Consider the following 72,089-nt stretch of genomic DNA (forward strand, 5'->3'; position numbering starts at 1 on the left):
AAATGTTCTTTATTCTTCCCGAGATCGAATCCAAGACAGAATTAAGCTAGGGGTGTTCAAAATCGAATTGAAATCGAAGCTTAATAGCTTATTGGTATCAGGTTAACGGCTTAACGAACGGGGAACGGATTGCAATTTTTTCATTAACGGCTTATCGGTTTGGGGGCGGATTATTCAATTTTCTTAACGGATAATTCGTTAACTCGTTAAGAATATATTAATTTATTTTTATCCATATATATATATTAAATATAAAAAACCATTCTACTTCAGTCTTCCACTCTTCCAGTACTCTATCTCTAAGTTCTAATGCCTAATTCCTAAATAATCAGAATTATAAAAAATATGTAACATAATCCATGTTAATCACTTTACAAAAGGCAAAAAGTTCAGAATCAAATTCAAGCATACAAATGTTTTGGAATACTCATACAAATGAAATAGTATTACATTATAAACAAGTCTTTCTCAATTATGGGGAAACGTTTAAGGCATGAAAAACATCAAGTTCAACTTTTTAAAATAAATGATTAGCTACAAATGACAAAAATTTCTCTCTAAATAGAAGTCAAATTGAGTTATAGGAAAGAAAGAATAAAAATATGCACCACTATTCTTTTTCTGTCCATTGAATTTTATGTTTAAGAAACATTTTTCCTGAGACACCTTAATTTCTGTTACAGATATGTTTAGGTATCCACCAACTTCTGGGAAAGCCAGTTATGGTAGGAGTTGATAACCTCACTTGAATTAGATCGATAAATCGCCTGATAACCGTCCGATAAGAGCTAAACCGATACCAATTTGCCCGATATCTTATCGGATGGCTAGCAGATTAATACATTTAAAAGCCGAAAACCTATAAGCCAAACGATTAAGAGTAATATCCGCCCAATCCGCCCGATAAGCAGCCCTAAATTAAGCTAGTGTTTAGCCATAAATTCCTAAATTTGCTTGAAAAAAACTAATTTGGGTGAAGTTTGGTTTGAAGGTGAAAATCTGTTTGGACATAATTTTTCAAAATATATTTCACTTTTTTTTTTATTTGGAAAAAATATGAAATGTGACTTATACCCATAAGTTCTAAAAACTATCAAAAATACCCAACAATACCAAACAAACAAACTTGCTAATCCCGTATATGCAGAACCTTCATCGGTGCCATTTCATTATCATTATCACAAACCATAGTCCTGAACATAGATAAGTTTGGCACAAAATTGTATTTTTTTTATAATGAACTACATAATACACTATCCTAAAACTATAACATAATATTTTAATATCAACTGCTAATAACACAATTACTAACTACTATAATTCGTCATATTACAATAATATTACAAGATCCATCAGTAAAAAAAATTGTAATTAGATGGTGGATTAGTTGGGTCATAATAGATGGTGTGTTTTTTTATAAAATACAAAAATTTGGGATAATTTTTAAAATTGTTAAAAAATTCCACAGTAATGTTTTGGGCCAAAACCAAGTCTAGAGCTAGTTTTTGGATTTGAAAATTTTGGTTTCAAAATTTGCCAAAATATAGATAAAATCTATAAACAAACATGATTTGCCAAAAAAAAAATGGAAAAAATTTGGCAAAATTTATGGCCAAACGTAGGGCTAAATAATGAAGAAATTCCAATCATACCACCACATCTTTCAGTGTAAACGTTAGCTTATTAACTCAAAGACTACTTATAACATTTCTTAATCTTGATTAAAGTGATTTTGTTCTTCTGAAAACATCTTAATAATTTAACATTAAAATGTTTTTAATAGAAACTTTCGTCTACATTAAGCTAGTATGTACGATGTATTTTACTAAAAATAAAAAATATCAGGTGTAGATCCCAAGGCCAAATCATGTGACCTTGTCCTAAAGCACACTTGTAAGTGCCAAGCTGGCATGATCCCAGTATCGGATTCCTCCCCGTGTGGGTTCCACCTACTTATGCCACGTGGCTGATTGTTTAAACGGGGTCCATCACCGACGCCGTAACGTGCTTTGTGGGACCTACTACACAGAAAGAACGTGGGGTCATAGTAGTATGCTTGATGGCACGCTTTCCTCACGTGACTTAGATTGGTGTGTGTTTCAATAAAATTTTAAAATTCTGAAAAAGCCTTTATGATTTCTGAAAAATTATTTGCTGGAAATTATTAAAAAAATGAACAAGTCAAGGTCAAAATATAAAGTTTACCTGTCTTATTACTCAAACAACTTCGTAGTTATGTAACAACCACATATGTAATAATTAAAAATAATAATAAGAATATTAAAAGTCAAATTTCAAAGGAGTTAGGAGATAGTGAGGTGACAACAAGTGTGAATGATACTATCAAATTGTATATCTAACGACAAATCCATGTCTCCTACAAATTACATAACAATTCTACTTGAAAACAACTAAGAAGCTTAATCTACTGTTAAGATTATGGTGAACAATTACTCCCAAAAAAAATAAATTGGTAAACCTTACGCAAATAAAATCAAATTTTAAATTAAACGGAAGAAGAAAATGAAACTTTATCTTTGAGTGCTTAGATGTTAGATAACTAGTCAAGACAAAGGGTGTGTTTGGTATGATGGGAAATATTTTTCGGAAAAAATATTTTCTTATTTTTCACTATTTTGCTGCACAAAATAGTTTGAAAAATATTTTTTTAAATATCACATTTTCTTGAAATTGAAGAAAAATGACTTCCCTAAAAAAAGTTAGGAAAATATTTTTTAAAAACTTCACCTACCCTCACATTTTATATTTTCAATTCTCGTTTTTTCATTTTTCAGTTTACATGTTCGAAATTTTACGAGTTCCAAAGTTCTGAGTTCGTAGGTTTATGTGTTTGGAAGTTTGTGGGTTTAGAAATTATAGAGTTTACGGGTTGGAAAGTTTATCGGTTAAGAAGTAAATGAAATTTGTGGGTTCGGAAAATTGATTGTTCGAAAGTTTATGGCTTAATGTTTATTGTATCTAAATTATTTATGAATACTCTTGAGCTTAATTTGTGTACCAAACACTGAAAAATGAGTAAGATTACTACTTGTTTTCCAAGAAAATATTTTATTAAATAATATTTTCCACGAAAAACATTTTCCGTTATACCAAACACGCCCGAATTAATATGACTTTTTAATAACGAACTGAGTGTGAGTGCACCCATTACTTTAAACTATAATATATAAATTTGTATTTATTATTACGAAACGTAAAATTTTGGATTCGCTTTTAATCGTTGGAGTAATAATATATAATTAACAAGGTCAAATAAGACAATACGGCAAAGGAGTAATGTATTCCTTGATTGCATGTAATTCCATGTGCTCTCATGCCCCAATTTTCTGAACATGACCTCACTGTCTATTGACATTATTCTTCTATTTATTCTTTCTATACTCCATTCACTAGATCAAATTTATAATTCTGCTCGTCTTAGTACAAAACAGAAGAAAAAAAAAAGGGTTACAGAATATAACAATACGTACAAAATTTTACAATTGATGTTATTTGTAAAATTGTTAATGGAATATTAGTATTTGATTTTTTTAGTCGTTATTCGAGTAATTTAACGTCAACTTGCGTCGTGTTCCAAGCAGGGGCGGCCCAAGGGTCAAGCCACTAAAGCAAATGCCATAGGCCCCCAAATTTTAGGGGATCCAAATTTTTCTTTTATTTTCTACTCGTATTTGTATTGAGATCCCGACTAATCCTAGATCTATACCGTGTAAGGCCTAATAAAAGAGCGAACGCATTTTAACAGATTTTTTTAACCACAAGACTCGAATCAAAAATATCTTATTAAAGTAAGTGGGAACATATATACATCTCACAACGATCTTTAGATGTAGGGTCTAAATATATCGGGTATTTTAAAATAAAAAAGTAAAATATTTTATAAAAGGTAAGATAACTTTTAATTTAGTATTGATGTAACCGTTTGAGCAAATGGAGAAAGAGAATCACTCCTCCTAAACCCTTGTCGCGAAAATAAAACTTTTCATTATTTAAATTTTATGATTGACATCATTAGTGATGTACCTATATTATTATTCTCCTTTTACATTTCTCACTAAAAACGTGTAGTAGACTTTTAGAATCCGTTTTTTGGTATCTTCAATAGTCCAAGTATAATTTTTTTTCTTTTTCATTTGAAAACGGGTACTACATTCTTATATTCTCTTTCTTGGTTTCTGCAAAAAAGCTTAAGTTTTCGATAAGTTATATTGTACTATTTAGAAAGAAAAGAGTTGTTTTTTTCTATAAAAAACAAGAGGTGAAGAATACCGTTCAATAAAACTATATTGCACATTCTTTTTTTCCTTTTTTCCTTTTTTCCCTCATGTTTCAAGCGTTTCAATAAGTATATTAGAATATTAAAAATTATTTCAATATCAAATTATCAACTTTTTGAATCTGATTCTATTATCTAAGATCAACAATATCTTAGGAGAGATTAAATTATTTATAAAAGAAACTATTAACAACTTTACATTTTAAAAAACAAGAAAAATAGACTTCAATTAAAAATATAGATGAATTGTTTTTCTTCGAAAAGGCTCTAAATTAAAAAATTAGCTTTAGGCCACCAATCTTCTTGAGTCGCCCCTGATTTCAAGTTGTTTATTGATTAAATCGTGTCTTTCGAAATTTCACGATGAAAAATTAGATACAACATAGGTGTGGCACATAATTGTCTATAACAAATAAAGAAGTACTTAGCTGAGAAAAATTGGTCCCCGAATAAATTAACAGGTTACTATTAGAAATGGCTTTACCAAAATTTGGTTAGAATGAAGTTCACAGAAAACAAATAAGAAATGACTAAAGAAACAACAACAACATCCCAGTATAATCCCACAAGTGAGGTCTGGGGAGGATAATATGTATGCAGACCTTACCCTTACCCCGAGGGACAAAGAGGTTGTTTCCAGGAGACTCTCGGCTCAAAGAAATGACTAAAGAAAGAGTATGAAAAAAAGAATCTGAAAGTTAAAATGGAGCTCCATTTAGTCTTTTAATTATTATTATTATTTTTGAAATTCATTTTAATTTTTTTTAACAAGAAACTCATTTGGAAAAAGTAAAAAAAGAAGGAAAGAGAAACAAAAATGTTATTGGACTTTGTAGATAATGCAATAGTACTCCAACTGGGGTTAAGTTTTCAGATAAGTATTCATTTTCATTTGCTAACATTATATTTGATAGAGAATTGGGGTGCCACAACTACTTGATTGCTATTTGCTTATCTTTGAAGAGAAGGTTTAAAAATGGCAATCATTTGGTTTTAGTTTTTTTAATTTCTACTTTTCCATTCTTCTTATTCTTATTTATCTTTGTTACATAAACGTGTGGTTCTTTTTTATTTTTGGTTTTCAATATTTGGTATCTGTATTAGGGCCCTGATTATAACTCGAATTCGGGCTTCATTGCTCTCTTCTTATTCTTATTCGGGTTTAGTTTTCATTCATTCATTCTTCTTTTTCTCTCTTCTACTCCCGTCCTAATGCATTTACATAAAATGTTAATTGATAGCTTATAACTGTATTTATAAAAAAAAATTAATAATAATAATATATACTTTGATAAGCACTCATACACTTAACATTAAAAGAACTTTTTTTTTTCAAATTTCCTTGACATGTATGAAGTCTGTTACTTTAATTTTTCTTTGTCATTCATTATTGGTCATTTCTTTCATTTTTAGTGATTATGTAAAATTTTAAGATTTTATTAACAATTACAAAATTTATCAAAATAGTGTGATTTAAAAAATTACTCACTGTGATATGTATATCATTTGGATTTACAAAGAATTAATTCAATTCCCTAGCAAACTATCGTGTGTATACCTTTTGGGTTTCTTTTCAATAAAATATACTTATTCGTCCAAAATAATACTCTTGCATTAATTGATTAATCACAAGAAAAAGAAAGTACAAAGCAATTTTGCGATGAAATTATGCAGTAATGGTGCATGAAGAGGAAAAATAACAAATTAACATAAAATTAAACGTTATTTACTTTATGAAAAGTGGAAAAGTCTTTTAGGAGAAAGTGATTCGATGAGTGCAATCCAAGTTAGTTAAATTAAAAAGGAAAGGATGCATCATGAACCCCATTTTCTTTCCCTTTTTTCTTGAGAAAAAAACAGTTTTTATTGATGACAAGTGTGTGTATGTGTGTATATATATAGAGAGAGAATGTTTTATCCAATTACCAGTTAATGCTTATTTTAGAGATTTATTTGTAATATTACCTTACAAATGACTTGATTCTATAATAATTTTACATTATTAGCGCATAGAACTTATTAAATTCATACAAATAAGCGCACAAACTAGACCGAATACACCTCAAGTATTATTGTCGTTAATGAACTTTCTGGTTATTCAACTATTATAATTAGGATTATCTAAAAAGGAATAAAACCTACAGAAAAATGCATGCATGAAACATATGTAACTGTTGCAAAAACTCTGTAAATAATGTGAACATGTTGTTACAAGTTATTACTTAACCAAAAAAAGATAATCGTCTCGTGCATGTGCTACATATGTATGTCGAATGCTATATTATGTACGTTTGATTGAGATGGAATAAATTTATTTATCTCTAATTGAGTAAAATAAATAATCCCATTTTGCATATTACATCTGCTCTTCTGTGTGGTAAGTAATTCACTTTTTGATACTTGATTGAGTGTACATAAAGTATTTTTGGAACTAATTAAATTCTTTTGAACATTTTGAAGATATAAGTGTTTTGATTTTGAGAGGAAAATTCTAGGAATATTAAACTATCAGTTAGAATCTTAACTCATCAAATACGTTTTATGTGATAGTATCTTAGTAGTCTTGCTTTCTAGAGATGGTTTATTCGTTTAAAACTTTTGAGTTAATTATCATTGGATTCAGTGGCGGAGGCAGAATGTGAGATACGGGTTCGGCTGAATCCAGTAGTTTTTGTTCAAACCCTGTATTAATCTTAAAAAATTTATTGAATATGAATAAATTATTAATTTAGAACCCAGTAACTTAAAAGAATTACCATCTCGAACCAATAATGTTCAAAACCTGGCTCCGCCTCTGACGGGATTTGACCGTTATGCCTTGATTAGTCTTATATTTTTTGAGAGTTTTTTACTGCGTATATATTTTCTAATCTACAATAAAAGAAAAGAAAGAAAAAAGCTACAATTTCTTTGGCAAGTAAGCAGCTTTAAAGATTGTAAAGAGATATGATACACTAATAATTATAATTAATTTGGTTAACTTTAGATGCCTCTCCTCACATTTTGCTCCATCACATTGATATTCCTCGCAACTTATATCATTAGGCTTATCTTCCTTATTTTAATATTTTATAACAATTCCTTTTGCCTATTTAAAACAACAAATTAGTCACATCACAATATAGTTATATTGATAAAAAGGTTTTAAAAAAGTATCAAAAAAAATTAAAATAAGTCAAATAAGTGTAATATCGTAAATCACAAGGGAAATTGGCGCGAAGGAACAAAATAGTGAGCGGAGATTTCTTATACTATCTCTAATTAATTTAATACAAGCAATAAAAGCAAAAGGGGCAAAAATATAAGTAACTGAGTATCCTACTTTCCCTTTTTATCTTTAACGAAAATCTGTGAAAAGCAAAGACATAAAACTCAAGTAACATATAAACTATACATCACTCAACCCATTCACAACACAAAGTACATTACAGCTAAAAGCACCTATAGTTACATATAGGCGTAAGACCTGTTTATCATTATCAAAATGATTTAAGGTGTATGTAGTATAGTTTTATCTTTATTAATTACCATTTCATCAAGTTATCTATTATTCTTATCATAAAACTTACATGTACTTAATTAGCACTTAGGTTAGTAACTGTCACTGTGTTCTTGCTTTTGCTTTTGGATCTTTCTTCTTATTTAGAAAGATTTAAATTCTGTGCACTAACATAATATAGATTTTTGATACCATCACGTTAAGTTGGTCTACGACAATAGGTAACTCTTTGTGTCAAGTCTGATGGTAACCTGGAAAATAGAGCCGGTTGAATTGAATTGAAGTGTACAAGTTCTTTCCAGTGTTAGTGTATAAAACTGAAATCCATTTGGAAAAAGCATAAAGTTTGAGACTTTTGAGTGAATTTTCCCATTTTGGGCTAGGTATTGATTTACAGCCTAAAAAGTATACTAGTAAGTGATTTGCTATAAAACGTTAAAAATATACTAACTTAAATCTCAATCAAATTACATTATTTTAATAACTAGTATATATAAAAAAATATTTAATAGAAAAAAACAGAGGGAGAGGTGTGGGACCAGAGAGCAATGAGAAGAGCGTATTGAAGGGAGAGGGATTGGAAGACTTAAAGATCACGACGGACAATGGAGTGGAGAGAGAGGTGATATAAGTAACTAAAATATACAGCTAGCAATGAAACAATAGATACCTCTTACCAACCATCACTCTCTCCTTCTACTTCTCCTTTTTAACTTTCTGCAGTCCATTTTTCTCCTAATTAATATCTCCTCCTGCTACTACTACTTCCTTCAAGGTATTACATATAGTTCAGTCTCTCGTTTATTCATTCAGGAAAAAAGTTCTTTTTTTTTTACTTCATTTGAATTCTGCATAGTTTCCTTGGGACTTGAGCCAATCCAAAATAGTACTACTACTAATTCCAGTTATCTGTTACTCTCTTCTCAGTTCTGGGCTGGATCGAGGTTTTAGGGTTTAAGCGTTTGCTCTTTTCATGTATTTGGTGCTTTTAAGGTGTTTCGCTCTATAACTTTTTTGGACCTTCAGTTACATTTTCTGAAAACAGAGAAAAAGTTTTGAGTCTTTTTTGCTTCAAATGAACCAACAAAACTGGATGTCTAGGCATAAATATTGAAATCTTACTCCAACTTTTTGTTGTTTTGCATTGTTTTTATACTTTTCTGAACAATTTTGGAATACAATTGCAGAGGAATTTTCTGAGAAATTTTGGAGCTTTTTCTGCATATTGGGTCTATAAGTTCTTGTATTTTTAACATTTGCTTCTTAAATTTGCATTTGGGTTTTCAATTTTTTTTTTTAAATTATCTTTTTTCTTGTAATTTTCTCAATGTGTCGGTGTACACAGTGTGAACACTCTACTTGAGTTCATTCTCATCCCAGCTTTTGTTTTTTTCTTCTTCTGAACTTCCCAATTTTTATTTTTTCTTTTTTTTTAAAAAAAAATTGCTAAATATTACAAAAATCTCACTCTCATAATCTTGATTTTATGTTGTGGATTGACAAAATTCCAAAAAAAATTCAACCTTTTTCTAATAAAATGTGCCACGCCTCATTTTTGACACCTTGGCTCCAGCTAGAGCACTTGGTGGGGTCTGGCCCCTACCCTTCACATTATTTTTCATTCCCCTCATAAATTGAGTAAATATATATTTTAGCTTCTTTTTACTTAAGTGTTGGGCTCGGAATATTGGTATCATTTGTTGGTTTTGAAAATTGATGAATTTTCTTTGTGGGTTGTAATTATTAATGTGTTTGTATTATTTTTTGCAGTTAGAGTAGAAAAAAGAAAGAGTAAAAATGGGGTCAAATTTGGTGGATGAGATAGACTGTGGTAGCTTCTTTGACCACATTGATGATTTGATTGATTTCCCTCTAGAGAATGAAAGTGCTGGCCTTAGTTCTACTGATTGCAAAGATTTTCCCAGCATTTGGAATGATCCCTTGCCGGATTCCGACTCCCTTTTCTCCGGCAGCCACCGGAATTCAGCCTCCGACTTCTCCGCCGAGCTCTCTGTTCCGGTGAGCATTCTCTTTGTAGTCACTTGACCGTGAGTATATGTAACTTAAATTCTTATTTGTATATTAGCATTGTAATTAATAAAAAAAGGTCAAAGTTTCGGTGATTCCTATAGGTTACTGTGTGTTCAAGACGTGGAATCATGATCCTTGCGGTAGGATAGATTTACCACGTCAAATCCCCAGTGTGAACCTTCCTCGAATCCTGTGCGAAACGTGCATGTTATTCTTTTTTGGTCTAAGTGATCTTTATCCAGAGGCGGACATATGCAATAGGTAGAGTTGGCAAAAATTATATATATATATATATATATATATATATATATATTTAGAAAATAGTAATATATATAATATTGAGGTGGTTATTCTATGAACAAAGCAGATTTTGGTTGAATAAAAAAGTACACTCGGAACCTTCAAATACTGGGTCATCTCGTGAATTGGACGTAGAGATTTAAATATGTATTGCTTAGTACTTGATTGAAGAATTGTATCATGATTGGAAAGATCAGCTATTTAATGGGGATCTAATGTTGGATTAAGATATGTTTTGTATCTGACTGCCAGCTGGGCAGTCGGTGCTAAAGAAGTACACTACATTTTATGCTCAAAATTCAAACAATTTGCTCCATTTCAGGAAGGAAAAAAAGTGAAACAATTTGCTGAAGCTGCAGTCAATTTTTCATCTTGGGACCACACCATAACTTTTTGCAATTGTCCAGTCATTCCATAGATAAAAGTTTGTTGATTGGTGGAATTAATTTGAATCTTTATTTCAATCTCCTTTTCAGTCCTTGTATTATTGCCTATTAGTCTACTGTGTTCAAGCTTTAAAAGGAGTACCCCTTTTGGTCCTGCATCAACAAATTATATGGACTACTAGAATCCTTGTTAGAGTTATGAGACTTAAGCCATTTGATACTTTTTTTTTTTTTTTTTTTGCTTTATGCATCCGGTTTGAAGGAGAGCTTTGGCGTAACGGTAAAGTTGCTGCCATGTGACCAGGAGGTTAACGGGTTCGAGCCGTGGAACAGCCTCTTATAGAAATACAGGGTACATACAATAGACCCTTGTGGTCCTACCCTTCTCCGGATCCCACGCATAGCGGGAGCTTAGTACACCGGGTTACCCTTTTTATGCATCCGGTATCAGAAACCCACTTGCCCTGAGTAATCTGGATTCGCACCGTATAGGGCCACTAAAAGGGGAAGCATGGTCTTTCCTCCACGGTAGTTGGAAAGTCCTGTCTACTTCGACTCCCATCCCTTGCCACTCGCATGTGGTAGTTGGAGAGTTGGTTGTTGTATAAAAAGGAATGACCATCATAATTAGTGACAGATAATAACATTCAATTTGCACCAGCATGATTGCAACTACAAGCAAAGCCGAAACAAATATTCTATTGAAAGTCATTGTCATCATTGAAAACAAACGTTGTATCTATCAAATGATATTTCTCATACTATTGTTGCTTAGAATAGCATAATGTTTGAGTTTGATATCATATGCTACAACTCTGAACTCTTTGGTCTGATATATTTGTGATCTTGTTTACAGTATGAGGATATTGTCCAGCTTGAATGGCTGTCAACATTTGTGGAGGATTCCTTTTCGGGCGGAGGATTGACTCTCGGGAAAGAAAATTTTCCTCTTTACAAAGAGACATCCGAAGCCAAATTCCAGACTTCGAGTCCTGTCTCCGTGCTTGAGAGCAGCAGCAGTAGCTCTTCCTCTTCTTGTTCAGTTGAAAAAACTGTTCCACTTAGTAGTCCATGCCACCGGGGTCCACAACGTGCTCGTAGCAAGCGTCCTCGTCCTGCAACGTTTAATCCCGCGCCAGTAATTCAACTTATCTCTCCAACATCATCCTTTACTGAGATTCCCCAGCCATTTGTTGCTCGAGGAATTGCTTCAGAATCAGAGAATTTCGCGGAGTCTCCCATGAAGAAGATTCTGAAACCTGCTGTAGCAGAACAGAAGAAAAAGAAACTCAAGTTGTCGTTTCCTTCAGCTCGGGTCGAGGCAAATCAGAATCCGGTGGCACAGACAATTAGGAAATGCCAGCATTGCGAGATAACAAAGACTCCACAATGGAGGGCAGGTCCAATGGGACCAAAAACTCTGTGCAACGCGTGTGGTGTTCGTTACAAGTCAGGACGACTCTTTCCTGAATACCGGCCTGCTGCAAGTCCTACATTTGTTCCATCAATTCACTCAAACTCTCACAAGAAAGTTATTGAAATGAGAACCAAGTTTGTCCCGGACAACAATGCCAACATAGCTAGGACCGCGCCACCAGCAACAGTCACCCAACCGGAGTTCAACCCGAGTAACAAAGAGTCAGTGGAGGAAGAGAACAAGTGAAGGAAAGAAGCAGAGAACAGTTTTCCCTAGTCCATAGTCTTTTAGCATCTCTCTACCTTCTCATTTCAATGCTTAGTGTTATTTGTGTATTATTTTCTTGCATTTCTTTGTTCATTGTTGTTTGTATAGAGTTGTATTGGGTAGATAGAGAAGAAATAGAAGATTATATTTTAGGTGGTAGAGATAAAAGTTGTGATGAGATGAGAGGGTGTGAGAGCAAATATGGAGATTAGATTTAAGGGCTAAGCGTTAGTGTTACTTAAGTTTCTTTTAAAGTTAAATTAGGTTTGGGGTCAGTGTTGGTCTTTTTGTTAGATGTTAATGCCTTGTTTTCTTTGTCCTTTAAATGTGAATTCTTTTGCAGTTCATTCGTTATTAGGCAATTCTGAAATGAGTAATATATATATATAAAATATATTTTTTCGGATATTATTTTGATAGCAGTTATACGATGTCATTTTCTCTTTTTTTTGTCAGTGTTGTTTCATTTTCTCTTTCCCATAATAATTAATTGAAAGAATTAGAACTCTAATTCTGCATAATACACGTTTTTGTTTTCTTTGAAACGACATTATACACCTTAGTTTATATAGAAAATCTTGATAATAATTTTTTAAGTGATGTCAAGGCAACTTCATACAATCTTGTGTTCTAAACAAATTTATCTCCACGAAATTAAACAGGATACTTCGAATTTTTGTGTGATTAATGGAGGAGTGGGAGTAAAGATTGAATTACAAAAAACTTTGATATTTTCTTTAAAAATAAATTACTACTATTTTAATCATAATCCTTCACTAGAGAAAACTTTGGGGAATATTATCGGATTATGGAAAAATATCAATCAAGACACGAATATCATCTAAATTATTTTTTTTATAGGGTGACATGTTTGAATTATAAGAAACTTTAAAAGTGGGCTCAATATCATTTTTTTTAAGTTTCCAAAATTTCAAAAAAGAAAAAGTTGTATCCTTAGTACTTGTTATGTTTTGTTTTGGATTTCACGGGAAAGAAACTAGTCAAACTCTTCATGTAATCAAGAGATAATCTTGCGAGATATTGTCGAAATTTAAATATTAATTACTCAATTAGATTTTACTATTTAGCATAATTACTCAATTAGATTTTAGCACTACTTAACATTGATTATGATTTAAAAAGAGATACGAATCACAATATGATTGTTATATGACAAATCAAAGATAGCTAAAGAACATAACCTCTACCAATAACTAAGATTACTTGGGGTAGAATAATCTATCAAATCTCACAAGTTTTTGAATATTAAATCGGAATTACTACATAACATTAATTGTGATTAAAAAGGAATGCAAATCGTATATTGCAGCATCAAACCACAAATTAAAGCGCGAGTTTAAGCCTTAATTACTCAATTGAATTTTCATGTACACCATAATTTTGATTAAGAAAAAGCAAAGCAATAAGCAAATCGTACTACAAATCAAAGTGTCACAAGTTTAATATTAATATGTAAATTATGATTTAAAAAGGTATGCAAATTACACATTCTTCGACCTCATACCATGAATAGTTGTTACAAGTCTAAACATTAATTGCATAATTTGATTTTAGTACTTAACTTAATTATGATTAAAAAAGGTATGCAAGTTACATTGTCAAATGTCATACCACGAATCACAGCGTCGCGATTGGATTTTAGTAGTTAACGTCAATTATTATGCTGATTAAAGAAAAAGAAAAGTAATCACAGATAATGAAATTCCGAGAATACCCTCACCATCATCACTCAGTATTCAACAAGTTCAGAACCAGAAAGAGGGAAAATCAGGAGGAAGAGCTTTTTGGGTTCAATTTTTAAGAATAATAAGAGCTCTTTCCTCTCGACTTTGACTCCGACTCTCTCTTTATCTCTCTCCGTATGTATACTCATATGCGTATACGCTGAGCATACAAAAATACGCAGTAGTATATGTATATACGTACGTGAAAATCTCCAGATCGAAGTTAGGGTTTTAGTTTTTTAAGGTCTTCAAAATGTCAGGGCTTCATCGATCTTCTAGCGCTCCTTCAAAAAATGGCCTTCCTCCTCAGGAACTCCTTGACGATCTTTGCAGGTGCCTCTTGCTCTTTAAGTTATTGTGCAAAACTTTATTTTTCTTTTTTTTTTGTTGTTGTTGCAATTTTAGTGATTCAAGCTATTTTTCGGACTTGGTTGTGAAATAGTGTACTTGTAGTGATCATAATTTCAAAATTTAGCTGTAGTAGTGTTAATTAGTGTTTAACTTGGTGCACTCAAGGGCGTGACCTGGTTAATGAAGTGGTAAGAGAACCATGATGTCTCAATTCAGATCCCAGCGAGGCAATATACTAGGTGATTTCTGCTTAAAGCCTTGGTCGATAGAATTATCTTGATACTTGTTCTGGTGGGAGGTAGTTGGTACCCGGTGGAATGGTCGAGGCTAATGCAAGCTGGTCCAGACATTGGTGTCATAAAATATATAGTGTTACCTTCGCCTATGCGAGCAGCCCAATGGCTATTGATCTTGAGTTAGGATAAAAAAGGATGGTTGTGGTAGGTTGATCATGGTGTTAAAAGCTAGTGTAAGTAAGGAGGATCTAATAGAGAATGAAATGGACCTCAATTTGAGATATAGAGGATTAACATCCAATGGTGTGGGTTAGTGATGTAGTTGGAATGAATATCATGGGAGATAAAAATGTTAGAACTCCGAGAAAGCAAGAAAAGTTAGGTTAATTCTTGTGATCTATATAAGTTTTGATGCTTAGCGTCATTCGGTAGTTTTAAAGGTAAGATGATGCATGTAGTCGAGGGAAGTAGTAGATTCAAGCAAGGTGACCTGGTCGCCGATGTTATAAGAAGTAGCAGATTCATGTAAATGACCTAATTTGGTATTTGAATTGAAGTTGATTGAGTGATTGGGTCTTATTAGTTGCATGTAATTCAACAGCTTCATGTGATGGAGAGTTCTCTTGTTTCGTTGTGGCGTGTTGAAGACCTAAGATAAATTTAAAAATGTGGGAAATGGAATTCCTAATTTCTTGAATGTAAGGGCAAGTTCAATTTCTTAGTTGCTGAGACTGTTGGGGCTGAATAAAGGAAGGAACGGGTAGTTCTACTTGAGTATTTTGTGCCCTGCTTAAAACAAATACTACCTTTAAACTCTTCTGTTCTCACTGCGTTATAGACCTATTGCTTGTTCTGACAATAGTTCCTATACTTGTGATTCAATTCATTGAGATGTGTTATCCTAGGCGTGTGCATCATTGAAACCAACACCTTTTTTTTTAATGATGCACAGCCGAACTAGCTAGTATGCACTTAAAATAATCCATTGGCGATCCTGCTATAATTCAAACGTATGTGTCGGTTAATTCTGCCCACCAAGTCTAAAGGATATCGGCTCACACTAAGTGTTGTAATTGAAATTCAGATCTACAGCTTCCAAGTTGTTACTCACGTTTCAATCACTCAGCCAGCTTCTAGTGTTTTGGGACATCTGTCGAATTATGAACATGAGAGTGGGTTGGTTAAATTGGCATCCGGAAGACACAAGTAAAGATAAAGTATGGAAAAGGGTAGAAGAAACATAAGAGCTGAGTTTGCCCACCCGTGATTGACACAAGTACCACTTATTTCACATTCGAGGACACCTGCATGTAGTGTTAAATAGGCAAGGAGATCCAGTGTTGGAATGGAATGGTGTTCAATAGAGTAAAATGGATATAGAAGTCAGTATAGATCCCCCCAAATAATTTGGCAGCGATGAGTGGTTGATTGATTGATCGATAATAAAATAACAATGCTTCCATAATTAATCATCCATGAATGTTTGCAACTTATTCAGTATTTTATTTGGATAGGAAGACATATTGCTTCCTTTGGTCAATATTATAGCATGGCCAGCTAATTTTTGTCTCATGGTAATGAAAGCTTATGACTTCAATAAAATGCATTCTTTCCTGGCATATAGTGTATTCTATTTCATCTGCAATTACTTAAAGTTGGTTCTAGTAGCCTGTTATATCTTTTGACTTTACTTGATTAATGGTAGATGATTGTGAAATTATGCATTTTGTATCTTTACTTGATAAATATGTTTCCTTTTCTTTTGACGCAGTCGGTTTGTTTTGAACGTGCCAAAAGAAGATCAGCAATCATTTGAGAGGATTTTATTTCTTGTGGAGTATGCACATTGGTTTTATGAAGACAATTCTGTAGAAAAAAATCCATCATTGAAGTCTTTCACTCTCAAGGAATTTACATCCTTAAGTATCCTTTGATGATAGGACCTAGGTCGACAATTTTTTAAATGCAGAGTATTATCTTGCACGCAACTTTCTCTTTCATTGGGATTTGCATGTTGTTACTCTTTCGAACTTGAATGCCCTCTCTTCGTTTTTCTTTGCATATAATTAGCCACTTGACCTGCTTGCCACCAATTTGATCGCAAAGTATGACGCTGATATTACTAACCCAAAAAAGGGGTGCGGGATGGCGGATAACTGTGATATTTCTATTGTTCTCCATAGTCGTCAATATATATACTCGTTTCTTTTTTTCCTATATGGTCATTGTTGGGCCAAGGTTCAGGTGTTTCTCTTGGGGCTGAGTGTTTTGTTTGTATTCTTTCCTTTTTTTAATTTGTTTAAGGAGCTCCCTGAACATGCAAAATGTTAACGAAGATTGGAAACGTAAAATCTAAAGAAAGAACTATTTTTGATAAGTAAGGGTATTTTTTTTATAAGATTATCTATAGAAAGAATTATATTGACAGTATAAGGTGGACATATATGATAGGGTCACTGTTTTTGACTTTCATTCCTAAGTTGTTTTGCTTACTAATTCCATGTTGGCTTGTGTATCTGGAGATGAGCATATGAGTATTCCGGCTTTCCTTAATCAACGGCAGTGTTTAACAGTTGTGACGTTTTAAAACCATATGTTCCTCACATCGATGACATATTCAAGGACTTTACCTCTTACAAGGTTCGAGTTCCTGTAACTGGGGCCATCATCCTTGATGAAACTTTTGAAAGGGTAAGTCTCGTTTGCATTGAGAGTTGCATATTCTAGTTCCTTCTCCTTAAGAGATAAATATCACCTTTGTCAGATTCTTATAGTTGATTGGTGTTCTAAATTTTGTGCTTTATTAAGCCTGTTATCTTTTAGGACCTATATTCATGTACGACCCAGTCCCTTATCAAAAAATTCATGTATGACCCAGTGATAAATATGTTACTGGAACTTAGAACATTGCTGCTTTGACTTTTTGAGGACATATATTCAGTTAACTGCAGTCATTTCTCTCTCTATTCTTTTTAGTCTGATGATTATCCTTTCCCTACTCTAATTTATAAGAACAGAGGATATAGTCAAAGTTGTTGCGAATTATCAAGGCCTTAAACTTTTGAGTCATACGATGAAACTTTGGGAAAGAGTGGGAGCATAGATTTAGGGACATTACGAGAATGAAAGAGAATCAGTTTGTATTTACTCTGTCGATCTACGCCAGAGACTATATTCTTGCTAAGAAGATCTATGGAAATTTATCGTGCGAGGAAGAACAACTTACACATGGTGTTGACTGTTCATTGACCTGTAGAAAGCATACGATAGAGCACCAACCCTTTCGTGGTGTTGGAGAAGAAAGGAATTCATATTAATTTTTAAGTGCCATAAAGGGCATGTATGAAGTAGTCCCTACAAGCATGAGAACAATAATAGGAGATATAAATGAGGTTCTCATAACTGTGGGTTTACACCAGGAATCGGAGATTTTACACCATGAAAAGGAAATAGCTATGCAGGTGAAAATGTGTTACAATATACTCAGGCAGTGAAGCCATCAAGAGTGGAGATTTTGCCACTCCGAATTCTATTCTATTTGAAATTAGTGAAGTTCCGTTATGACATCGAAAGTTCCTTGAATTCCCTGAGTGTTGAAAATTGAGTTAATAATTGGTATGCCAGACGGTTTTTTTCTGCTTATGGCCATGGTTCTTGTCTGGTCATCTTTTTGTTGTAATGTTTCAAGGTTCTATTTCCTGATGTACCGTTGAGTTCTTGTTCAAACTGTGTCTTTTGGATTTTAAGTATCTCATGGATTATTTATGTCAAATGCAGTGCTTGCTAGTAAAGGGATGGAAGGGTTCAAGTTGGAGTTTTCCACGTGGGAAAAAGAATAAGGATGAAGAGGACCACACTTGTGCAGTTAGAGAAGTAAATGCTCTTTACCTTTCTTTTAAATCAAGAAGTAAATTCTTTTTAATTCAACAGTGCTCCAATTGACATTAAAGATTCATGTAAATGTTTGTGGAGCATTCTTTCACTTTGGTTTTCTTAATACCTTGTTGCTTCTGATTCTTTTCATCTTGTCTTTAGCCGAGGGTCTATCGGAAACAGCTCTGCCCTCCCACGGTAGGGGTAGGGTCTGTGTACACACTACCTTCCCTAGACCCCACTTGTGGGAACCCACTGTTTTTTTTTTGTTTTTTTGTTGTTGTAAATGTTTATGGAAGCATACAAGGCTATCTGTTACTTGATTGGTTTTAGTCGATTTAAGGTGACTGATTTTGCCTAAGAGATGACAGTGAAGGATAAAGCTTGGCAGCGATGATATAATGGCTCGCCCCACCTTTCTGAGTTCCTTTTATCAGGATTAGAGATGCACATATAAATATCTTACTGAATAAAAAGCTGAACTTCTTTTCAGAATTCTTTAAGTAAGGTGTCATTCCTTTTTCCCCATTAAAATTCATGTTTCTTTGGTAACGTTTTCAGTTCTTCTAATGCAGGATATATCTTTATTTGCAAAAATTACTTAGCTCAAACTACCTTAGACCTTTTGCAAAGATATTGTTGGGGGTGGGTGGGTGGGTGGGTTTTTCCTTGCAGATAGTTGGGGCCATTAGGAGGGTTTTCATCAGCCGAGATGTAATTTGGCTTTTGATTTGTCTATCAGTTATTGAGTTGTGATCCAAAAAATTTTGTCGATTGTTTCATGTTTAGTATGTTTATCCTGCATGAGGAAAATAAGATATACTTACTCCCATTAAAAGGAGATCATGAGTGAAACACAATCCTATGGAATGCGATGGGGATTGGATAAACAGCGAGGGGTCTGTTCTTCTGCACCTACTACCAACTCTCCTTTCCTTTCTATTCTTATTTACTTTATTTTAACTTGTAATTTCTCAGAGGCTCAAGTATAACTATAACAACATTAATCAGAAATCAGTGCCAACCATAATGACATTTATCGAACTAGGATGAAGGTTTATCCAATTCTATGTACGTCTCCTTGTAAATGCCAGTAATAAGGTCATCTAAATTTACTTTTAAAGCTACAAGTGAAGTTAACATTCTATACATGATGAGATCTGATGCCTTATGCTATTTGCACACTATATTGTGTTAATTGATTAAACTAGGGCATCAATCAAAAGTTTGAACTATGGAGAACCACAATTAAGAGTAAGAATTTTAGGATAATTAGAAGTAAGATTCAATAGGTGCATTAAGTTTAGCCAACATAAGAAGAGCGAAGTGAGGTATGGGATTGAGGTGCGTAAATGCAAAAAATTAGATACCTATGTTCGATGATCCGGTATAATGGTATGGTATGATCGATGAAGATATGCACATGGAATCAAAATAAGGTGGTTAAAACAGAGAGGTGCTACCGGAGTGTTATGTGATAGAAGGATACCTACTGAAATGAAATTCAAGTTTTATGTAACAGTTGTAAGATTAGCAATTTGATACGAGAGTGAATGTTGGGCCTCTAAGGTCCAACATATCCACGAGATGTGTCGAAGAAATGCAAATTCTAATATGGATGTGCGGTCATATAATATTAGGCAATATTAAAAATGACCACATTCAGCATAAGGTGCAAGTAGCATATATAGAGCATAAACTGAGAGGTTTCTTGAGATAATCTGGTCATGTACTCAGTCGACCTCTAGATGGACCATTCCATAGGCCTAAACAATGGTGAATGAAGGTGTTAAAAAGGGGACGAGGTAGACCTAAAATCACATGAAAAGAAGTTATCTTCAAAGACCTACAATCTCTTGGAATCCATGCAAATCTAGCAAAAAATAGAGCACAATGGAATAGGTATAGCAGTTAGTGGGAATTGAGTTTTAGGTGAAACCAAATTCTTGGAATTTAAATTTGGGAAGAAATTGCCACAGTTGTGAAGTGGACAACTTGTTAAATTTGCTCAAAAGACTTAGGGAGAAAGATGGATTGATGAAAGTGGGGATTCTTTGTTTTGGCTTGCATACAGCAGCCACAGATATTCTGCTAAGTTTGGTTACAAAGATGCTCTATCTTTTTTGGAGGGCAAAATTGTTGACTGGCCACGACAATTATTGTGGAAAGCAAAAGCTCCTCCTAGGGTTGTATGTTTTTGGGTGGATAGTTTTAAATGAAGCCCGACTCACTCATCAAAATTTGGCGAAAAGAGGCTATGCACCCTGCAGCAGAGACTACCTGTGTTGAAATTTCAAATCATCTATTTTTGCATTACAGAAAAACATGGAGTTATGGGACATTTTCAAACAGCTGTTCAATATCGCATTAGCAATAGCCAGTAGGTTGACACAAGTCTTTAGCAGCTGGACTGGAATGCTGATATAAAAGACTTACATGAAGCAACAACAAACCCAGTAAATCCCCACAAGTGGGGTTTGGAGAGAGTAGTGTGTACGCAATCCTTACTCATACCTTGGTAAGGCAGAGAAGTTGTTTTCGATAGACCATCGGCTAAAGAGAAGATGAAAAAAAGCAGTGACTACAAGTAGTAACAGCGGTAAGATATTAAGAAAATCGAAGCGAAAGATAGCAATCGACAATAAGTAGTAATAGCAATCTATGAGTATGAAGGATAGCAAACTAGCACTAATGCTACCGGTCTAAGAAAGAAAAGGAAAACGCACGACTACGTACTAGTCTTCTACCCTGATCCTCGACCTCCACACCCTCCTATCAAGAGTCATGTACTTGGTAAGCTCCAACTGCAAGAGTCTTCTTTCACCTACCTTTACCTCTCCTCCTACCCAAAGGCCAACTCTCACACTAAGTGGGGCATTTGTGCTTCTCCTCTTCACATGCCCAAACCATTTTAGCCTCGCCTCCTGCATCTTATCCTCCACTGAGTACTTTTCCCGAATAACTTCATTTCTAATCTTTTTTGACCTGGTATGATCGCACATCCATCTCAACATCCTCATTTAGGTACTCTCATCTTCTGGATATGAGAGTTCTTGACTGTCCAACACAAAGCTCCATACAACATGGCTGGTCTAACCACCGCTCTATAGAACTTACCTTTAAGTTTCAGTGCCACCTTCTTGTCGCACAGGACTCCAGACGCTAACCTCCATTTCATCCACTCTGCTCCGATACAACGTGTGACATCCTCATCAATCTTCCCATTTCCTTGTATAATAGACTCAAGGTGCTTGAAACTTCCTCTCTTGGGGATAAATTGTGTATCAAGCCTCACATTCATGTTCGCTTCCTGGGTCGCATCACTAAACTTTCACTCTAAATATTCTGTCTAGGTCCTGCTCAACTTGAAACCTTTAGACTCTAAAGTCTGTCTCCAAACCTCCAGCCTCTCGTTAACACCACCTCGCGTCACGTCAATCAGAACTATGTCATCTGCAAATAACATACACCATGGAACCTCCCCTTGAATGTGTCGCGTCAACACGTCCAATACCAAGGAAAATAATTTGGGTCCCTATGGGAGGAGCAGAATCAAAGATGCATCAGAGGAATTTGCTATTCTGTGCACCAACTCAAACATTTTAGTTTATAACTTGTCATTTTGGTCAAAACATGAATATGTAAATATCATAGATAATTGATAAATTTCCCTAGCTATATGTGTTAAGGATAAATTGGTCTTATGACCAGTTTGTATATGCTTTTGTACATGCACCTTGTTGGTGCTTCAGTAATCAATATTTTGATACCCTTATCTTTTATCCAAAAAAAGAATTAGTCATGTTAGTACGCTCTGCAGGTCCAATGGTTGCTAGTAGTTTTAAAGTATTGTTAGAGATTTACATACCAATAGAAGACATAGATAACTTCTAGTGTTAGAGAAACTAATTTTTAATTTGTCTGAGATTAGTTAAAATGAAGCAATATGGACAATGGGGATTTATACCACCAACCCCAACATATTTAATATTTGATTATTGAGGGGTAGTTGTCGTGACTTGTTGAATTTGAATTTTTTGTGGAAAGAAGAGACATCAAATATTTCGTAATTATGGAGAAAGTTGTTTGGACCAGTCCACGAAGAAAATTCAATTTAAGTTCTACATGAGGAATAGGTAGTATGTGGTTTGTACTTAACGTCTCATGGTGGTACTGGTGTATCATAGTATAAAGGAGGAGCAATGGCCGAAGATGAAACTTATGGTCTTAAAAGCTTAAAGGTAAAAGCTTTGTGGGGCTATAATATTTGTGTCGGCGATAAAACATCTATTGAGGGTCAAATGAGTAAAATGAAAAGTTTAAAGTTATATTATCTTCAAATATAGAAATATGTCATCCTTTATGGAACGGTCTAATGATGAAAATGTGTTACATAAATTGAAACAGAGGGAGTAACATTTTTGGTTCCTCTGTTTTTGGATCAAAACTTTGTGGTTCAAAGGGAAAAGAGAATAAACTGATTTAATTTCTTCATTGTGAATGGATCAGTTTATCAAAAACTGAGTTACAAGCTATCTAGAAGTCATAGAAAAGTCTGCAATAGTTTACTTTTATAGTAGTTTAGTTTAGGATCATACTTTTCTCTGTTTTAATAAGTTGGCATCGGATCTGACTTCTCCAAATTGAAGATTGTACTCCTTCCGTTCCAGTTTAAATGAAAATATTTCCTTTTTGGTACGTTACAACAAGAATGATCCCTTTCTAAATTGGAAAATAATTTTACTTATACTTTCAATCGTGCCCTCAATGAGAAGCTTTTATAGCCACACAAATACTCTAGCATGTTTAACACTACAAGCCACACAAATGTTGTGGCTTGTTTAGGACCACAAGTTTTAAAAGTCTTCATTTTTTTCTTAAACTCTGTGCCCAGTCAAATAGGTTCACATAAATCGGAATGGAGGGAGTAACTGTTATGAAATCTTGGTGGTTTTATATGTGATTAAGGCCTCATTTGTTTGTTTTAAGATTAAGACGTTTGAATCTGAATACATATCTGATGAAGAAACAAGATACTGAATATGAATACATATCTAAATATGAAAATGCGTATTAAGATTAAGATATCTGAATCTAAATACACATCTGAATATTAAGATGTGTATTAAGATTTGAATACTAAATGACTAAGATTGTTTTTTTTAACATCTGAACATATAAAATCTATCTTTAATTAAAAATTAATAAGCATAAAATTCAAATAAAATACTAATTAATCTAATGGTGGTGGTTCTAGGTAGTAGCTAGTGCTGATTGGTAGCGATATAAATTGTGATTGAGGATATTGGTGGTGGATGGTGATCGTTAATAATAGTGAGGTAGTGGTTGTGATTGAGGAAGGTGATGGTGGGTGGTGGTAGTTTATAATGGCGGGCAACGCCGGTTATGGTTAGTGATGGTGATGAGGTGGTTAGTTGTGGTAGTGGAGGTGGGTGAGTGTGTAGTTATGATTGAGGATGATGGTGGCAAGGATATTGGGTGGTGGTAGTGATAACGGCTATGGTTGAGGCTGGTGGTGGTAGTAGTTGATAATGGTAGGTGGTGGCAACAGTTAGTAATGAATGTGGATGATAACATCTTAATAAAATTAAGTCTTTGTTATAGATCTTAATCATACAGACCCATAAGTGGTTGTGAAGTAAAAAAATATACACAATTAATGATTGAGATCTTAAGGGTTAATATTCGGACTTTGAAAACAAACGCACTTAATGCCTGAGATCTGAATGATTAAGATTTAGACCGCCATTAAATGAAAACAAATGAGGCCTAAGATTATCCTTTTCAGGAGCTGGCAGCAACAGTTTATTTCTATTTTTTTTTTTTTTGATTCTCTTGCCCTTTTCATGGACAACCTTAAGTAATTACCTTCCATGGTTTATCTTTATACAATGCCCGGTTTGGCTTCAACTATCTAAATTATGCTCTATATTGGATGCAGGTCTTGGAGGAAACAGGATTTGATGTATCAAAACTTCTTCATAAAGATCAATTCCTTGAAATGACTTTTGGACAGCAAAGAGTGCGGCTTTACATAATAGCTGGAGTGAAAGAGGATACAGCATTTGCCCCACAAACTAAAAAAGAAATTAGTGTAAGTGAAATACTTTGTGCAATTTAAAAGCTGAAAAGAAGATCAGTATAGCAGAAACACTCTTGTCGAAGTGTAACCCATTTATCAATGTCCATTTCTTGTTATCTTTAATAGATGGATTTATGCTGTCCCAACTAAATTAAAATATTGCTAATATTGAATTACTGTATGGTCTATTAGTACATTTATTTTTTTGAATGATGATATATCATTTGCTTGCCTTTGTTGACTTTAAGTTTATGTGTAAGAATTTGTTTGTTGGAGCCCATGCTAATAGATAATTTTTTGAGCTTACTACCTTAGTTTAATACGACTATATGGAGCAGCAGATTCCTTTGGAATTTTACTTGCCGTTGAACTTCACATTTCTCAATGTCATATGCCATGTATTATGTGTACAAAGTTTAGTGATGACCTGTTGAATGAGATGTATGTTATGTAGGTATGGCATGCTGATACATTTCAGCTGGATCTTATAGCCATTATTTATTTGGATGAAGTATTGAACTTTATTTTCGGAGGAATAATTGAGTTACTATTGCAATGTCAATCACAAAAGATATGCTAAGGAATGTCTTTCCTCTCATGATTATGCATGAAGTTGATACTTTAGATGCTATCTAGAATTACTCTTTTTAATTGGTTGACATCTGCAGGAATCTTTGAAAGTTAATTTTTGTAACATGCGCATTCTTTTGCTCTCCCATTTCTTTAACATTGATGGTCATTCTCTACACAATGCACAAATTGCATGCAAACACGTGCATGTGTTCTAAAATTTACGGATTGTATATGGAGCTGGCATGGTATAATCACTTAGGTTGTACATATGCAAAGCTCATATTCAATACGAGAATCCGACTGTGACTGCTTCCTCTGGGAATTAAAATTTGTTGGTTTGCATGTTGAATTCAGGAAATTGCATGGCAAAGACTGGATGAACTTCAACCAGCAAGTAATGACGTCATATCTCGTGGGATGACTGGCCTCAAGCTCTACATGGTTTCTCCATTTTTAACGTGAGTGAAATGCTTAGTTTGTAAACCTGGAGGATGCCCTCAAGTTGTTTCGCTAATGATTCCAAGTACTTTTCACAGATCTTTGAGATCATGGATTTCAGCACATCAGCCTCCAGTAGCACCTAGACTGGATAGACCTTCAAGAGGTGCATTCTTTCTCCATTTCCCCAAATCCTCTCTTCTGTAGTAGCTAATACGTCGTCTAGTAGGTTGATCTTGACTGTTGTTTGAATTCGATTACTTATCTCTCCTCCGGGAAACTAGCTTAATGAAGTATCAATTTACATCAAGTTGGTTGGGTTAGAATGCCGGCCAATTTTATATTTCTCCCATTTGAGTTGAATAGTCATATTTTACTGCAGATTACTTGTATATCTAACATCAAGATAAAGTGGAAACTTTACCTTTTGCATCAAACTTTGAGACAGTAAGGTAACTAAGATGATGATCCAAGTACGCATTTCAAAGATTATAAATAGTTTGGAGCATATAAATAGGATAAGGTGGATCTCTAAGGGGGAGCCTTGTCGTAACTGATGAAGTTGTTGCCATGTGAACCAGTTCGGGGTTGCCGGGGTGTTCGACACTTCGACTACAGAAGACATCCACCTTGTTAGGAGATTGATGGAGCAGTATAGGGAGAGGAAGAATGACTTGCATATGGTGTTCATCGACTTAGAAAAGGCGTACGATAAAGTTTCGAGGGAGGTTTTGTGGAGATGTTTGGAGGCTAGAGGTGTACATGTTGCCTACGTTGGGGTGATTAAGGACATGTATGATGGAGCAAAGACCCGAGTGAGGATGGTGGGTGGGGACTCAGACCATTTTCCAGTTATGATGGGGGTTGTATCAGGGGTTGGCACTCAACCTTTTTTTTGTTTGCCCTGGCGATGAACGTACTGACGCGCCACATCCAGGGGGAGGTGGTGTGGTGCATGGTATTTGCAGATGATATTGTATTGATTGACGAGACGCGAGACGGTGTGAACGCGCAGTTAGAGATATGGAGGCAGACCCTGGAGTCAAAAGATTTCAAGTTGAGCAGGACCAAGACAGAATACTTGGAGTATAAGTTTAGTGGCGAGACTTAAGGAGGGTAAGGGGAGGTGGGGCTGGACTCACAGGTCATCCTTAGGAGAGGCAGTTTTAAGTACCTTGGGTCTATTATTTAAGGGGGTTGGGGCGATTGATGAAGATGTTACATATCGTATTGGGGTGGGATGGATGAAATGGAGACTCGCTTCCTGTGTTTTGTGTGACAAGAAGATGCCACAAAAACTTAAAGGTAAGTTCTACAGAGTGGTGGTCAGACTGATGATGTTGTTTGGGGCTGAGTGTTGGCCAGTCAAGATCGCTCATGTCCAGAAGATGAAGGTAGAAGAGATGAGGATGTTGAGATGGATGTGCGAGCACACCAGGGTAGATAGGATCAGAAATGAGGTTATTCGCGACAAGGTGGGTGTGGCCCCTATTGAGTACAAGATGCGGGAAGCGCGGCTTAGGTGGTTTGGTCATGTGAAGAGGAGCACAAACGCCCCTGTGAGGAGGTGTGAGAGGTTGACATTGGAGGGCCTACGGAGAGGTAGAGGTAGGCCAAAGAAGAGGTGGGGAGAGGTGATTAGGCAAGATATGGTGCAGCTTCACCTGACCGAGGACATGACCCTTGATAGGAAGGTATGGTGGTCGAGGATTAGGGTAGTAGAGTAGGTAGTCTAGAGTGTTCATAACAGCAGTATTGGCACGCAGTCTCGCTTTCTGTTGGTAGTAGGTTTGTATGACTAACCGTTGTTTTCTTTCATTGTTGATTACCTTACTATTGAGCCGAGGGTCTATCAGAAACAGCCTCTCGGCCCCTATCGGAGCAAGGGTAAGGTCTGCGTACACATTACCCTCCCCAGACCCCACTATGTGGGATTTTACTGGGTAGTTGTTGTTGATTACCTTACTATCTTGTTGTTTTTATTGTGCTTTTTATGGCTTTTTGGTGCTGTCCCTTCTTGTCTATATTTTCATTAATGTGGTGCTTGTGCTTTCCTGAGCCGAGGTTGTATTGGAAACATCTCTATCCTACACAAGGTAGGGGTAAGGTCTGCTTACACACTACCCCTCCCAGACCCCACGGTGTGGGATATTACTGGGTATGTTGTTGTTGTTGTTGTATTGGAGGTGATTTGGACTGATTTGGTATCAAAATTCATAGTTAAAGTCTAGTTCAAAAAATTTTCTTCGACACATGTATCAAACAAGTATGCCGCATATATCTTACACACAGGTATACATGGATAATATATATGTGAAACACATTTCATACAAATATGATACATATGTGATACACAAATGATACAGAGTGTGATGAACATCATTTTTTTTTCATGTTCATCTTCTACTTCGAGTTTTCAATTCAAACCAACTCAAAACTCTACGAAATCATCCCAAAACCGGGATTTAAATTCCTTAAGATGTATTCAATCTATTCCAACAATACCCACTCAAAAGAAAGCAAAAGATTGGCTTTTTTTCCCGCTACAAATAGCTAAGTGCCTACTATGGGTAATATTTTATGCATTGGCTAATTTTTGTACTAACTCACTTATGAGCTGACATAACTGGTAATTTTCCTTATTTAATTCCCTTTCTCCCACCATTTAAACCACCTCAACACCCCCACCCCCCTCCCCTCCCAAACAACTCAAGTCCCTACTCCGTACCCCTATATTGTTAATTAAAAAAACCTTTCTCTCGGGTTAAATGCATCTATCTGAATCTCTTCCACCCTTGAAGGAAGGGGGGAGGGGTTAGGGGGAATTGTTCATTTTACTTTTTTGTTGGTTGGTTGATCTGAACAATCATGAAACCAATGACTACTTTGCATAATGGATCCAATTTTCTTCTCCGCAGCGCCTCTTCACCTTCTTTTTAATTGGTAAAGGATATCTCATGAGGTACGACTAGTTTGTATGATTCTGTTTGTTATGGTAGTGGATAATGGTCCCTCTCCTCTCTCTTTCTTTACGTGAGGTGTTTTGTAAGATCCTAGGTATACTTTATTTAATATGACTTCATTAGGGACCCCTGAGATTTAATAAGTACAGGGAAGATACACCATGTCGTTAAACCTGAGATGTACTAAGTACAAGGAAGATACACCAGCTGTCGACTGTCGTTTAATGATACTTCTAACCTTACTTGAAGCCCTCTCACCAAGACAAATCAGAATGTTAGAATGTTCTCCTTCCAACTTTCCCCTCTAGTTCATCTACTCTTCTTTGGTCTAAAAGGTACTCCCTCTACTTAAAAAAGATTGGAACTATTTCCTTATTACTCTCTTTAAAAAAGAGTGATAGCCTTTCTAAATTTAGAAGAAATACTTTAACTTGACCTTTCCATTTTACCCTTAATGATAACCACACAAATGTTATGGCATGTTTAAGAGTTAAGACTAGTAGTTTTAAAAGTCTTATAGCCGCAGAAATATCACAAGTTTCAAAGTCTTTCTCAAAAAAAAAAAAAAGACTACAAATTTCAAAGTCTTTCTCAAAAGAAATAAAAAGACCACAAGTTTCAAAGTCTTTCTCAAATGAAATAAAAAGACCACAAGTTTTAAAGTCTTCATTTCTCTCTTACATTTTGTGCCCAATCAAACAACGCCATATAAACTAAAACAGAGGGAGTAATAACTATGAATAGTCAATGACTTACATCAAAGAGCAGAATGTGATTGTATAAGGTCTAAATTGAGCTCACCAAATCTAATCTGATTAAGAAAATGTCACCCTCTCAGTTGCTTAAAGAAAAAAGTTGGGAAGTATGATAGTAGTTACCTCCAGCACATTCAACTAGCTATAGAAAGAAATGCTCAGTCAGCATTTTATCAAAAGCCTAAGCTTATGCATTACTTTAGTCCAGTGGGAGTTTTAATGCTAACTTTCGTTTAATATCTTGTGTTTAGGACACAGCATATTAATTTTTATACAATTTGCTGATAAGGTTTAGTTCTTTTATGTAGGAAAAAGTGTATGGAACGCAAAGAATAGTTCCACTGGGAGCAGCTCAGTTTTAACTGAGATTCAATTGAACAAGCCTGCAGCTGATGCACATCCCCCAGGCACAGGTAATGCTGCTCGGTGGGCCGGGCCTGAACCGGACCGGACCGGGCCCGCGGTCCTAACGGGCCTGGTGGGCCTGGTGGGCCGGTCCTGGGTGGGCCGGTCTTGGTGGGCCTCTGAGCCCGTCACGGGCTGGTCTCCATGGTTGAGCCCACGAGCCCGGGACCGTTTGGCCCGGGACCGGCAGGCGGGCCTGGGCCGGTCCTGGCGGGCCTGGCGGGCCCAACGGCTATTTTAAAAAAAAAAAAAAAAAAAAAAAAATCAAACGGCCATATTTAAAATCTAGCCGTTTGGGCTGAAAATATGACCGTTTTTTAAGTTAAAAAAATGGCCATTTGGCCCCCAAACTTTATTTTAACCCCAAACTTTATATAATTACACTTTTCCCCATTTCTCAACTATAAATACCCCCTCATTCTTTCATTTTTATTCACCAATTCATCAATATCTCTCAATATCTCTCAATCTCTCTCAATCTCTCTACTACAATTACTTAATTTATTGTTGAAATTTCGTGAAAAATTGTGAAGTTGTTGAATTGAAGTTTTCAAGTGTTCAACGATTTTCAATTTTCAAGAAGTTGTTCGGCAATCCGGTAAACTCGTTTCAACTCTTACGTTTTTATAATATATTTTTGTGTGGTTTAGTTTGCATAATTATAATTAATATGGCATTTACTTTGAAAAAAATGTTTGGTAAAGGAAAAGATAAAACCGGTGAAAGTAGTGGCCAACCAACTACCCTTCCCCCGGCTCCCCGACCTAGAAAAGATAAGCAAGTTGAAAGTAGTCGCCAACCTAGACGTCCTCCTCCTTCCGTAATTCTTGATAGTGATCACCCTTGTTTTCAATTTACCGATAGTGAATTTTATCATAATGTTGCACCAGGTGATAGATTAGATGATGAAATTATGAATGCTCTTTATCCTAATGAAACCATCTTAGAAAATAATGAGGAAAATGAGGATGATGATGAAACTCAAGCACCGGATTTAGATGATACACCTACTAGTCCTCTTAATAACCCAAGTGATGCACCGGTCGACCCACCTGTAGAAACTCCTACTTTTAATAGAGAACCTGCTAAACGCTTAGAAACATCATTAGTTTGGAATTTTTTTACTCAAGTAAGAGAAAAAAATAAGGCTAAGTGTAAAACTTGTGGGAAATTAATGTCGCATAAATATGTAGGAGACCGTAGCGGCACAGGTAGTTTGACTAGGCACATAAAAACACACCCTAGAGATAAGGCTAGATTTTTTCAAATGAAAGCGCATCTAGAGGGGACAAGTGTAGATTCTGCGATTAACCCTAGTACAGGTTCAAATCTAGTTCAACCAGGAATTAACACTGTCACTGGAGGTATTTTATATTACGATCCAAATAGAGATCGTGAAGAATTAGCAAAGATGATTACTGTTATGTGCTTACCTTATACTTTTGCTTCTAATCCTAATTGGGTTCATTATATTAGAAGAGTGTTTAATCCTACTTATAAAGGTTGGCCTCGCGCAACAGTTAAGAGTGATATTTATAAATTCAAACATGAATATGAACAATATTTGCGTTATTTATTTACTCATATACCTAATCGGATTTCTATTACTACTGATATTGGTAGAAGTGGTAATGATTGTGATTACCTAACTGTTACAAGTCATTGGATAGATGAAGAATGGATAATGCAAAAACGCATAATTGCATATAGAATAATTAATTCGCGTCACACAGGTAAATTTATAGCTAACACTGTTGCAGATATTTGTAGATATTTTTGCTTTAGCGATAAAATAATGGCAATTTCAATGGATAATGCTTCTAGTAACACCAGTGCTATAGGCATGCTTACAACAACACTAAATCCTGCATTTACTAATATTTTCCATGTTAGATGTATTTGTCATATTTATCATTTAATTGTCGGTGATGGTATGCGAATATTAAACATAGAAATTGAAAAGGTTAGAATGGCTCTTAATTGGCTTTTTTATTCAAACCGTAGAAGTAGACTTAGAGAGTATTTTAAAAAATGTGATGAATATGGCCTTAGAGAAAGAAAGGTTCCTAAACCTTGCCCGACTAGATGGAATTGTATGTACGAAAGTTTAGTAGTAGCATATGAATATAGAAACCCAATTAATGCAACGTTTAATTCTCGGGTAGGTGGTGAAGATGATGATGAAATGCTTACCACTCAAGATTGGACTAATGTTAAAATTCTTTTAGATTTTTTAGAACATTTTCAAATTGCAACAAATGCATTTTCTGGGCAATATTATCCTACTATTTCAAACTGTTTAGTTTATATTGCAGCACTATCTGATTTGTTTGTTGAATTTAGTGAGGGTGGGGATATTTATGAACTTGCTATAAATGAAATGAAACAAAAGTTTAAAAAATATTTTTTCCTATCCCTCCTATTTATGGTCTTGCTGCAATGCTAAATCCTACAATGAAATTGGGAGGTCCTCATTTTTGGTATTCAAATATTTATAAGGCTTTAGATCTTTCAAATGAGGAAATTGCGACACTTGCAGATGCAAAAGCTTCAATTAAGATTAACGCTCAAACAGTTTATAATGCTTATCAACTTGCCTTAGAGCATGCTAGGCCAACTATTCCAACCCCTACTTCGTCTAGCTCACAATCCTCTAAAAGAGTTGCGGGCTTAAAAGCTCTTAAATCTTGGACGGAGTTCAGGGGGTCTCAAGGTGAAAATTATGATGAAACTTCACATCTAAATGAGCTTCAAGTTTATTTGTCTCAGGGACTTGAAAAGGAGAATCCAGACGGCTCTTTTGATCTTTTGGAATGGTGGAAGGCAAGGGAAAAACATTTTCCTGTTCTTGCAAGGATGGCTCGGGATATTTTATCAATTCAAGCTTCAACTGTTGCATCAGAGAGCGCTTTCAGTCAAGCAAGACTGCAAATAGGTGATCATAGAGCGTCTATGAGGGATAGCTTGGAAAAATCAGTATTGTTTAGAGATTGGATCCGCTCGGAAAGAAGAAACTTTGGAATTGCAGAAGCACAACCGGCGATAGATGAAGCTTATGAAGAAATGATAGCGGAACTTACGGAGGATTCGGCTTCGCCCGGAAGTGGTGATGAACAAGCTTCTTTTCCACCACCACCAACGCAACCTCCTCCGAACCTTGAAGGATTTATGAGATTTGTTAGAGATAATACATAGAATAATATGTAACTTGTATTTTGGCACATCTTCCTTAGTTTTTTCCTTCTAATGGTGGTATTAGTACCTTGTTGTGCTCATTCCATTGGGGGAAGGATGACTAAGAAAGATATGTCATTTTTTGGTAATAAAATTTATTGCTTCTACCCATGAGCTTCTTTTCGCAATATTTCTTTGTCTATACTTAGAATTATTTATATGCTACAATATATACATAATATACAATATATATACTACAAGAAAATATATTTATAAGATACAATATATACATAAGATACAATATATATACTACAAGAAAATATATAAGAGAATATATATACATAAGATACAATATAATATACTACAAGAAAATATATTATGCTACAATATATACATAATATACAATATATATACTACAAGAAAATATATAAGAGAATATATATACATAAGATACAATATAATATACTACAAGAAAATATATTATGCTACAATATATACATAATATACAATATATATACTACAAGAAAATATATTTATAAGCTACAATATATACATAAGATACAATATATATACTACAAGAAAATATATAAGAGAATATATATACATAAGATACAATATAATATACTACAAGCAAATATATAAGAGAATATATATACATAAGATACAATATAATATACTACAAGCAAATATATTATGCTACAATATATACATAATATACAATATATATACTACAAGAAAATATATTTATAAGCTACAATATATACATAATATACAATATATATACTACAAGAAAATATATAAGAGAATATATATACATAAGATACAATATATATACTACAAGAAAATATATTATGCTACAATATATACATAATATACAATATATATACTACAAGAAAATATATAAGAGAATATATATACATAAGATACAATATAATATACTACAAGAAAATATATTATGCTACAATATATACATAATATACAATATATATACTACAAGAAAATATATTTATAAGCTACAATATATACATAAGATACAATATATATACTAAAAGAAAATATATAAGAGAATATATATACATAAGATACAATATAATATCAAGAAGTGATATTTATGCATGACAATTTAGTGTTTTACTATTGTTTTGTTATTTTCTTTTTCGTCAAGCACTTTAATAATTAGATATACATATATACTACATATTAATATAGCCATGATACTACAAGAAATTGTCTTTAAAAAAAAAAAAAAAAACCCGCTAGGCCCGCGAAGCCCACGAGCCCGGCCCGTTAAGCACAGGACCATGTGGGCTTAGGCCCGTCACGGGCCGGTTCCACCCATTAGGCCCACGAAGACCGGGACCGCCAGGCCCGGGACCGCCAGAGCCCGGGACCACGAAGCCCGGGACCGCGAGGCCCGGCCCGTTAGGCCCACTAAGGCCCGGGCCCGGGACAAAATACAGCCCTAGGCACAGGTCCTGGCAAAAGCTTCAGAAACTTCCGGTTTGACACTGCTTCAATATATCGTGCAATGGAAGCTGGCTTCTCTTCTTGAAGTGTAGAGTGTAGTCACGGTCGATTGTCAAGTTTCATGTGCACATATAGCTTCAGTTACTACATCAATTGTCGACAAAATCTAGGTCTCGTCATGTTAATCCGCCAGACAAGTTTGTAGTTTTGTGGCTGTTCTGTTCAGGTAAAGGTTTGTGATGCATGTACAGTATGTACAGGTACCTTTTGTATTGAATAGTCAAGCATGTTATTTAGTAGATGCAAAAACACTCCTTTTAATTTGGACACTATATTTTCCTACGTATCAGTGTTGCCCGAACTCCTAACTGAGTCCGTATTTCCATCTTGATGTCTTTCTTCTCGAGCAATGACAGTTCTAGCATGGAGGCCTCAAACTCGAGTTATGTGTTTTTTGGACTCTGGCAAATTTCATATTTATACAAATATTCTTGGTACTAAAATTTAACGCAGGACAAAAGTGGTATATTTCAAATAGCATAAGGGTAATTTTAGGCCTTTATCGATTTATCTATACATTTAAGTTGGATGAAGCTCGAAGGACAGTTCCTAATGAAATCTACTGTTTAAAGCAACGATCCGCTTAGTCATAAAGTGTTTGCATAAGTTACAGTTCTACAATCGCCAGCAAAGAGGGATTTATTAAAGGAATAGTAAGAGAACTCGACATCTTACTTTTTAATAAAGTGAAACGATACTGCATTTTTAACGGATTACCGAATCTACAAGCATATACACGAGGCGATACAGAGGTCTCTTTTTTGGCATTTTTGCTACTAACTGTTATTCGATAAAGCCCTTTGACTGGTAATATAACTATATATCCAACTAGCTGCAAGTAAATTCAAAGAATTGCTGGTATTGAACTGGAAAGGAACTGCGGTAAAAAGGCAACTACAGCTATCTCAATAAAACTATTCCAAATGAAAATTGTGAAAGCCACTGACAGATTTAGACTTTTTTTTAAAGACTAAATAAGAACATACAAACTAAATCCTAGTACGAAAGCCTATTGAAGGTTCTGCAGTCCGAACCATCCCATGCCTGACAATACATCATATCTTTAGTTGTTTCAAATTCTCAATTTCTAGAGACTCCTGTGGCTTCTCCTCAGCTGCAGTCTTTGTTCCTTCCACAGGTATTGTCACGCTCCTTGAAATTTCTAAGTCAGCTGGCTCCTCTCTCTTAGTCGGTTGGAGTTGAGAACATGGTTGCTCTTCAGAATGTTCATGTGCCAATTCTGGCTTGCCTGGCACGGCTTTACAAGTTGGTAATTCATGTACCTGAATTTCAGGTCCCTCTGAAGCTACTGGTTCTTCAACCTGAACAGGTGGAGCTTTAGAAAAGGTGGGCTCCACTACTTGAAGTGCTGTATCTAATGTGAGGAGCTTTTCTGCCCGAACAGGGGGTGCAGCATAAACCGGCATTGCCTGTCTTACACAGACAGGTGGTGCAACTCCCAGACCCGGAGTCCTTGTAACACTTGGAGACCTAGATGGTGGAGGAAGCGGTGGTGCAGAGTAAACAGGAATTGCATTCCGTATGGTCACTGGAGGAGCCATTCGATGGTGTGGGCCAAAATGCCTGACAGGAATATATGGGGCTGCACTAGCAGCAGGGAACTTCTCCGCTCGAACCTTGTGGCTACTATCTACCGAAAAGCTGTCACTTAAAATGGCACTTATGGCTTGAGCAGTCCTTGGGCTCAATGATGTGTCGCTTTCTGTAGTATCAAAGGGTCTACTTGGAGTAGCAGGTTTTAGACATAATGGACTGACTGGCCTACTGCGAAGAGCAGTTCTTGGACATATTAGGGGAAGGAGTTTTGACGTTGTAGATGGAGCCTGTTGTATACTTGATCTTGGATTAGGTGTTGGAAATTTAATTGGGAATGGTATTCTAGCCAGCCTTGCCTTCAAAATATACCTTTGTAGTGCACGTGCAACAGTTACATGCTCTTGCTCATCATTTCTTCCTCGGTCTGGTTTAGAACTTTCAGACTGCTGCGCTACTGATAAGACAAATAATAGAAGAATGTCATGCAGAATAGTGCAACTTATAATTCATGAAAGTAAAATACAAATTAAAGCTTATCATCAGTATACTAAGTGAATATCTATCCAATTAATACAAAAATTAGAAACTAAAAATGTTTAATGATCTGCAAGCACAAGCATTCACGCAACCATTAGATTGTAGCACTGAAAGTTCTCGTACCACAGAACTTCCAAAATTTGATACACCATGCCACCACTGATGATATAAACATCTGTAAGCATTCAGGCAAACATTACATTCTAGTCCTTCTCAATCAAGGCCTTTACTAGAAGGTTGGAAATCCCTGGACCTCCTAAGCTTATCATTTTTTAATTAATTGGCCGGACAAGAAAGTCACGAAGCTCAGAAAGAAGAGAAATAGCCAATCTGGTTTAATATTTTTAATCGTTCAAATTTGATGTTGTAATTGACTCTGTCGTTGAGTAAGCTCTAGCTCAGCTCAATTTTGGATAGTAGAGCCGAGTTTCCAGCTGTATAGTAAACTACTTATAAACATTTATCCTCAAACACACAAATATGAAAGTATCTAAGTATATGATCTTTGTGTATCTTTGATAATCAATAATGATCTTTGTAAGAACTAGTGCAAAAAGACTCTAAGCCACAATTTAGTTTTTTTATACTCCCTCCGTTTCAATTTATGTGAACCAATTTGATTGGGCACGGAGTTTAAGAAAAAAGAGAAGACTTTTGAACTTGTGATGTAAAATGAAGAAACATATATTTTGTGTGGCTATAAATTGTTGCATAAAGGTAAATTGTTTCCAAATATGGAAATGGATCATTCTTTTTGGTACGGACTAAAAAGGAAATAGTTCACATAAATTGAAACAGAGGGAGTACTAGTTTTTCAAATAAAATAATATAATTGAGCTTAAATCGAGTTCAAACTTGAGCTGATTTATTTGCTTGTAATTATAAAATATTGAAGCTCGTTCACCATTTAAGTTAATTATCTGACAAAAACCAAAAAGCATGTGTCACCTGACCAAACCAAGAGCCAGACATGTGTAGGTCTGTACACCCTACCATGTCCGCGAAACCCCCCCCCCCCCCCCAAAGCCCACAAAAAAAAGGAACTGGTGCACCAAATATCGGCCTGCCCTACAAAGGAAAAAGATAGAGCAGGGGAGAGGAAGAAAAAAAGGGCGGCAAGGCAGAGGGAACATACACTCTGTGACAATTTTGAGCAGAAATGTCCAAGCAGGACTTGATCTATAGTTCTAACAGTCATTAGTCATTTGCCCTCTTTGGAGCTGTTGTTCCAATTTCAAATCAATAGCAATCTTCAACAGATAATGCAGCATTAGGAACCACAGATACTTTCATCCAATAGGACATTAAATGTTAGCAATGCCAGGAAGACCAGAAGAATGTGCCTGGGTAATTGTGATGTATGCAACCATATATAAAGGGAAACAGGCAGGTGGTGGGTTGGGTTAATGTAACTCGGTCCCCTTTTTAGGTTGGGGTGGCGGCGGTTGGGAGGGTACATTTGGAATTAATAAGAGCCTAGCTGGTAATTGTGATGTATGCAACTATATACAAAGGGCAAACAGGTAGGTGGTGGGTTGGGTCAATGTAATTTATACCCTCTTTTTGGGTTGGGATGGTGGCGGTTGGGAGAGGTACATTTGGAATTAATAAGTGCCTAGCTAAATACATCACATAAAATGTCCAAGTTCACTAGGTTCATTGGTTTTTACTTCATAGTCTTCTATTTTTTTTAAAAAAAAAAATTAGGATAAGAGTGGTTTTCTCATATTATTTTTTTGCCTGATACCCAAGAAACCTCATTCTCCAGGTCATATCTTAAGCTCTTAGCTAACCGTATCCTTTTATCTATCTAGCCATCTATATGCTAGTCTGCATTGAAGCCATCCTGATTTCTCAACGAGCTTTTTTATATATAAGTATGTATATATTTATTATTTTCTAAATAGCTGATAATATCAGTGGCAATCATCATCCATCTATCTGTGCTTCCATTACAATCCAAACAGATACATCCATTTGCCAGCCCTAGATTCTGAATTCACTCTTCCAATTGTCTATTCGTTCTTGCTCCTCCCTCTTCTGCTTCTGCGGTAGTTTTCACCTCAGCTACTCTTCTGCATACCTTTGCAGTTCCGTCAACCAAAACAATTCACTAGTACAGCCTTTACCCTGAAATTTGGCACTGCATAATTTCTGTCCAGATGATCCAGGCTTTTTCTTTAAACCAACTAAACATATCTATATTCTTTCATCTTCCATGCAGAGTCTCACACCAGATGCAAAATAAGTTTGGAAGAATGTAACCCCCCCCCCCCCCCATTGAGAACCCTAAAAACCAACCCTAAATCCACACAATTCATGACTTGGCATTTATAACAACTCAATAAGCCCTTCCACCACACACAAACATACATGCAATGCAACTTTTTGCGATAACTTCTTCGTAAAGAAATAAGGTTCCCAATTAATCCATGCAGCAAATATGACTATATGAGTTGGTTTTTAGACATTGGAATCACTTACATAATTTCAGAGACGACCAAGCTGCCATGGCTGCATTCTTTTCAGCTTGCTTCTTATTCTTTGCTGGCTCGCCAGTAAATGTGACGCCTGCCAACTCTACCGTGCAGGTAAAGACAGGAAGATGTCCTAGACCAGATCTAAAAGTCGTATATGCTGGCAATGATGCTCCTACTCTTTGTGAAACTTCCTGTAACAGATTCTTATACACCCCTGTCTCATCCTGCATATCAGTGTTCAAAGAATCAGAAACCAAAATGCCAAAATAATCATGAGCCTTCTACTGTCACAACTAAGTGTAAGAACCATATATTAATTTAAAATAATTAGTCATTGCATGAAATCCATGGAGGCTATAATTTGTGATTACAAATGTTGGACTTACTTGCACCTGCACAGTCATTTTTACTGCATATTTGTGATAATTGTCAGGGAAATTCAGATTAGTTTTGGGATTAAGTTCACCTAACTACAAAATTGAGCACGATACAGAAATGATGCAGCAATACACGATGAGACCAATTACCTACAGACATTGGCACTATCCTCCAAAAGTTCTGGACTCAAAAAATCTAGCAAAAAAGTTTTTATAAAGAAAAACTGTAGGTAGTGATCAATAAACAAAAGTACATTAATGGTTTGAATCCTGTCAGAAGTAACATTAGGTGAATTCTCCCATAACCTTGGTTGGCAGAGTTACTGGTACCGATATTGTTGGAAGGTAGCAGGTATCCCATGCAAGATATCCTAGCCACTACAATTATATAAACCAGAAAGAAAAAACTAAAAGTATATAAACAATCGCTACCTCACTTTTTTTCCCCTCAAAAATAGCCCTACCTCACGGCTCACACGACTACACTTATTCCACCATCTTAGTCTAGAAGACCAATATTTGCTGGAACTCTAATCGAAAAGTCACTAATGCATATATATTAAGGCAAAGGATTTCAGTTAAATACACTGACTGCGTAAAAACTATCTTCACCTTTGATAGCAGGTTAATTATCATTTTCACCAAATTACCGAATAGTGCTTATCAATAGATTTACCTTTAATTAACTAATAAATGACATGATTGTGTAAAAAAAAAAATACTCGCAAGCAAAACCTCCTAAATAGAACATAAAAAAGACATTCATTTAAGCAAAATCAATCGCAAAAGGCAAAGTGTAAAAAGTCCATCTCAAACAAATGATGGGGGAAAACCCCCTAACATTTTGCCACAGAAATCAGAAAAAGAAAATACCAGAATTCTAGCAGCAAGCGAGTAGGAAGGACCGCGATTAGCGAGTGCATTTAATGCCACCTCAGCAGCAGAGTGCTCAGCCTGGCGAAGTGTAGAGCAGTAATTCGGGCTCTCAAATATTTCGCCATTGAAGTTAACAGTAGCCTTGAACCGCGGCGCGTGATCCGGACCTTCTCTAATACAAGTGTAAGACGGCAAGTTGAAGCAGCTCCTTTGTGCCAGCTCCTGCAGCTGGTTTTTGTACATTTCTTCTAGAACCTTCCCAAAGCACAAAAATACTCAGGAGCAAGGATCAAAATGAAATCAGCTGAGATCAATGAAGTGAATCGGAGCTCCGTTTCCTCTCGCCGGCGACATGGAGAACGATCGTCGGAGGAGGATCGGAAAGTTGTTAGGGTTTTGAATGTATAAAATGTGAGTGTTGTATGTAATGATTTTCTAGAGAGAGAAGGCTAAATATCAGAGGTTTTACTGAGAGAGAGATGTTGAGCTTTTTCTTCGTAAGCTAGAATAAAAATGTAGCCTTTGCTTTTTGTTCGCATTCATTAGATTGTGCATTAATTCTCTGCACGCGTCCACATGACAAGTTACAGAAGGATAAATTTGGATCAGTTTAATTTTATATGGTTTGTTGACTAGATATAAAATTCAAAAAAAATATCCGTTAAAAAAATACATGTTAAAAGCACCATTATAATGTGTGATTTAAGCATGAAATGATATTTTTATAATTATAAGAAGATAATATTGAGGATAATTGAAAAAAATGTAAGACTAAACAGTTTTCATATATCAAATGGTGTTTCTTTTAAACAGATTAAAATAGAGGACAACATAATATAATATTGAAAAAATATTCGTTGAATAATTGAAGGCAATATGTGTTGAAAATTTTATTCCACGAGATGAATGTAGTTTTATCGGCATGAATAATAATTTCGATCTTACTAGAAGTGACAATAATTATTCATAAGAACAAAATGAATTGCGTTGTTAAAGACTTAGAGTCCGTTTCGATTGGTTTATTTTAATTATTTTTAAACCAAAATGATTTTTAAGCAGTTTTGTAATATTTGGATAAAATAAAAAAATACTTTTAAGTAGGGGTGTCAATGGATATTTGAAAACGATCGAACCGTACCGTACCAAACTGATTTTTAGGTTTCTTTTAATGAAACCGTAGTTTTTTATATAAATCTATAACCGTACCGATAATTAGGGTAGGTTTTTTATTTTATAAAAATAAACCGAAAAATACCAAACCGTACCGATTAAATTTTATATGTGAAAAATATATTTAAAGAGTAAGTTTAAAACTAATAAAGCATTAAATTTTTTATTGGGCCTTGAAATTATGAAAATTGTTACAAGCCAACAAGTAATTGAACTCAAAATACTAATTCCTAAAACTTATTATGCCACTTATACTTAAACTAAGTTATTCCGAGTATCTTTGTTAGCAAGACACAAAGTATTCTAGCGATTATGAGTAGTAAACTGCAATGTATTGAATATGTTTCCTTTCATATAATTTAGATTTATCTTTTTGAATATTTAATATAGAATTTATTCTTGAGTCCCAGCTTGATTAATATCTTTCCACTCGTGTGATTTATATTTTCTTTGTTTTTACTTGGTTTCTTTTACGTTGCTGTAAAATAGTTGATGGATACTCTAGTCATCTTTCATGTTTTTTTATTAATTCATCACTTTTAAACAGTAAAAATATCTATAGAGTTTTGCTAAGTCATATAAAAGAACGTATGTTATTGTATTCTACTTCTACTGGTAAATTTTACATGACATTTAAAAAAATACCGAAAATTAACCGAACCGTACCGATACCGAAGTGAAACCGACATGATTGAGACGGTTTCGAAAAGTCTAATTTTGGTTATACATAATAGACGACGAGCAACCCCTCTTGTTTGGTTATACATAATAGAATAACTGAAAAATGGGTATGGTATAAATTTTATAAAATAACCGGCTGAACCGAACCATTGACACCCCTATTTTTAAGCACTCGTTTTTAAGCTAAAATAACAAAAATAAGCCAAAAGCTAGAATTTCTAATTTATTGCTTTTGACTTAAAAATCACTTACAACAAGTCAATTCAAACAGGCTCTTAAAGTTATATGTCAAAAGTGCATAATTAAAATTTACTTTTTTCAATGGAGATGATGGTAAGAAAATGTGGATCTCTATTAATAGTATAAATAATTTTTATATAATATAATTTTTTGAAGAATCGGTGAATACTTTGCTAGGAAAAAGGGTTTGTCTTAGTTTAATTAAATATTGGAAGTTACTTTCTTTTTTTGAATTGTCAACTTGCACTTGCCATTAATAAATGATGTGTAGTTGGTTTTAAATAAATTTAATAGGGTAAAAAGATATCATGTTCTTTCCTGTTTTGCGTATAAAAAGTAAATTCGTTGGTTATTAATGAGAGGCTAGGGGTGGATAAACAAGGGAAAGAGATACTTATTAAATAACTCACCTGCCCTCCTTTTATTTTGTTAGATTATTACTGATATAACAACACCTTAATAAATGAACAGAGGAAAAAGTTGAAATGGGTTCCTCCTAATCTGAATTCTGAATGCAGCCAACTTCAAGCTTTTCCTCGTGTATATATATACTAGCGGAAGTAAAGCACGGGTCCAACATAGTACTACGAGATTTTTTCTTTTCTATACCATGTGTGAAACTTTATTATCAAATATTTGTATAGTTTCTAATTTACCCGTCATGTTCACACCTTTCTACAATTATTATATCATTCATTAAATACTAATTATTAGTAACTGAATCTTACTAATTAGGCGCGCTACAAATCAGGAACAAAATATTCTAATTGATTTAGCGACCTTCAGATCAAATTTGAAACGGAAATCCTTTATTTTCAATTTAAAATCAAATTACATAGACTCTTTTCTGCAAAAACTCTGTTCTTCGATATTTTCCCTTAAGCCACAAATCCAAAAGACAAAATCGTCAACAAATTCGAATCAAATTGTAGAAATCAGTTCTGCAAAAGCTCAGATCGTCGACTTTTTTCCTCAATCCACTGATCAAAGAAGCGACAAAATATTCAACAAATTCAAGTCAAATTGTAGAAATCAATTCTAGCGATTCTCTGTTTTGTCTTTTTTTATTAATCCAAAAAATCAAAAAAGCGACAAAATATTGAACAATACCTCAGCAACGACACGCAATCATGTCCAAAATCCCACTCATGCTACAATTAAATGGGAATTGGGATAACTATGACATATTTAGAGATTTTCAAGTTGATGGCATTGTGCTCGATGAGGATGCAAGTTACCGTATGTTGATTTCTACAATTGCAGAGCAATTAATGATTGATACTTCGAAAAAATTGTAGAAATCAAATACATTGTGAATGAGAACTGTCCTCCAATGGAGATTAGGAACAATATGGGGGTTCGTGTGTATATGGAGACAAAAAAGGAGAATAAAAACTTAGGATCGTATCCGTTACTTATAAGTGTACGAGATTTCAATATGGAATTGACTATTACAAATGAGAACACAAGTGCAGGTTTGTTATGTTTCAAATTCTATGGAAGTCTGATTTTACGGTAATATCTATAAAATTCCTACATTTATCTAGAAATAAACTACACATCAGTTTTAAGATGTATAAAGTAATATTGTTTCCATGATTATCTACAAAATTACTACATTTATACTACTACTAAACTACAATATATGTTGAAAAAATGTTGACTACAAAATTTTCTTTTCATCGACAATTTATCTACAAAGATTCTACAAAATTGTAATGACACTGTTTATCTTTATTTTCATGAAGGTTCGTCTGGGACAATACAGTTACTTGATATGCCAGCATCTCCCGTCATAGAGGAATATCAAAGTGAAATAATAACTGAAGGTACACAAAGTGTCATCGAAGAAGGACAAATGTATGAAGACAAGCAAACAATTGCAACTGCAATGAAGCACTGTTTTTCCATGCACAAGTTCCAATTCAGGGTTAAAAGATCTATCCACAGAAGGTATGAAGATATTAATGGTGAAAAGATCATTATAAACAGTATTTTCCTTGTGATATTTAGATGAAAAGTGGTTATATTGTATAGTGTGTTACTTTATGCTAAAACAGTCCTTTTGTTACATCTATATTGATAACATGTATTATAAATGTATTTTTTTGTAGCTACTGGCTTATATGCGTTGGAGAAACCTGTAATTGGCACTTCAAGGCAATATCAATTAATGATTCTGCAATGTTCAAGATCAGGAATTTCAACTGACAACACACATGCACCTTAATGGACGATACATTCATACATCACAAACGTACTGCAGTTGTAGTTGGTAGCATAGTCATGCCAAAGTATTGTGATCCTAAGACAGTTTACACACCAAAGGACATACAAACTGACATGTTGTCCCAACACGGAGTGAACCTAAGCTACATGCAAGCATGGAGAGCAAAGGAAAAGGCTTTACAGTTTTTGAGAGGTCATCCGGCTTATTCTACAACAAATTACCAAAATATTTTTATATTCTTGAGAAAACGTATCCTGGTTCAGTTGTTAAATTGAAGAAGACAACAGATGAATGCTTCTTATATGCATTTGTTGCTCTTTGTACATCAATAAGTGATTGAGAATATTGTAGACCAATAGTAATGGTTGATGGGACATTCTTAAAGACAACCTACAGGGGGATTATGCTGACAACAAGCACAATGGATGCAGCAGAAAAAATTGTAGTTATTTTGTAGACAATTTATAAATTGTAGATACATTGTAGATATATTGTAGTTTATATGTATTTGTGTTTTTATATGCATTTTCAAAGCTGCCAGTTAATTATTTTTTTACTAATAATGTAGGTACAATATTGCTTTTGGCATATGCTGTGGTTGATTCGGAAAACGACGCATCGTAGAAGTGGTTTTTTGAGCAATGCAAGCAAGCATATGGTGAAAGAACTTCAATGTGTGTTGTTTCAGATAGGAATGAGAGTATCCTGAAGGCAACATCAATTGTCTATCCGGGCGTGCCACACTACTCTTGCATTTGGCATATTTGGACAAATATAAGGGCAAAGTTCAAGAAGGGTCATCTACAATTAAATGAATTGTACTTTGCTACAGCAGGGTCATACACTCTGGATGAATTTAATGAAAGGATGTCGAAGATTGAAGAGATAGACCCGCGTGTTAAATCATACCTCTATGATATTGGCTATCATAGATGGTCAAGAGTACATGCAATGGTGAATAGAACTTGGACTATGACATCAAACATTGCAGAGTCGTTGAATGCTGTAACAAAAGATGCAAGAGAGCTGTCAATATTTGACTTATTAGAGTATATATATGAGGACACTTCTTGAACGTTGGACGAAAGAGAAGTTATTGAAGGCAAAGGGTACTTTCACATTCCTTAAAAACAATATATTATCTCAGAAACTTAGGGTAAGATCTGTTTATTTGGTACAGAAAAATAATATTTTAATATACAATGTTTCCAGATTGTAGATAAATTATAGTTAATTTGTAGATTGTAGATAATTTGTAGATAAATTGTAGATAAGTTGTAGATAAATTGTAGATGATCTATTTTTATGATTGTAAATATTTTTCTTTCTGTTTGTTATGTAATTGTAGGTGAGGGCTTCAACAGATCATATCCATACTGTGATAGATGGTGTGAAGCGGTACATTGTGTGTCTTGAAAGTAAGAAATGTAGTTGTGGCCAGTTCCAACTTGATGAACTTCCATGTGCGCATGCTTTGGCAGCTTTAAGGCACATGAATGGAACTTATGAAAACTATTTCTCTCTGTATTACACAAAGGAGAGCCTACTTCATACATATGAAATACCAGTAAATCCCCTTCCTGATGAAAGCAAATGGAATGTGCCACAACATATATCTGATGAAGTAGTAAATCCACCTACGGGAGAGAAAAGACAGCCAGGAAGATCTCAAAAGGAAAGATACAAAACATATGATGAACTAAAGTCAAAGAAGTACAAGGTGTCATGTGGCAACTGTGGAGGTGAAAGGCATAGCAAAAGATCTTGCAAGAATGCACCCAAAAAGAAATAAATATCATGTAGTTAGAATAGTATTTCAAAATAATTGTTAGTTTGTTCAAGTTAACAGAATTTTGTGTCTAATCGTTTAAGTTTTTAAAGATCATAATGTAGTTAATTTCAATTTGTTTATGTGTTTGTTAACATATTTTTCTGTATTGTGTCAAGCATCTACCTCCATTTTTGACATTCTATACATATCAATTAATATTTATTATCTACAATATAACTACAAGTTTAAAAAAATTAATTTAACTTGAACTGACAGTTATATACATAAATTAAATACAACTGGAGGTATTCCCTACAAATTATATACTTATTCAACTATAAAATTATATACAATCTCAACATTCAGTGTTTCCATATTGTAGATAATTTGAAGTTTTTTTGTAGATATTTTGTATTCTAACAACATAATAACTACGTTTAAGATAATGAAGAACAAGTGTTGTAAATGTTAAACAACTGGAGATAAAACCACCAAGTTATTTTCAAGTGAACTACTAAACTGGATAGAAATTAACAAAACAAAAGGTCTGCTACAATAAAAATACAAATGAATTGTTCAGAAAGTTGTGTACTATACTTCTCCTACAAACTAGCATCAACTAAATTACATATACATGACACTACTTCTTCTTTCTCTGGACTCTTGTTTTCTCATTCAATGCAGGTGCACCCTTCCTCCTTGCTAGTATGCCTGTAACCTCACTTTCACTGATTGACCCATCTTCCTGCTTCTTTGTAGCATAGTCCCGTAGGAGCGCTCCATAGCGTCTACGGTGTTGGTCAATATCAGATAGGTCTTCTGCGGGAATTGATAAATCTCCAAGGCTAACATACTCCGCAAAGGCAGCAACAAATACACCACAATCGCTGCAGAATATGATTTTTTTTAAATATTTACCAAATGATTTGAAATAAAAAAAGAATTAAATGCATAGAAAGAGAGAATAGATTTTTTACAGTGACCCTTCTTTTTGCTGTGGAATCTCTCCGAAGCTCCACTGAATGTTAATAGGGTCGGTAACAGGTTTCTCGATGTATGCCTTTGTATTCTTGAAGTTAATGTCTTTACGCTTCCCATAGAAACCACTGCATGACAAATACAAAGGGATAATAACAGAAAACTTTTCGACACAGGATTCAACAACTTGATTGTTGCATGAAGAGACCATGGAATCATACGCATAAAGTTGCATGTCTGCAATGTCGAAAACGACCAACACCCAATGGAATTTTTTTACAATATTGACGGGCATGATGACATAGTCAACATCATCCCATGCAACATTGACAAGTAGTCTATACCCCAAAATATATTCTGCAACAACATCTTGGGGTTTAACAACCAAATACTTCTTTTGTGGAGGTGAATTTATGAACTTTTCATAAATTTGTTCTATCCTGGTCTTGAACAAACAATTCGTTGTGGTAAATCTAGTCTTGTTATAAGGGCCATACTTGCCTCTTTTCCTCAAGTAATACATTAAAACATCAATGTCCTGCAACCAAAAATAGTTGGCATATAAACAACAAGTCAACTTCAAATAATCTACATAAAACTACATTATAACTATAATTTACTACAAAACAGAAAGAAAAAATCTACAATGATGTCTAAAAATAGCTTTACAATTTAAACTACAAAGCCAACTTCAAATAATCTAAAAATAACTACAATTTATCTACAGTTACTGGGCAAACATGTAACACAACATCTACAATCATGTCTACATTATATCTACAATTTATACTACAAGTCATCTTCATATATTATAGATATCTATAACATAAATAGAATTAAACTACAAAACAGAAGACAAAATATCTACAAATCATATCTTGGGAATAGACTCCTTGATACTTACCGAGTCATTGAGGACTTGTCCGGGGTGAGCCAGGGAAAAGAACCATTCCTTCTTATCAACCTTTTCCACTCCAAGGTCTAACCAAGGCTTAATTTGGTTATTCTTTATAGAAAACGGAGTCTTCCTCCTGTAACAACAAATAAATGTCAAAAAAAAATTGTAGATTGAATTGGATATGTAAAAGATAAATGCTGAAATGCAAGTGTCATTATGCATTCATACCTCTTTGAACGTTTGTCGCTACAGTGGTATAATCACTTGTTGAAGTTATCTAAAACCTCTAGATCTACTTCTTCACTAATAACAATAGTAAAAGGGTGCTTGAGGTAGAAAATTTTAGGTCCAACCGAGCTGCTGCCCCCCAAAACTGTATGGAGAGATAAATGGTGATCGGGCATGCTTTTCCGGATGCCTTGTTCTCCCCGGATGCATAGGTGTTGAATCATATTGTATGGGCTCGCTAAATTTAACCATCTGGGATAAGTTGTCAGGCAACTCAAAATCATCTAGTGTGACCCCATTCTTTTCAACTCCTGATCCTTCTGAATCACCTAGATCCACATATTGTGCATCTGCACCTTCATTGTCATGTTCCTCAATGACCTGTTCTGTCTGAGCTACTACTGTCACTCCGTGAATTGGGGACTGTGCATTGATATCTTCCATCACTGTAACACAATTCATATCTTACTTAACAAGAATGTTAAAATTTATAAACAACAAGAAAATATCTCTGAACGACAGTATGATACCTGCTTTGTCTTCACCAGCTGCAACTTAAAAATGTGTATATAAATCACCATATGCTGGAATTATTTCTTGACCAACTACACCTTCAACATGTTCTGTTTTATAATTAAAAATGGTAAATAATACTGGATAATGGTGGCTCGAAAGTTGTAGCATATGTGTATAAAAATTATAAATAATTTGTGGATAAGTGTAGATATGTTGTATATACACTGACACAAATTGTAGATACTTTGTAGGTATTTTGTAGATACATGTTCTGCTGGTGCTGGCCTGCACTTGTTCCCCAATATTGAACTGAAAATGCTAATTGTTCAAGTCTTTTTGTTGGTCATTGTTTTTGATTGAACTGCCTGCAAACTGAATGTTTTATGTTAGTTTGTATATATTTTTTCATATGTCTAAATTCTTTTGCTATAAAAATGAAAGTCAGATCTTACCTTTGCATCATCTTGCACATTTCTATTGTTTATCATTTGCAAAGCAGTCTGCACAGACTTATTTATAAACCCTCGAAGGCTATCGAGTTCTACAAAGACAGCTTTCCTAAAATCTTCAAGCTTTCCATCAACCTACAAGTTACAATATAGTAAGTTGTTAACTTCATAATATGTCCTAACATACGTTCAAAAACATATACAATTATATATAGATATATATCAGAACTTACAAATTTGTAGATATTTTGTAGACAATTTATGAAATGTAGATATATTGTAGATATATTGTAGTTTATATGTATTACCTGCTCAATTCCTTTTTCTAATTTTCTAATCTTCTTAGCAATAGACTCCTTGTCCTCTTCTCCATCTGTTTGTTTGGGTTCCAATGTAAGAGGATCAACATTGGGAACCTCAGATGTTTGTTCACCTTCTTAAACTTTGTACTCAATTTTGTCGGGCAAAGTCAGCACTGCAATCTCTTCTCCAGATTCAACTATGTTGGTAAACTGAATGAGGAAAAATAAATTAGTTTGACCAAGGTAGAAAATGTAGAATAATTGTAGATATTTTGAAGGTAAATGTATAATCATAAAAAAAGAAACTTTACCTTTATCCACTCAGGCTTTATCATCTTCTCTTCAAAGGCAGCTATCCAAATCTGCCCCTTACTAGCTGACCATCTTAGTATGCGAGGTATTGAGTTAGAACACCTCGTAGCTAGATCAGTGCTGACAGTAGAGCAACACTTATAAAGCCATACTTGCAATTCTAGTGAGCATCCCCTATAAGAATGTACATACGGATTTAGTCTGTGCCTAACAGATTCCATCATCTGGGTGAAAGATTTAATACCCCATGGGTATGACTCATACTGCCCATATTCTACCAAATAGAACCTAAAGTGATCTACAAAAGAAACATGATCTTTGTCCGAAGGACAAATGAAAAATTCTAAAAGATAAAGGATGTACAACTTCACTGCATCCTCATCGTTTACCCAGGATCTAGTGGTTACTATCTGTTTCAAATAAGACTTCTCCACTCTTAATTTGTTAGGAAAATAACTGCTCATTATTTTGCTAACATAAGTGGGAGTATAACCAAAATCAGTAATTTGGGTAACACATCTTAGACCAGTAATTAATGCAAACTCACTCAATCCAAAATTTAATGTTTCACCCTTTAACTGTACAGAAAAATATGATGCATTGGATTTGGTTAATTCACTTCATCAGAAGAAGAATGGTTTGATTTTGCATGCATATGGTGGGAAGAGACAGTAAGTATCCAAAACACGTCTTTTTGAAAAGATTCAACCCATTTAAGGATAGAAGCTTTTTAATCTGGCTAGAAATGCTAGGATCACATAAAGTGTGGAATCTAAGCACCCCATAATCAACATTATGTGGGGCAAAAAACTGTCCATTCTGCACAAATAATAAATTAATTCACATTAATAAAATGCATAAAAAGGATAAATTCATGTACATTTTATCACAATATAACTACAAATGATTACATAATATATACAATTTAAAGCATTTTCTACTAAAAGGCAACAACAAAAGATAAATATAATTCTGCTTCAAATAGTACAAGTTACCTAACAGTATAACTACAAAAAAACTACAAAATATCTAAAACTATAAAGGCAGAACATCACAACTACAAATAATCTTCAAAATTAAGACAATTACTCTACACTTGTCTAACACACGTATAACACAGATTTTACCATCCTAAACCAAACTAAAAAATTAGAAACGAAACTAATAAATGTTTACCTTCGCCAATGATTGGTTCCGAACAATTTTAGGATGTTTTTTTGAATGTTTCTTCATTTTTGGATTTTTCGAAACAGGAGACACCTTTGCTTTCTTTCCTGTTCGAAGATTAGGGACCTCTTCTACAAAGTCGTTACCGAAATCACTTTTCCTTTTCGTTTGACTTGTTTGCCTGGTGTAGAAGTTTCTCCAGTATCTACATCATGTTTTTTTTGGTTCTCATCTCGGCTCTGATTTGTCGGGGAGAGGAACTATGAGTAGTCTCTACAATTGCATGTGGAGATTTGCCTTGCTTTTTGGGTGATTTTGGGGATAACACACCCAAATCAAATGAGGGTATATTAGCTACTGCTGATTTTTTAGGACTTTATTTTGAAGCTTTGTTGTTCTTCATTGATGAACTTCAACTGAAGTAAAATGGGGACCCAACTTTGTTGAAGGGTTTCTTCAATTTTCTGTGAATTTAGAGGAAGAATTTGGTTACAGTAGATGGAAAATGGAAAAAAGAACGTGGGTATGAGTAAAACGTAGGTGGGGCTGAGGGGTTAGGAGAGAGAAACGTGGGATGAGTGGGGATACTGGGATATACAGATTCCTTTAATTAAGGAGTAAAAAACGTACAATTAATTATGCCCTTAATTAATTATGGTATAGAATTGGTAATTTGGTATACTAAGTGTAATTAAGTCAAACCTTAAACATTGAGGGTAATAAGGTTTCCTATGTGGCATAGGAATGTAAAAATTCCTAGTACTATTTTAATTGGTATTTTCCCAGAATATATCTTGTAAATAATTTTAATTTTTAATCAATATTCTCAAGTACTAATGGAAAAATTTTAAAATATTTAACTGCTTAGCTATTAAATATCTACTACTTGAATATCCTTAATGAGTCAACTTTCTCGAGATTGAACATTAAATACCAATCGGCAATTCAATAATTTTAACTAAATTTTTAGATATAGTTATTATATTTAAATTTCGCATATGATATTAAAAATAACTATATATAATAAGTGAGTGTAAGAAATATTTTTGGACGGAATATTAACACAAGTTTCCATCATTTCTTATTTTTGCAGGATAGTCAAATCAGTTTCAAACGGTAGTAATGCAAATAGACATATCACTTACAACTCAAGAAGTAACTAAATTAAAATATTGTAAATTGTCGGTTTTTTACATAGTATATATTCTACTATAACAAATATAAATTAAATTAATAACTAAATTAGTAATTAGCTTAAATGTTAGTATTTAAAAATAAATAAACTCATGACAATATAAGGGTTAACAGTTTAGAAATAATATAGTAAAAGTTAAATTAGAAACTAATTTTAAAGTTGTAAAATTAATGTAAAATTTTACAATAACTTTTATTTACATAATATTACTTTTATTAGAAAAAATAAAGGTATTCACCTTCCTTCATATTGAATGAGTTGGCGCCCAAATAATAATTGTTCTACTATTTGGAAGCATTACAAACTACTTAAATGCAAAATGTTGTAGTATTGTATTTACTTTTATGAATTTAATATTAATTATTAACTTAATGATATAGGTTGAACTTAAACTTAGCATATATTTATATATAAAAATTATTCTTTATTTAGTGAATCTGTTCTGCTGTATTTTTTATTTAGTGAACTTATTCTATTACATTTTTTATATATTTAGTGGATTTATTCTGCTACGATCTAACTTGTCAATTTTATATATTCAAGTTTAACTGTTGATTTAACATATTTGCTATTCAAACTCAGCAATTAGAATTGCATAAAACTTATTTATTTAATTGAATTCAAATATAACTTCCTTTTTAATTTCTATGCTTGAAATAAATGAGCTGCCAAATATACTTGATTTAGAAAATTTTAGATTTGGTTGAAGTGTTTGTATTATGTGCTTATAAACTGATGCAACTTTCAAGGAATAGTGGTCTAAGAATTTGTACTATATAGGCGGAATGACTTCCTGACCACTTAAATTTGACGGGGTTTTAAAAACCGATACATAAACTTTTAACTTTCCCATTTGAACACTCAAACTCATTTTTTCCTTAACTAATAAACACATTTGACTATTGACCATGCCCATGTGACGTCAGTTGGTCCTAATCAGCAGGCCGCGTGAGAAACACGACGCACAGGAGCGTGAAAGCCCCCTACCCAACACCCAACAGTACAAAATGGGTTGTATTTAATTGTCTTCTTATTCATTCCTTCTAAAATACACCCTTCCTTTATTTTTAAAAATTTGAAGCTCCATTCCTCCTTCCTGTAAAATTTGAAGCTCCACTTTTATTTTATATTTCATTTTTTCAAACCGCGAAAATGGTGGAAAGTTGTATATTTTGTCATTATAGAGTTGAAGCTAAGTTTTGTATCACTTGGACCAAACGAAGCTCGATCAGAAAAAGATTAACAGATAATAAACGAAAACAAAAAAATGGGTGAGTTATTATGATCGATTTTGGAAGGGGGTGAGTGATTATGATCGATTTTGGAAGTTCATCCAGCACGACTGACCTCACGCCATATCCATCACCATAAACAAGTCATTTTTGAATGTTGGAGAAGGTGAAAAGAATGTGGAAGATTCTGGAATTTAGCGATCGGAGAAGGTGAAAAGAATCTTCTAGAATTTTGATGCAAATGGCGATGAGGGTCTTAACCGCGAGGAAATGGCAGCTTTGGTAGTTGTTGTAAACCATAGGGTCATACTCAGCGATGAGCAGATCAGTGCAATTCGTGACGAGATTTTCCGAACTTATGGAGAGTTCATCGATGGCGAGAAGGGCCTTACATATGACGGCCTATGGGCCTTACATATGTTCCCCTCACTTTTCAGATTCTTTTCACCTTCTCCGATCATCAAAATTCTTGAATGAACAGGGGAGAGTTTCGTCAAAGAGAGGTTAAAATGGGGGGGGGGGGTCGGTCTATGACAACTTTTTAAACTTTTTTTCCTTAACGGATTTAAGAGTTATAATGCTAACAAATAGGGGTATACATGGACCGGGTTGGTTCGATTTTTATTAAAACAAACCAAACCAACTATATCGGTTTGGATTGGTTCGGTTTTGTCGGGTTTTTCGGATTTTTTGTTACATGAATATTAGTCTAATCTTACTTTGTTAAATTTTTCATAAGTAAATATATGTTTAGTAAAAATTTAAAAAATTGATAAACATATGATCTATTAAAATAATTTTATGGGAGAATTTTGTTAATAACATATGATAGTTATTTTTTCAGTCACCTGACAATACTTTCAAGGTTAAACGAATTTACAAATCAAACATAAAAATCAATATGATACATAATTAAAGATATGTTCTATTTAATTTTAGATTGTCGAAATTCCACTTCAAATTCGAAAAAAATATAAGAATTTAATAAATCTTGACATATAAACATGGAAGAACAAAGAGATTAACGCATTTCAGTAATACTTAAGAAAGTGATCATATAATCCATTACTTAAGGTTAATAAAAATGGAGTACTTCATATTCAATTAAATATTACATTCCAGAAGAGAATGCCAAATATTTCTAGAATTTTTATAAGGTCTTAAAAGTATATATAAAAATTATATATTTATATATCGGTTTGGTTCGAGTTTTTTACTCAATACCAAACCAAATCAAACCAAACCTAGTCGAGTTTTTTAATCGATTTGGTTTGACTTTTCGGTTTGGTGCGATTTTCCGATTCGGTTTGTACACCCCTACTAACAAATATATCAGAATAATTTTACAGATTATAAGGTTACAACAACTATCAATTTCAATCTACTTAATCCAAAAATAATTTCATGATAAAATAGTTGAATTTATATTTGATGAGGTCACTAATAATCGGGTCAAATCAGAGCTTAATTGAATAAATCACTTGACTATGCTAAATAAGTAATAAACGATAATGATAATACAATCTCAAAGTAAATAAGCAAAAGAAAGAACAATCTTATTGAGATTGTTTATGAGTCATAGTACAACAAAGTAATGATTGATTGCCCAGTTTGACAAGAGCAAAATACAGTAGCTTATGATAATGGAGAAGTAGAGCAAAATCTAAATGAATTACAAGTGAGGGTTGGAGGTATTTATAGCCTAAGCCCAACATTCAATCCTTATTTCAACTCCCATATGTTGCTCTGGGTGGTTATTAGTTACCGAGTTACTCGTCAGTTGTGGGATAAGCGTCATGCGTAGTGGATATGAGTAGATCCCAAATATTTTGGAGACGATTAAAAATCAAGCAAGAATCCGGATTACAACTGCATTACTGGATCCCTGGGGTTGTTCTCGTAGTGCTTTACCGAAGCACTGCTTCCGTCTCCCCGAAAAGAAGCTATTGGTCGAAGATATTTCTTGTGGGGGCAAACTTCTGCTGTTCAATCATCTCGCTATATAAACTATTCGCGTGTCAAAGCCAATTTTTACCAATACACAATTAAAGCTAAGAGGAAGAGTTTTTATGTACATCTTTAATATGTTCATAAGCTAGCTTTTTGTTTTACCAATTTATGCTTATTATGGGCAGTTATATATAGTTAAATTTAATGAACTTAATAGTGTGACATTTTCTTATATTATCATTTAAAAAATTAGGTTCTACGTTTCTTCTTTATTTGGGTGAGTGGGTGGGTGTTGAGGAGCCAAAATTTGACCATATGCTCCACAATATAAAAACAAACACATGTCTTAAGAAATCAAATGGTCTAAGTTGACTTTCAGTTAAAAATGTAGCTAGTTTAATGGTCAATCCTACATGACGGCAGCAGATTTGCTTACTTTTGAATACATAGACTCCTGGATTGTTTTTCAATTGTTCAAATATTTACGATTTGGTTTTCTATAAGTACCTAATATTATCACAATAAAACTTATCGATGACCCAACAAGATTCTCAAGATTTTTTTCACTTTCCAATTTAAGCAATGTATGAGTCCAAATTTGACCAAGCATGACGATTGACGGGGTTCCTTGAATCGATGTCCTGAGGGAGACGACCTTAAGACAAACAAGAAACTGGACGACCCTTGTAATAATGTAGGCTTATTAGGGGACATTAGGAATATTCCTTATAATTTGTCTTTTACTGCTTAGAAGAGTCTCGTTCTTTATATATATAGAGGACAATAACCTTGTAGGGGGGATTCCGAATGTTGGCTACATTACTATTTGTGAATGAAAAGATTTCTAAAAGGTTTGGAGAAAAGTAGATCGTAAAAGAAGTCTTGTGATCCGTCTTCTCTTTATCTATCATTCTTTCTAGAGATTATTATTTTCAGCTAAGATTTACCCCTTCATCGTTGATTGATTTGTTCAAAAATGTTTCAATATCTTTTGAGTCAAACAATTTGGCGCCGTTTGTGAGGATTTCTATAGCTGAAATCGTAGTTTTCATATAGATTCTTGAAATAAATAACCACATCTCTTTATCTCCACAAAGGCCAACAATGGCAGGAAAGGGAGAAGCAAGGCTAAAGGCAATAGAAGGTGTCACGAACAACCTCCTGAATTCCCTCAATGATGCCAGTGGGGAAGACAACGAAAACGCAACACCAAGTGCTACATCTGAAGGAGAAATCTCACCTCCTCCGCACGAAGGTCTAATGGTCTCGCGCGAGAGGGAAACCTCAACATCCGCAGCAGGAGAAGCACCACCGACCGTGAAAAAGCTATTAGAAAAATGGCTAACAAACACCTTGAGAAGCATGCTCGAGAAACCTGTTCAGGGAGATATCGAAGACACATTACCCGCAGAAACCGTAGCTGTCGCCGATGAGCTAGGCACTATGCGAACGGGTAACACTCGTACTGTTGCTAATACAGACAACGATGCACTTACGGCCATCTTAAAGAAAATGGAAGAGATGGAAAATGAGAACAAAACACTCTGCGACCAGATGAAGGAACATCATGAGAGGGTTGATAAAATACCAGGTGCTCCGAAGTTGTTACCAAAACGTGATGTGGGCCGATTCGTCGAACAACCATATAACGAAGGGGCAAATCCCCATTCTATTCCAAAGACCTTTAAAATGCCGCCATATTTGAAAATATATGATGGCACCACGGACCCAGAGGATCACTTAATCCATTACGTTACCGCAGTAAAAGGTAACGATCTATCAAAAGAACAGGTACCGTCCGTGCTGCTGAAAAAGTTCTGCAAAACTCTAACAGGGGGAGCGTTGACATGGTATTCCCAACTACCAGCACGATCGATATCAACATTCGAAGAGATGGCAGATAAGTTCGTCACCGCTCACGCGGGAGAGAAAAAGGTCGAGGCTAGGGTCAATGATATTTTCGCTGTCTGGCAAACGACAGGCGAGGGACTTCAGGATTTCCTAGCCCGATTCAATAGGGTAAGGATGAGCGTACCGAACGTGTCAGAAGGGATGTGTAACGACCCGACCGATCGTTTTGAGCTTTTGCACTTTGATCGCCAGTTCTCGGGCATGACTTGCCCCGTATGATGTATTAAGGCTGATGTAAATCGTTGATTTTGGTTTTCACGGAAATCGGTATGAATTTGAAAGAACAGTCTCAGTTGAAAGCTTTGAATTTGAAAGGTTTGACCAAGAGTTGACTTATTTGTATATGAGCTTGGAACAGAATTTTTATGATTTGGTTAGCTTCGTTGGGTGATTTGTGACTTAGGAGCGTGATCGGAAGTGGTTTTGGAGGTTCGGTGTAGAATTAGGCTTGAATTGGCGAAGTATGTATTTTGGCGATTTCCGGTTGATAGGTGAGATTTTGATCCGAGGGTCGGAATGGAATTCCGAGAGTTGCTATAGCTTTATTATATCATTTGGGATGTGTGTGCAAAATTTCATGTCATTCGGACGTGTTTTGGTTGGGTTTTTGATCGAAAGCATATTTCGGAAGTTTTAGAAAAACTTAGGCTTGAATTCAATGTGAATTGGTGGATTTGGTGTTTTTTGAGGTATTTTGATGATTGGAACAAGTTTGAACGAGGTTTTAAGATGTGTTGGTGCTTTTGGTTGAGGTCCCGGGGGCCTCGGGTGAGTTTCGGATGGTCAATCGGACCATTTTTGGCTTTGAGAGTTGCAGAAATTGTTGTTCAGCTGTTGCAGAAGAATTTTCTCTTCGCGTTCGCGGGTGGAGCATCGCGTTCGCGTAGAAGGATTTGAGGAAGGCCAAAAATTAAGCCTTCGCGTTCGCGAGACGTGCCTCGCATTCGCGAGACGTGCCTCGCGTTCGCGAAAGGATGGGAAGCAGTGCATCGCGTTTGCGAGAAGGCACTCGCGATCGCGTATAGCAAATTGGGGTCCAAGGCATTTTGTTCATCGCATTCGCGTAAGGTTGTCGCGTTTTGAAGGTGTAGGAGGCAGAAGCATCACGTTCGCGATAGGGTGACGCGTTCGCGTAGGGCAAAATTTGGTCAACGTAAGTTTGAGCTTCGCGAACGCGAAGCGTTGACCGCGTGTGAGCACGTGATTTTTGCCCTATATGAATTACTCCCATAAATTCAAAACAAAATAATTTCTTTCAGTGTTTGCAATTTTGTGGATTTTCGTGGCATTTCTTGTTAATTGTTTGCATTATTGTTTGTGCATTTTAATTAGTGAAAAATAAAAAAAATGTGTTGCATGTGCATTTAGGAGTTAATTTTTTATTTTAAGAATTATTTAGTAATTAAGTTGTTTTATAAAAAGGAAAATCACAAAAATAGTCATTTTGCACCCTTTAATTTTAATTTTTGATTTTCAAGTAGTTTTTCTTTAATTTATTAATGGTATTAATTATTTAGGATTAGTTAGTATTTTTAATGAGTTAGTTTGGTTTTTAATTTAATTTAGTATTTTTAGTTTTAATTTTTGAAAAAAAAAGATAAAAAAAGAAAAGAAAAGAATTTGTGAAAAAATGATGAAAAGGAAAGAAATTAGAATGAGAAGGAAGTAGTTTGGTCCAGTCTTCAATAATTTTCATTCGAGCCCATTCTTTATTCTCCATACCTGTCCAAATCAGGCCCAATATTACACCCAACCCGGTCAGCCTTTCCTAATACCACAAACGACGTAGTTTCGAGTTCCAAATCTAAAATGAATATGAGCCCTTCAATTTAACCCATCCAATGGCTCCCACACTTTCCCCATTTCTCTTAAAAGTGTCTGAATCCACCCCCAGAGACCAAATCAGTTCCGCTCCGTCTCCTTCATCTTCTTCATCTCTTCATCCTCTAAAAAAAATAATCCTAATCCATCATTTTCACAGGCAACAAAGCTCCAACCTCACCCAAATCAACACCTAATCACCATCACAGTCCCCTCTCTCCAAATCCCAAGGCAGTTCCTCTCGAGTGAGGCCAGAATTCGTCGAATTCGAAATCCAAGGTTCGAAGTTCTAGGGGACGAATTTCCTAACATTTTCCTCCAATTTTAGCAAGAGGTTTAGAGTCGAAACTGGCCTCGCTTGTCCGTTCTTGACAAGAACGCATGATTGAGACCAGGTTTGGCTCGAAATCGAAAGGTCCGAGTTCCATCAAGTTTCGTTTATTTGCGTCTGTTGATTAGATACCCCTGTTCTTCTCTTTTTCTCCATTCTGTTGTTCGTCACCCCATCGTCACCTTCTGCTGTTCATCTTTTTTGTGCCTTATTATTGTTCGTTTGTTGAAGTAATGTTTGCATGATTAAAGTGAAAGCATGTTAGTTGCATTTATTTGATTCTTATGTTAGTGTTAGGTAATTTGTTTTTGTTTGTTTCTGATTGCAATTCGTAACTGGTTTGGGTTGTGAACTTTGAGTTGGGTTCATTGTTAATTATTAAATTGGGATGGGCTCCTGTTAAAATCTAAGGCCCAAAGTAAGGGAAGTCAATCCGGTTTTGGGGCTAAATATTGGGTCAACTTGACCCATAAGCTGAAGGTTAGAGAGTTGAAACTAAAGTAATTTTCATGGGTATGGGGGGGGGGGCAATTTGGGTAGTTCATCTAGGGAATCTTTTTGGTAACCACCTAAAGAAGCTTCCTAGAAGCTGAAAATAGGTTTTACTTGGCCAACAAGTCAATAATCTAGGGACTTTTAAGCAAAAAAAGAAAATTCAAAAAGGTCTAAAATGCAAAACTGAACATTTTAAAGCTGCCCTAGTAGCTTGCCTATAAAGATTGCTAAAGAGAGCTGAAAAGAAGGGAGGGGGAGAAAAAAAGAAAAAGAAGAAAAAAATCGGGTAAAAATTCTGAAAGGGGTTATGAAAAGTTGAGCTGAAAGTACTGGAGAATTCTTGCATTTTTGGGTAAAATTAGACTGGTTCGAAAGCTACTGGTCATTATTCCATTACTGATTTTGAATTGATTTTGTTGTTGTCTCTTCTTTGCTGAACTGCTCCTACTATTGGGTCATAACTTCAGGCTTTGGTGTTGTTTGTTTGCTGTGAACAAGTATTCTCCAAAACTCCATGGACATCACCTAGGTGTATTTGAAGTCTGGCTTTGGAATTTGAATAAGAATGATTAAATCCATGTTGGATCTCATTCATTTTGTCCAACCTCATTTATGTTTGTAATATTCAACCTTAAAAATGTTTCAGTTAATATAATGATCTAAATTTGCTATTATGGCGTGTATAAATGGGACTGTGCTGTGAATTGTGAAGTTTCATGATAATTGTAATTGAATTTTGCCTGGTATTTGTTGATTCAACTTGTTTTGGATACATCTCTTAGAAGTTATATTAGTCGGGCTGTGGTAGGATCAACATGGGAGAGCCTTAGGATTTTCTTAGCAAATGTGAATGTTCAATGAAGCTAGATTCAAAGCTTGCATATGTGTCTTTCTCTGTCATTTTTCTATACTCATTTGTTAAAATAAGTCCTTGTGATTGAGGATATGAGGTAATTTATTAAGATGTGAGTGAATCTGCATATCGACTTCAGGGGTTTTGATAATGTTGGATCATGCTCATCCCAATTTGAATTTTTTAATTAGCTGGTAGTGTAAATGGCATGTGTTAATTTTTACGATTAGTCGTGCATGAGCAAATTAAGTTAGCAGTGGTGTTAGAATTCCAGAAAGGTTAATTAACTAATTTGTATTTAAATAACTTGCAATCCATAAGTAGACAGTTAATACCATCTCATATTTCATGTAGTATCTTGATTGACTTACAATTAATCTGTTGCACACAAAGGCGAGGTCTGAACCTGGACCTGGTGATGGCCCAATTAATGAAATCAGGGCCATTTTGAGACTGCTAGTGTCTTTCTTTTGAATTAGATTCACTTTTTGCTTCAAATAATCTTATGTTTGCATGTTTGGACTCGATCTAGAGTCCCGTTTCCGCCGATGCTCAATCCTCCAAGAACATGGGCTCACGTTGGGCCTGGGTTAAAAATCGGCCACATTTCGTTATGTTCAAGGCCAATTGTCGGAGCTCAAACGTCTCTGGAGATCATTTATGCCTTTTCTTTCGATCTTGCTGACCTTGGACATGGGCTTGAGATTGGTTCAAACATTAGTTTAAGATGAAGTGATAAATTCTTTTGAGCTCTTTTAACGAACAAATTTCTTTGAGGCACGCCGAGTCGAGTAAAATATAGTTATGGCCCTTAAGAAATTATCTTGACTTTCTCCTAAAATTAGGATTGAGGCGCTCCATTGCAAACAAAAATGATAATTGCATAGCCCTCGGTTAGTTACTCTTGTTTATCCTTAGAAATCGAGGCGTGCCGTTTAGAGAATTTTCACGGCCCTCGCATAGTTGCTTTTAGGCGCGTTACTTTAATAATTTACCTTCTTAAAACTCGGGTGCGCATTTATGTGACCCAAATCCAAATATCAACAATGTTAAAATATGTCAAAGACCGCGGGTGCATTTATGTGACGTGGTCCAAGACGTGTTTTAATAGCGTTGCAATCTTCCTAAAAATGAATAAAAACGGTTATAAAAGTTAAAATTGCACCATAGGCTAAAACATGTAGTAAAATCAGGTAATAGGCCAATTATAACAGTTGAGCGATCATGCTATAACCACGAAATCCGGGAATGCCTAACACCTTCTCCCGGGTTAACAGAATTCCTTACCCGGATTTGTGTGTTCGCGGACTGTAATACAGAGTCAATCTTTCCTCAATTCGCGATTTGAACCGGTGACTTGGGACACCATAAATTATCCCAAGTGGCGACTTTGAATCTTTAAATAAATAAATCCCGTTTCGATTGTCACTTAAGTTGGAAAAAGCTCCCCTTATACCCCTTCATGGAGGTGTAGGTAAAAAGGAGGTGTGACAGCTTCGGCGACTCTGTTGGGGATTGAACCCAGAATCTCTGGTTCAGGGTTCAAGAATTCAAGATTATAATAATTGTTATATTTGGCTTTATTTATTGTCTGATTTTATTACATGTTTGGGCCTAATGTGCTAAATGTTGCTTTTACCGCTTTGATATTATCTAAACTGTATATAAACTGCTACGAAACCCCTCTTTTCTCTCTCTTGAGGAGTGCACGTTGGTCGTGAATTCTTTCTGTTAGTGTCATATTCCCAAATAGAACGAGGTTCGGACAAGTTGCAAAGCCGGATGATCTTTTGGTTACCGGTACGCAGCCCCTCCCCTCAGTTCGAGTTGTCCGCTCGGGTAAGCCAGGTCTAGAACAAATAAACCCAGGTGTTAAACCTAGTATAACAAGACCTCATGCCAGATCCCTAGTAGGAACGTTTGTCTGCAACATGTGCATTTTGACTTTGGAAACTCGACACAGGGGTCGGGTCTGTCTAGGACAGGTGTACCCGAAATAAAAAGACCATCCTGATGCATCTTACTTACTACTTGTGCATTTATTTGCTTCGGATTTGCATGCTGACCGACTTTTGAATAAAAGGAGAAAGTTTGGAAAAGAAAATAGCAGTGTGAGGGCTAAGGGAGGTGATGACCTATTTTGAAAACCAATGTCCCAAAATATATTGAAACTCTGCCGAAATTTTGAAAAAAGAGAATCTTTATCGTTTCCAAGAAGGAAAGAAAAAAAAAGTTAGTTTTTGTTTTGTCAAAATTACCCGAACTACGCCAGTTTGATTCTCACAAGGTGTGGGATACGTAGGCAACACTCATCAGATCCAACTTCCCTTTTGCAAAAATAGCCCAAAAGAACAAAATTTTTACTTTTATTTAAAAATAATTAGGGTGATGCCATTCTTGTCAAAAAATAGCCGAATGTCCCTAAAAGGGCGCCGGAAGGCTGCTTTTGCAAGAATAGCCGCCTGTGGTCATTTTTTAAGGTTTTCGCCGGTTAGCCAACATAGCCTTAAAATCTTCGTCTTCGAGGTACTGAAAGCCGTACTTGCAAAACCGGATTATTTTTTTAATTTGAAAAGAAAAAGAAAAAAAGTGTGTCAACTTTGTCTTTGAGTCAAATGAGTCTTGATTTTTGCTTAATCACCCTAATAAATGTGCAGAATGAGCACGGGTCCAAGTTTGCCGATAACAGTCAGGAACAAGATCCCTTTGGAGTTGCATATGTGGTGGGAGAATCTGGGAAAATCAGAGCAAGATAAGGTCAATATACATTTGGGAGGTCTCACCGGGTTGTTAAAGATTAGACCTAGAGGAGACATCATACAGGCTTTGGTTACGTTTTGGGACCCGACCCATAGCGTATTTCACTTCTCGAATTTTGAACTCACCCCAACCTTGGAAGAGATAGCAGGTTATATGGAAAATACTGAAGGGCTGATACATAAGTATCTGATCACTCCAAGAGCCATTAACTTTCACAAATTCATGGATTTGCTAAAGATAAGCAAGGGAGTCCCATACTCCGAGTTGGAGGGTGGCTTTTCCACTCTACGTTTTATATACCAGAGGTATGGGCATGTAGAAGGGTTCAACGATCCGGGATGCGGGATTTGTAGCAAAGGGAACCGAACAAAATGGGATGAGCATAGGCGTTTCGCCTTCATGGTAGCTTTCTTAGGCCTTGTGGTATTTCCCCGAAAAGACGGGAATATCGATTTGCGGGTGGCTGGAGTCGTCAAGGTCCTGATTACCAATGCCAAGAGCACTCTTGCCCCTATGATAGTGTCCGAGATATACCAAGCTCTCACAGCTTGTAAAGTTGGGGCAGATTTCTTCGAGGGATGCAATTTGCTATTACAGATGTGGATGATCGAGCACCTGTGTCATCGCCCTCAGTATATGAGTTACGGATCCACAGAGAAACGTTGCATTGAAGAGTTTGACACAAGGATTTCAGGGTTCAAGCTGCCAGAGGGGTTTGGAGATTGGGTATCCCGCCTTCGTTCCATCACTGCGGGACAAATAGAATGGACACTCGGTTGGCTTCTTGTTGAAGTAATTGTGTATATGCCTGCCACTGGTTCTTACTTCCTCCTACTGGGTCTGCGAAGTATTCAGCCCCAAGCTCCTTAGCAGGTGATGAGACAGTTGGGAAGGTATTAGGTGATGCACCCAGATGAAGATTTTAGTGTTTATGCGGTCGAGGTTAGTTCCGATGGCCAATTTCATGAAGAAACAGTTTGTTTTATTTGGAACGAATGCCAGTATTTGACAACAAACACTCGAGTGCATGATCTATCTAGAGGCAAGGTCTCACCCGCATATCTTGCCTGGTATAGAAAAAAGAACGCCTCAAGGGCTGAACCTGAAAGACCTGCCAAGAAGCCTCACATTCAGGGATCCGTTGAGGCGTCGCAAGAACAGTGGGTTTGGTTGGCCAAGGAGAATGAGTACAGGGCCATGATAGGAAAACTGGAAAAACAAGTCAGGGATCTCCAATTCGAGAATGGTTTGCAAGCCGCAGCGGATGAGGGTGAAAAGAAAAGGCTATCTAAAGAAAATGAGGCCTTTCGAGCCCAAATTCGGGAGATGAAAATAACAGCTGAAAATCCCGCCAGAAGTGCAAAAGATGAAAAACTTATAAAGAACCTTAGGCAGAAGGTGATTGAGTATGGCTTTGATTTGAACAAGGCAGAGGGAGAATTAGCAAGGGCTCGAACAAAGCTCGCTAAAAATGCGGAGGAACGAGATCGCTTAGTTAAGCAATTAAAAGAGAAATATGATAATGAGGTTGTGGGGTTGAAGAAAGGGGTCACCATCTTTGAGAACAAAATGATCAAGCAGGCAAAAGACTTTAAGGCAGAAAGGGAACACTGTTACGCAGCAATGGCATAGTTAGAGAGAGATTTGCAACAACTTCAAGAACAGAATCATGTAGCCGAACAAACTTTGGAAGCCAGGGCCCATCAGATTCGGCGTTTGTTGCAAGAAAAGGGTGTCATAAGAGAGAGAGTCAGAAGGATCGCCGACTACATCGCGATGAAGTGCAGTATTTGTGAGGATATGACTAGATCCATGTTCTTTGCCACTGTGATAGCCTTTGTTCGCCAGATAATGGAAGATATCTACCACCTCCAAGGGGAGTTAGCGCGTAGGCCCGTGGCTAGACCAAATGATGTCCCGAAGGCCCCAGGAGCAGTTGATACATTGATGTATTCATGATTTTCATTGGAATCTGTTAGTCCGTTTTCGAGTCTGTGCTTTTGTCTTTTGTTGGAGTTTGTTAGTTTGCTTTTAAGTCTATATTTCCATCTTTTCATCAAAGTCTATTAGTTTCTTTTGAGTCCGTTAGTTTTTGAATCGTTTTAATCAAAGCATTTTCTTTCTTTATAAAATTTGAAAATCCCAAAATATTTTATTACTTATTTTTACATTTATCTCTAGAACTATGCTCGGTCTGATTCATGCGGGGTCATTATACGTAGGCAATCTCTATAGGATTCGACCATAACCCAAAAGAAAGAAAAAGAGTGATAAGTAAAAAGATGAGGAAAAGAAAAGGAGAGAAAAATAAGAGCGAAAAGAAAAGGAAGAAACCGTGAGAAGGAAACAATGACAAAACAAGAGAGGGAAATGAGAGAATAAAAAGGAAATCAAGCAAAGGAAGGAAAAGAAAGGAAAAGATAAAAAAGAGAGAAAAGAAAAAGAGAAGATAAAAAAAAAAGAGAAAAGAGAAGTTGTAAATGGAAATAAGGAAAAGTCTGAATGACGCAAGCAACCGATCAAATGCATGTAACACCTCCTTTTTGCGCGCCCGGCCCCGGAGGGTTAAATGCGCGAGGGGAGTTTTTCCAATTTAAGTGACAATATTCGAAATGGGATTATTTATTTAATTCAGAGTCGCCACTTGGGAAAGGTTTGGTTTTTGGTGTCCCAAGTCACCGGTTTATCTTGAATCCCAAATCGAGGAAATTTTCGACTTTTCCAAATGAAGTCTGCGAACCAGAAATTCTAAGTAAGGAATTCTGTTGACCCGAGGGAAGGTGTTAGGCATCCTCGAATCCCGTGGTTCTAGCACGGTCGCTTAAATTGTTATAATGGCTAAATATCTGATTTAAAAACATGTTATGACTTACGTGCTTTTATTAAGTTTAAATCGCTTTTATCATTATCACTTATTTTTATAGAATTGCAACATCGTGAAAATGCATCTCGAACCACGTCACAATCAATGCGCCCGTGATCGTCAACACATTTTGACTTCGTTGAGATTTGGATTTGGGTCACATCAATGTGCACCCGAATTTAAGAATATGATTTAATTAAGCCGCGCCTAAAGAGTCTAGCGCGTTATTATTTTTTGAGAAGGCCATGAGATCCACTAAACGGCCTAGCCTGAATTCTAAATATTATGATTAGTTGTTGAGGGCCCCGCAATTTGCATTTTTTATTTAGCAAGGCTCGTCTCATTATTTTAGAAGAGGATATCCTAAAGTGACTACATTTCTATTATTTTTGTTTCCAGAAATAGAAGAAAGAAAGATGTATGCTAATTGAAGTATATGCTTTGGCCTAAACCGGATTCCTATCAATTTCTAATTACTTATAAAGTGAAAAGACGCCATACCTTACGAAAATGCTTTGATTGAACAAAGAAATTACATGTGAGATTGATGAGATGCAATACTTAATCCGACACAACATCCTTAAGTCGAATCTAAATCAAATTGCTTAAACAGGATTAACAGAGTTCTTTATTAAAAGATGTTACTGATAATGTTCAAAACTAGTCCTATAAACTGCCTAAAGAAATCGAAACTGGATGATTCAAGACTGTATTATATTTGGCTAGATTTAACAGCCATTTGCCCCTACCTATTCAAACATAACTGGAAGAAGAGTTTGAATTAACAATTCTACCAAATGATAGCACATTCCATAAATTATATGACTACATCACGTGTACTGCCAACAACCATATCGCAGTTTTAGACTAGAATATTTTCAATTAAGTACAAACTTACTGATGTGTTTTCTATTGGACTACAAATAACAGAATTTATACAACTTTAACAATATTCGCAAAGCTGTAAGTAAGGCAACAGATGATTTAAAAATTCTTCAGATCTTTCAATTCATGCCTCTCATGGTTACATCAGTATGAAATGTGTACCTGGATGTTGAATACGACAGAAGAAAAGGAAGAAGATAGAGAAGATCAGCAGCAGCAGGAACAAAGTAATAGCAGCAAACAAAACAACACAGCAGAACAGGCTCGAGTGCAAGAATACAACTATAGCCGATAGAAAGAGTGGCCAAATGACAGCAGCACACAGTGGAGTAGAATCAAAACTCCAGGCAGACCAAAACCAGTAGTAAACCAATGAAAACACTCGACTAGTAGACTCAATTGGAACTTCAAAGAATCAGAATTGATTGAACAGATTGAACAAATGAAACCCAAACAGCAATAGGAAGAAGTAGTTTCTGATTGTTGACTGTATGCTTTCTATTTCTTAACCTCTCTCTATCTGTTCTGAAAATCCCAACCCCCAGTCCAGTCTGAGTTCCCTATGTGTGTTCCCTAATATCAGATGTATTCCTCTCCTATCTCTGTCTCCTATATGCTCTGTGTGTATTAATATCTATGTATTTCAGCTCTCTCCTCTCCAATCTCTTCTCCCTGTCTTTTTCTTAACAATTTCCTTCTGTCCCTCCCTCCCTCCTATATCTCTCAATGTGCCTCCCTTTTATAAGCCTTGACATCAACCCTTTTACAGCCTGTTAGATTGATCAGATACCCCTCTCATGTGCTCTGTTTTCTTTTTCCACTTAATTACTTAAAAATAAAACCCTCCCATGACATTCCCTGACAGTCCTCTTTCCCATTTTATTTACTAAAAGCAAACATGGGCAGCAGGAATATAATCTGACAAACATGTTGTCAAACTATTTTAATTCAAAAAGGGCCTTTATGCACATGTTGTGCACAAGTGCACATGCCATCAATTCAGATTGCAATTACAGACCAAACCTTAGGTTTCTGAAATCACATTAACAACTATAAGTAACTAGACTTAGTTTTTAATTGATTCAGGCAATGTTTAACAGAAGCAAATCGATTTATTTTCGTTCAGACAGCTGAAACTAATTGACGACACATGTCGACTCGACTATATTAGTTATAACACATACAATCGTAGCCAAAAATCAGACATTTAACAGTATCGACACATGATTTGAATTGTACTGACCAAACAGAATTGTACTCGAGGAGTCAGTTAATCGGTTCAAATTTGAGGTTCAGTTAATTGCACAACACATACATACATACGCATTATCAGAATAGGAGAGGGATTCAAACAAACACAGAGGTTCAGGTAAAGTGGACAAATAACAGTTGATAAAAATTCAAAGACACAAATTAAAACAAAACATGAACAGACCTTTAATCAATCACATGGACTAACAGAAATAAGAAAAGAAAAAGCAAAACTCACCTTAAATCTTGAAAAATCAAAAGCCTTAACTTGGACTCGGACAGACCTTTCTTAAGGCTGAACGGACTTTAATCGAAGTGTTTCTCAGATGAGAAACACTTCGATTAAGATCCATTAGACCTTAATCTCTTCGGCTTGAACAGACACGGAACATGCACGGAGAAAACTAGGGTTCAAAAATTAGATCTGGGATTCGTGTTTCCCTGGTTAGATTCGGACCAAACCAAGCACGGTTTGGTCACGAGGGGGGTCTGGGGAGTGTCTGGTGTGGAACTGGGGTCAAACGGTGTAAGTCAGGTTCCGACTCGAATCTTCAAATGAAGATTCGAGAAGGTGGGAAGGGATTCGAGCTAGGTGGTTAACAGATCCAAGTTCAGGATGGCAAAGGGGTTCTATGGTGTTAAGGGGAAGGTCATCGGCGTTCATGCCGCCGGCTTTCATGGTGAAAGTGTACAGAGGCGGCTCTAGGGATTGGGGTTCTGGTGAAGACGATGAAGGCTGGGGTTCGGATAGGGGGGGGGCAGGGTAAGGTTATGAGCTTATATAGTTAGTGGGTAGGCGGATCCTGGCCGTTGGATGAGATGTGATGAAGGGCCAGGATCCTTCGACTAACAGGGAACGACGTTGTTTCAAGGGTAAAGGGTTGGGGTCGGTCCGGGTGAGACGGGTCGGGTCTATTAGTGGGTTCGGGGTGAGAGATCTTGGCCGTTGATCATTCAGAGATCAACGGCTCAGATCAGACTCAACCATTACGACGTCGTTTGGACGTCTTTGGTGTCAGCTGGACTGGACTGGGTTGCACAGGGGTTTTGGGCTGAGCTTGTTTGGGCCAATTTGTTTAAAATTGGCCCAAGTCCGAAAAGATTTTTCTTTTTATTATTTTATTTTCTTCTTTATTTTAAAAACAAAACCTAAGTAAATCAAATTAAAATTAAATAAACACTTAATACAATTGTTTGCACACACCTTAAAATATTTTAAAACAGGTAAAATCAAGCAAGAACAAAATCACGGACAAAGATGCCTATTTATGATTTTCTATTTAACAACCGGATTACGGTTCAAATTATGCATGACACATACATTTTTGTATTTTGTTTTAATAAAATAAAATAGGCAAGAAATCATAAATAATTAACAAAGTGCCATGTAAAAATCCAAAATTGTACAGCAGGACCAATTGTTATCATTTTTTTTATTTCTTTTGGAGCGATTGTCGCGCGAAACAAAAATCACGTGCTTACAGCTGCCCCTCTTTGTTCGGAAACACGAAGAGTTTTCGTGCAAAGATAAAGTGAGCGTGTATGAGCGATTTTTGCCTATGGACTGCTCCGTGTGAAGCATGTTTTTTTAAAAATCTGACCGAATCTTGCTTCAAAGATTTCCTACATATCCTGGGCTAAACAGGAATCAGGTCAATGTAGTTCGGGAAAATTTTGGTAGCTGGGACTACCATGGGATTGCAATGCTTGCTGTCACTGCTGTTGCTGTTGTCATTGCTGCGTCACTGACTACCTTGTTACAACCAAAGGAAAATTGGAACTGAACTAACTACTCATATGCATGTCAACTACGAGTTACAAGATTCTTATCTATGATTCTTTTGCGACTTGATCTTGGGTCTTAGCTGATTGTGCTTGGAGACTTTGATCCGAATCTTGATGCTTGCGAGTTGCGGCGACTTGTTCAATCTTTCGGATACTTAGTGAAACGCGACTGGCAGAGTTTTGAGTCTTAATCAAACGTTGGAGTCGATCCGCCTTCCGTTTACTCCGATATCTCGGGACATCTTCTTTTGCCTTTTCCTTCTTTGATTCTGAGTTGAGACTCACTTCGTGGGTCGTTTCGATCCGTGTGGCTCGAGGTTAGACCTGCGGGAGAAAATAAACAAACGAACGAAATTTTCTGCCCCAGTTTTCACTAGGAAAATTTCGTGAATTATTCGCCAGAAGGTTCATAAAATTGATGAAAGAGGATATACATGCTCAGTTCAGGGTTGTGGCCCTAATATCGACTAGCTGGGGAAAGGTTCAGTTTAGAGTTGAAACTCTAATACTGACCAACTGGGGAAAAGTTCAGTTTAGGGTTTAAAACCCTAATGCTGACCAAAGGAAAAATTCAGTTTAGGGTTTAAAACTCTAATGCTGACTGCACGGAAAAGCTCAGTTTAGGGTTTAAAACCCTAATACTGGCTGAATGGAAAAAGTTCAGTTTAGAGTTTAAAACCCTAATGCTGACTAAAGAGAAAAATCAGTTTAGGGTTTAAAACCCTAATGCTGACTGCGTGGAAAAACTCAGTTTAGGGTTTAAAACCCTAATGCTGGCTGAAGGGAAAAAGTTCAGTTTAGGGTTTAAAACCCTAATGCTGACTAAAGGAAAAATTCAGTTTAGGGTTTAAAACCCTAATGCTGATTGCATGGAAAAACTCAGTTTAGGGTTTAAAACCCTAATGCTGGCTGAAAGGAAAAAGTTCAGTTTAGGGTTTAAAACCCTAATGCTGACTAAAGGAAAATTCAGTTTAGGGTTTAAAACCCTAATGCTGATTGCATGGAAAAGCTCAGTTTAGGGTTTAAAACCCTAATGCTGGCTGAATGGAAAAAAGTTCAGTTTAGGGTTTAAAACCCTAATGCTGACTAAAGGAAAAATTCAGTTTAGGGTTTAAAACCCTAATGCTGATTGCATGGAAAAACTCAGTTTAGGGTTTAAAACCCTAATGCTGGCTGAAAGGAAAAAAGTTCAGTTTAGGGTTTAAAACCCTAATGCTGACTAAAGGAAAAATTCAGTTTAGGGTTTAAAACCCTAATGCTGATTGCATGGGAAAGCTCAGTTTAGGGTTTAAAACCCTAATGCTGGCTGAATGGAAAAAAATTCAGTTTAGGGTTTAAAACCCTAATGCTGACTAAATGAAAAATTCAGTTTAGGGTTTAAAACCCTAATGCTGATTGCATGGAAAAATTCAGTTTAGGGTTTAAAACCCTAATGCTGACTAAAAGGAAAATTCAGTTTAGGGTTTAAAACCCTAATGCTGATTGCATGGAAAAGCTCAGTTTAGGGTTTAAAACCCTAATGCTGGCTGAAAGGAAAAAGTTCAGTTTAGGGTTTAAAACCCTAATGCTGGCTGAAAGGAAAAAGTTCAGTTTAGGGTTTAAAACCCTAATGCTGACTAAAGGAAAAATTCAGTTTAGGGTTTAAAAC

At 35.5% G+C, this 72,089-nt stretch overlaps 4 protein-coding genes across 6 annotated transcripts; 3 read left to right on the forward strand and 1 right to left on the reverse strand.

The window, feature by feature from the left end:
* The first annotated feature begins 8,396 nt into the window (after positions 1-8,396).
* On the forward strand, positions 8,397-12,608 carry LOC107821871 (GATA transcription factor 8-like). 3 transcript variants are annotated; one of them, XM_016648325.2, is made up of 3 exons: positions 8,397-8,571; positions 9,567-9,815; positions 11,370-12,601. In XM_016648325.2, the coding sequence occupies exons 2-3, from the start codon at positions 9,594-9,596 to the stop codon at positions 12,174-12,176; spliced, it is 1,029 nt and encodes a 342-aa protein (XP_016503811.1). In that variant the 5' UTR covers positions 8,397-8,571; positions 9,567-9,593; the 3' UTR covers positions 12,177-12,601.
* Positions 12,609-13,978: 1,370 nt separating this feature from the next.
* On the forward strand, positions 13,979-34,626 carry LOC107821870 (mRNA-decapping enzyme subunit 2). The gene is made up of 9 exons (XM_075225521.1): positions 13,979-14,275; positions 16,301-16,452; positions 17,093-17,220; positions 18,307-18,402; positions 24,365-24,517; positions 25,433-25,536; positions 25,615-25,682; positions 29,543-29,647; positions 34,286-34,626. Exons 1-9 carry the CDS (start codon positions 14,196-14,198, stop codon positions 34,363-34,365), a joined length of 966 nt encoding a protein of 321 aa, XP_075081622.1. The 5' UTR covers positions 13,979-14,195; the 3' UTR covers positions 34,366-34,626.
* A 592-nt stretch (positions 34,627-35,218) lies between these two features.
* LOC107802591 (double-stranded RNA-binding protein 2-like) lies at positions 35,219-40,671 on the reverse strand. Its single transcript, XM_075225520.1, has 3 exons — positions 40,165-40,671; positions 38,919-39,138; positions 35,219-36,351 (listed from the first exon to the last, which is right to left on the reverse strand). Exons 1-3 carry the CDS (start codon positions 40,408-40,410, stop codon positions 35,396-35,398), a joined length of 1,422 nt encoding a protein of 473 aa, XP_075081621.1. The 5' UTR covers positions 40,411-40,671; the 3' UTR covers positions 35,219-35,395.
* A 3,971-nt stretch (positions 40,672-44,642) lies between these two features.
* LOC142166036 (uncharacterized) lies at positions 44,643-46,280 on the forward strand. The gene is made up of 3 exons (XM_075224443.1): positions 44,643-44,808; positions 45,324-45,493; positions 45,837-46,280. The coding sequence occupies exons 1-3, from the start codon at positions 44,643-44,645 to the stop codon at positions 46,278-46,280; spliced, it is 780 nt and encodes a 259-aa protein (XP_075080544.1).
* The last annotated feature ends 25,809 nt before the right edge of the window (positions 46,281-72,089 follow it).

The sequence above is a fragment of the Nicotiana tabacum genome, chromosome 11 (assembly GCF_000715075.1).
Source record: "Nicotiana tabacum cultivar K326 chromosome 11, ASM71507v2, whole genome shotgun sequence".
Lineage (NCBI taxonomy): Eukaryota > Viridiplantae > Streptophyta > Magnoliopsida > Solanales > Solanaceae > Nicotiana > Nicotiana tabacum.

What these genes read in the sequence shown, in the direction of transcription:
- LOC107821871 (XM_016648325.2), top strand. Translation starts at nt 9,594, where the DNA reads ATGGGGTCAAATTTGGTGGATGAGATAGACTGTGGTAGCTTCTTTGAC. An exon ending in CCGCCGAGCTCTCTGTTCCG is followed by an intron (nt 9,816 to 11,369) that starts GTGAGCATTCTC and finishes TCTTGTTTACAG; the next exon opens with TATGAGGATATTGTCCAGCT.
- LOC107821870 (XM_075225521.1), top strand. Translation starts at nt 14,196, where the DNA reads ATGTCAGGGCTTCATCGATCTTCTAGCGCTCCTTCAAAAAATGGCCTT. An exon ending in CAAGGAATTTACATCCTTAA is followed by an intron (nt 16,453 to 17,092) that starts GTATCCTTTGAT and finishes AATCAACGGCAG; the next exon opens with TGTTTAACAGTTGTGACGTT. An exon ending in ACACTTGTGCAGTTAGAGAA is followed by an intron (nt 18,403 to 24,364) that starts GTAAATGCTCTT and finishes TATTGGATGCAG; the next exon opens with GTCTTGGAGGAAACAGGATT.
- LOC107802591 (XM_075225520.1), bottom strand. Translation starts at nt 40,410, where the DNA reads ATGTACAAAAACCAGCTGCAGGAGCTGGCACAAAGGAGCTGCTTCAAC. An exon ending in CGCTTGCTGCTAGAATTCTG is followed by an intron (nt 39,139 to 40,164) that starts GTATTTTCTTTT and finishes ACTGATATGCAG; the next exon opens with GATGAGACAGGGGTGTATAA. An exon ending in TTGGTCGTCTCTGAAATTAT is followed by an intron (nt 36,352 to 38,918) that starts GTAAGTGATTCC and finishes TTGTCTTATCAG; the next exon opens with TAGCGCAGCAGTCTGAAAGT.
- LOC142166036 (XM_075224443.1), top strand. Translation starts at nt 44,643, where the DNA reads ATGGAGAGCAAAGGAAAAGGCTTTACAGTTTTTGAGAGGTCATCCGGC. An exon ending in ATATGCATTTGTTGCTCTTT is followed by an intron (nt 44,809 to 45,323) that starts GTACATCAATAA and finishes TTGCTACAGCAG; the next exon opens with GGTCATACACTCTGGATGAA. An exon ending in TTGCAGAGTCGTTGAATGCT is followed by an intron (nt 45,494 to 45,836) that starts GTAACAAAAGAT and finishes ATGTAATTGTAG; the next exon opens with GTGAGGGCTTCAACAGATCA.